Genomic DNA, 72,089 nt, shown 5'->3' on the forward strand with positions numbered 1-72,089 from the left:
CGAACACTGAGAGCTATCCAAAGCACCTTTATTCTGTTCACTGGCTATGTCTTGCCTCTGGTCGCAGGAATTGTCCAAACTTTCTAGTTCTTCTTTTTTATTGTTTTGAGGGTTCTCCTAAAAGATGAGGATGAAAATGGAGATTGGTGGGATCATGAAATATGGAGCAGTAAGAGACATAAATTAGATGTCTTTTCATCTTTTACAATCTTTTTAATTTTTAGTTTATTGATTGTTTTTAGCTACAATTTTTATTCAGAAAATATATACTTGTGCTTCTTTCTCACTTTGTAAGAAGTAAAGTTCCTGTTGTATCAGAGAAAGATTATACTCTTGCCGGACAAGAACAACAACCAATCACAAATATAATTGTAAAGGTACTATGTCAAATGAACACTTAATTCCAGCCCAGACCCATGGTCTCAAGATTCTCAAAAGCTTAGGGGGAAAAATAAATTAGATCACTACAGATACAAACTATCTTTATTCTTCAACTATTTAAATCTTTCCAATTAACAGGGTCTTCCAGACATTTAAAAAGTATAAATGCTCAATAGTGAATTAAGAATAAAGTTTCAAAATTATTAGATCAATCCTTTTTAATCCATTTTCTAGGGTATAATTTACAAATATATACACATATAAATATGTGTAGCAAGTTATATAATCATGGCAAAGAAAAAATGCAGGACTGGAAGAATGTTGCCAACTGAAAAAGGGAGACAAGTACAATTTACTTAAAATCTGGAGGAAATTTCTGGAAAATATTCCAAATTACATAGGAGCCACTATTTTAAAAGTTGCTGGTAAACTGCCTTTGACCAAGAACTAGGTAAGTTAGTAAATTTTTAATCCTATGTTTATCTAAAATGCACATAAATACTATATAGAAATATTACGATACACAGCTAAGGTTTTTATATCTAAAGCAAGGCTATAGAGTGATAGATTTACCAGGCTTACAACTAAGGTTGTCAGAGATTATGATCCTAAGGTCATACAAGGTCAGAGACTGAGAAGGAATTTGAAATTTTTTAAATCATATTAGGATAATGAAATTATGGGAATTTTATTTTCTGTTTCAGAGTGTTCTTTGTGACACCATCTTGTTTTTAATGAAAAAGTTATGATTGCTAAATTTTAAAATGCACACTGCTTACAGTTTCCCCACTCATATGATTGTTTCAAAAACATTTTATTATAAATTATATATACACTGGCAAATGAAAAATCCAGCAGTTGTCAGATAATTTTGGAGAAGATATCCAGATTAGGATATCGAAAACTAATCTTTAGCTTTAAGTCAACAGAGCTTCTTTAAAAACTGAATTAGCCTTTACTTTTTATCACATGTTGCATAACAAGGTCATTGGAAGAAAAGACTGTTATAAAGTGTAAGCTACTTTCCAAACAGGCTTGGGTTTCTCTTACTGTTTTTATATTCATTTTGAGAGCTAGAATTAATGGGGAAATAATTTTTAACTCTTTGATATTTAATTCTTCTAAAAAACAGTGTAAACAAGACTTAAAGGTGTTTATTTCCTTATATTTACCCTTGAGCTCTGCCTGGTTTTATTATGGCTGTGTAAATAAAAGAAACAATTTTCTCCCAAAGATAACTGCTTAAGTCATTTACTGCAATTACTTTATCTTTCCTGCGTTAATTAGATAAACAACATATGGGGTTTATAAAACAATTAGCTGGAAGTTTTACTAGCCAGTGTGTGAAAACCCAAGCATAACTGATATAGGAACTGCATTAGGTGCTTTTAGCATTACTGCCGCCTGAACAACTCATCCTGAATTTCAGCAGGACTATTTGCCTTTTTAATCAAGGTGAAGAGGTGAAATAGTCTCTCAAATGACTTTTGCATACAACCTACAACAGGCCTCGCATTGAGATAACATGATAAAAATATTTATTTCCATAGAAACAGAACCATGTCAATACCTGTTTTAGTCTTCTCCATTTAGCGCGTCGATTCTGAAACCACGTTTTGACCTACAGGAAAGACAGAGGGAAAAAAAAAAAAAAAAAAAAAAACTAGCCAGGAGCCCAGAATCCCAAGAGACTTGGGGAGCGGAGCGGGGTTGGGGAAAGCCGTTCAGGGGCCGCTGAGCAGCCCGGCGCTCCAGGCGCCAGAGCGCACCGAGGCTCCACGTCTTTCTTGGGCCCCGCGACCCCCGCCCCAGGAGCCTCCCCTGGCTGGCGGGCGAGCTCACCTGCCTCTCGCTAAGCTGCAGCATCTTGGCTAGACGCTTTCTCTCGGGCGGGGAGAGGTATTTCTGGGTCTCAAACTTCTTCTCCAGCTCTATGGTCTGGTCATTGGAGAACCTCACCTGGCCGCCTTTCCTTTTATGCAGTGGCCTCTGGAGGAAAGGGCTCCATAATAGGGGTTTGCCTGCGGGCAACAGTGACGGTTACTGAGGGTCCTGGAGCGGCCTGGCCCACCCTAGTCCTGCCTGGCCCCTCCCCGGCGGGGGGGGATGACAAAGAGGAGGAAGGGAGGCTAGAGGACACTCAACCAGATAACTAGACACATTCACATACACCCACCAACACATGGACCCACCTCATCCCACCAAGACACATACCTAGAGACTGAGGAACACCCAGTCACACACCTACACTGCATATGTACACAGATCGCACTTGTACACTCACAGACACATAAAACAGTCACACCTACAGCTAGATACAAACATTTTGACCCCCCAAAAAACACCTGCTATAGGTTGAGCTTAAAATACTATGACCCTCTTAAACCAGTGGCTCTCAGAATTTATATACAACTTTTTGCGCCTCTAGGTCCTCTCCCTTGGTGAACTGCACCTTCCAAACACGGGAGCGTGCATTATGTTAGGGAGGAGTGGGTCTGTCACACTAGTCAAGGCGTTGCTACCAGGGGCCGGCAGCTGGAGCCCAACCCACGGCTGCGAGGGAAGCCCTCTGGCCCGGGCGCGGGCGTCAGGACACGCGTGGAGCTTCCAATCCTAGCCGGAGGGTGCAGCGGCCTCCTCTGATTTCACACCCAGCCTGCGGGGGCGGCCAGTTAAAGCCACCCCGTGGGCTATGGCAACATTTCCGTCAATGTGTTTCCTGTTGGTCTATCTCGAAAAACCCTTTGCTTCCTCCTGCGCAGTCCCAGTAGTAACCCAAGGAAACCCAGGGCGCGCTCCGTGAAAACGTTCGCCCCCAGGCTCGGCCCAACTGAGGGTCCTCCTCCAGCCACAGCAGGAGAACAGAGCCACGCCGGGCCTGTGACTCCAAACCCTCGAGGATGGACTCGAAGACACAATATAATAACAAGCAAAAAAGAACTAAAATATAACCCCCAAATCTCCCCAAAATACAGCTTCAAAGTCTCTTTAGCGATGAGAAAGGAAGTGGGGAACTGAGGGAGGGACAGCACCACGATAATGATGACATTAAAATGTCAATTAATTAAAATGTTGTCTCCAGGGTGCCAGCAGAAGCTGCCGATAACAGAGTAGATTTAAAACCCTGGTAGCTCAAGGCAGGGAGCCCCGTTTTATTTATCCGGGGCTTCAGATGCCGGACGCGCCAAGGGCCACTCGGAGCGCGGATCACGGGTGGCTTACTTAGGCCGTGCACTCAAACTCTATACGGCCAACGTGTCCGCGCTACCCTTCCTGTTGCAAAGATGCGTCGGTCAGTCCATCCATCAGTCCGTGGGTCTGCTGGCCTGCGCTAAACGCTTTGAAAGCTGGCATTGGTTTTGTTGTTGTTTTTTTCTCGAGATTTTGCTTACGTCAGGATTCAGAATGGTGCAAAACAGCCTCAAAAAAAAGGAAGCAACTGGTTATTTTAGCTGCCATTAAGTCACATCCCACACAGAGGAAATGAACAATATCAGAAAAACGGATCCCGGCTATCAGAAGTCGAGTGTTTCCTGAATTTGTCTGTATTGAGGATGTCGATAAAATAATCAGCAGCGTGCACTACTCCGGGGGAAGGGTCTGCTTCATGCAGCCAGGAAAACACTTAACAGCTTCTGAAACCAGATTTACTCCTATCGAGAACTCAAGATTTCCTGTATGAACGGAAAGGGTCAGCCTCTTTCACTACACAAGCTTGTTGAACCAGGTCCAGCCCCGTAACCACCCGGGCCCGGCAACTATCCCTGCCCCGCAGGAATGGCCCGGAACGCCTTGGCACTCCCTCCCAGTCTCTCCGGCTAAGACAGCCCCAGCCCGGGCGACACGCGCCCCCAGGACTGCCTTCGGCCCCCAGCCCCGGCAGCAGCGCCCGAGGTCTGGCCCCGGCTCGGGCGCCCCGACGCCTATAAGGTGCAGGAAAACCAATCTGAGTCATGGTGCGGTCAGTCTGGGCTGCGCGCCGCCGGGGCCCGCGCCTCCTGTCCCCGCGCGCGCCCGACAGCCGCTTTTCAATCGCTTTTGCCACAACTTTCTATTGCCTCTCCCTCCGCCCCCGCCGCCTCCTGGGCGCTGCCACCTGCCGGGTGGCGCCCTCCTCTCCGCCGCCCCGGCCCAGCCCCGCCATGACCCCGGCCGCCTTACCCAGGGGGTCGTGGCGGAGCAGGGCGTGCGTGTAGTCGTTCACCGACCGCGGGAAGGGGTACAGGGGGCCCCCGAAGCCGCCAGGTCCGTAGGCGGCGGCCAGTGCGGCGGCGGAGTGGTGCGAGAAGGCGGGGTGGATCGGCGTGGGCTCGTACACCGGGGTCCGGTAGGAGGACACGAGGCTGGTGAAGGAGGAGTTGGGGGACGGCAGCGTGGGCGTAGGAGTGGGCGCGGCGGGCCCACGGCCCAGGATGTCCTCGATGTAGAACGGCGTCGGGTGCGCGGGCTGCAGCATCGGCGTGGGCGCGTAAAGCGGCACCCCTACGGCGCCCGCCGCCGGCGGCCCGGGATGAGGGTACTGCATGGTTCCGCCGAGCTCCGGCCCCTCGGAGAGCTGCCGGCCCGTTCCGCGGCGCTACATTTATTCGCGCTCCGCGCTCCCGGCGATAGGCTCTGCCGACCGCGGGGTGGGGCCGCGCTCTCTGGCCCCTTCCTGCCGCCTGGTCCTGCGGCCAATCGCGCGGAGCCCAGGGAGCCGCCTCCCGCCCCCGCCCTTGGCCCGCCCCCGCCGGCCGAGCTCCCCGCCCCCGGGACTTGAACGCTCCCAGCCTCCGAGGACCTTGCGCCCCTCTGCCCAGCCGCCGCCGACCCTCGATGCTCCAGGTACCCTGGCCCAGGACGCCCTCGAAGGAAGCCCAGGGCCGCGTCCGTCGGGCGAAGCACAAGGAAAGCAGCGGCTTGGAAGGCGGACTCAAGCGGCCCTAGCCCCAAAGGGGAGGCATCTCCGCCGAAACTCGGGGGCTTTGGTCCGGGCCCGAGTCCGGGCCCGGGGTGGCGGGAGTAGAGGCCACTGGCAGGGTCGCGCCTTCGCAGGCTTGAGAGCCCCCTCCCTGGTTGGTGCGCTCCCTGGAGTAACGGTGGCACTGGCTGTTGGCACCGAGCGTCTCTGGAGCTGGTAGCGGGAGAAAATGCCCTGGGTTCTTGGGGCAGCTCCAAGGAGGGAGATCTACGGCCCTTGCCTGCGTCCCATTGTGGTAAGGACGATTATTCCTAAGGTGCTCCGGACTCTTGGCCTCTCCGGCCCGTTTCATTTGTGAGGCCCAGGACTCAGCCACTTCCTTGGGGACGCTGGCAGAAGTCCCTTCGTGTAGAAATCGAGGGAAGGCAGGGGTCCTACGGCGTCAGGCAGAAGCTGTGCAATCATCTCCAACCCATTGGGGGCTGCTCCATGTCCCCTAGGTTCAGATCCTAGGGGATCGCAGCTGCGTACAGCCCCGCTTTCCCGTTTTGCACGTGTTTTCTATTGAAGCCGTGAAGCTACCCCGTGTGGCCTCGGCTCTGTGCAGCTCCACTCGCCTTCGGGGCAAGGGGGCATTTTCTTGATTGACGCCCTCCTGCGGTCGTCACACCTCGCGGTGAGCGGTTTCTGCCAAGGTCCCCCATTAATCGTGGAAATGAAAAGACTTCGAGGCTTTTTCTATTGTGAGTTTTTATGTATATCTTGGAATTATTTCTCCAATTGCAGCAGGGCCGCAGTAGGAAGAAGAGTGGGCTGGAAGCCGAATGGCCTGAGTTCAAGTTTCAGTTTGCACTTTTTTGTTCAGCAACTACTGTGTGCCAGCAGTGAGTAAGACAGATGTAGTTCTTTGTCTTCGCTGTGGCAGGAAACAAATTTTAATAGGTGACTTATGTATGTGCTAGGAAGGAGAAGTACGTGATGACCTGAAACCTTATAACAAAGGAACAGACATCACCTTGTCGGGGGAGAAGGCTGTGTTAAGGAAGGGAAAGTTCCCCAAGGAAGTGATATTTGAAAAATGAGTAGGTGTCAGTTGAGCCTAGAGAGGGACGAGCATATCAAGTCCATGGAAGAACATGTGAGTGTTGTAAACTTTTCAAGTCACCCTCCCTGAACTTTCCTCATCTAAAACATTTAGGACTTAGCCTAAAAATTTCTGATCTTTTGGGGTTGAGATCATAGGCATCGTTCAGAATCCATTGAGAGACAAAGAGCTACAGGCACAAACCCAGCAAGTGTAATATGCTATCATTCGAGTTAAAACCCTGGGAGAGGGTAAGAACAGTTATCTGTGCCTTTGCTCTATTATATAAACTATCTCTGGAAGGATGCACAAAGAACTAATAACAGGTGGAGTTGGAGGGAGAATGTACTGTACACTTTGTGACTGGAGAATTGAACCGTGTGGATGTGTGACCTATTCATAGTATAAGTAGGTCCTTGAAGGAGTGACTGATTCTAGGTCTGGGACAGGAAAAGTACAAGGTGAGCTCAAGGCATCTTGTGCCAGCAACCACAGACAGAAAACAGGAACCAACTTGAAAGGTCTTCCATTGGCCAAATTTGGAGTATATAAGCATCAAAACACATATAGATTATAAGAGGTGATAGTATCATTATCCACAGAGAAACTCAGAGAAAGGGATGATAGATGGAAGAATGCTAGCTAACAAATGTAGAAAGATTGATAAAATCAGAAAATGCAATCATTCATTCAAGAATCATTGGAACTAAAATCATCAAGTGAAATATTGTTGAGGATGAGGATTTTCATAAGGTCTCATAGTATCACCCCAATTGATTGGATTCTGGGATTTTTTTTTAAAGCTATAAAAGACATTTGGGGAGATAGTAGAGAAGAATTGAATATGAATTGTATGTTAGATGACATTAAATGAATGTTCATTGTTTTAGGTGTGATATTGGTATTGTGGGTGAGATGTCTCCTTATTCTGGGAGGTACAAGCTAGGGTATTTGGGTGTGAAGGGTCATGAAATCTGCAGCTTACTTTCAAATCGTTATGTATACATACAGACATATATGTATATACACATATGTATATGTAAAGAGCAAGATAAATCAAATTAGAAAATTATTCACTGGTGAATTTAAGTGAAGAGTACATAGATGTTCAGAAGCTGGTTTCAGCTTCTCTGTAGGTTTGAAAAGTTTTAGTATAAAAACTCAAAAATAAGTATGAATTTGTATGTTAAAAAATAAAAATACTGTCTCCGTTTTTTTAAATCGTAAAAAATTATTTGAATTATTTTTTAAGCCTGCCTACAAGTTCAGGTAATGCATTGCTCCTGGAAACCATCTGTGGAGGGCTATTTGCTAATGATTGGTCTCTCTGGAGTCTGGTCTGATGTTGTGCCCCCTCCACTGGTCATAATTCTCCTCAGGTGGCCTGATGGCAGGTGCTGGGAGACTGTGAAAGTGAAATGTGCTCTTCTTTGTGCCGAGGACAGAGAAGGGATTTGGAGACAAAGAAAGGACAGTTGTTATTACCTGAAGCTCAAAGGTGACTTTAGAAGTTATGTTTGGTCTTCAAAGATTGCGATCTCAGTAAACTAAGCAGATAACTGTGGTTATTGTTTTTTCACAAAATTGTTTTTTCTTCCTCATCTTTGCTTTTCTCCTTTTTCCTGCCCCATCCACCTAGAGAGTAATTGAGATGATTACGCCAATTTGTTTAATGCCCTTATAGTAAATCACTAGCCGGCCATCATTCTCACGTCTTCATAAATGGTATGGGTTTATAGCTTATCCTATGCGTGACTCAGCCACCAGCCAAAAAGATCTAAATCTACAAACTTTCCAAAACTAAATATTAAAATGCTAGGAAAATAATCACTAATGTGGGAAAAGGAAGCCTCATTCCTTTCTTTGATTTAGCCCCAGACCCTGTGAGGTGGATGGAGATCTTAAAAGGCATTGGTACAACATTCCAACTCAGCTACATAATCCTCACCAGCAAATTGAAGCACTTAATTCTGTTAAGCTATATAACACCACCTCTTCTAAATCCAATCGTCAGATCCATGTTCATTTTGCTATAGTTAAAAAAAAAATTACAACCACATTTGTGAGTGTCCACATTTATTGAACTACATAATTTTTAATATCACTTGTGTAGGTTTTATAGTTTGTTTTATTGTTTTAAAAGTCACTTGGGGCTCTAAAAGAACTAGATTTTTCCAAAGTTGTCCTTATAATTTTTTTTTTTCACACAGTCAGAACTAATAAAACAAAACTGTTGTAGCTATTTAATTCAAAATCTCTTGGAGTTTCAATATTTCTTCTCTGCTGGATACTAAAACCAATAAAGCTACATGAGATTTTAATTATATTCTGAATTAAACAAGACTCTCTCTAAAAACTTGGCACCATTTATTTTAGTCACTGCTATTGTGCAAGACACCAAACTTTGTAAGAAGAGAAGGTGATTCTTACCTCTAATTATCAGTAGGAATTTAGGTAAAATTTTTCAACTTATTTTCACTAATTAATTGTACATAGAGGTAAAACTTCAAATTACCTATATAGCTTGAGGGCATCAATGGATTTTTACTATATAACAATTGAATTCTGTTTTGCTTACACTAAAAGTTTTATCTTCAGTTGTTAGAATGACTAAATCATTTATTAAAATCACATGTCAAATCATTGTATTATATTTTATTTAAAATTTGACAAAAATCTAATTAATTAGTATGTTAGTGCTTTGCTATCTTAGAAAAATGCTAAGACAATCAAATAGAAATGTCTTATCCATGTCATGAATCTAATCAGAGCTCTGGAATACATGGGCAATAGTCAGCATGACGTTGCTTCAGTAATGCTCCCATATTATGTACTGTAATGTACTTTACATAACACAGTAATGTGGGCAAATTTTACTGACCATGGAGCTTTGCTGTGGAACTTTATGATATTTATTTGCTCAGTTAAAAAGGTGATAAAGTACTCTATAACAAAAAGACAGAGAACCCGATTTTTTAATTGGAGAATAGATCTGAATAGACATTTCTCCAAAGAAGATATATAAATGGTCAGTAAGCACGTGAAAAAAGTTCAAAATCATTAGTCATCAGGGAAGTGCAAATCAAAACCACAATTAAATACCACTTTGTACCTGCTAGGATAGCAATAATAATTTTTTTAAAAACAGAAAATAACAAATGTTGCTAAGGATGTGTAGTGTTAGAACCCTTGTACATTGCTGGTAGCAATGTAAAATAAAGCAGCTGCTTTGGAAAACAATCTAGCAGTTCCTGAAGAGTTTAAACACAGAGTAACCATATGGCCCAGTAATTCCACTCCTAGGTATGTATATATGTGTATATATGAAATGAAAACATTCATCCATACAAAAACTTGTGTACGAATGTTCATAGTGGAATTATTCATGATAACCAAAAAGTGGAAACAACCCAAATGTCCATCCATTGATGAATGAATAAATAAAATGTACATCCAAGCAATGGATATGTACATCCAAGCATATTATTTGGTAATAAAAAGGAATGAGGTACTGACACATACTACAACATAGATGAACTTAAACATTTTGCTAAGTGAAAGAAGCCAGATACATAAATATAGATAGACAGATATAGATAGATAGATGAATATATCTCACATCTTCTTTATCCAATCATCTGTCTATGGACATTTAGGCTGTTTTCATGTCTTGGCTATTGTAAATAGTGCTGTTATGAACACACGGGTGCATGTGTCTTTTTGAATTACAGTTTTCTCCAGATATATGCCCAGGGGTGGGATTGCTGGATCATATGGTAAGTCTTAGTTTTAGTATTTTTAAGGAATCTCTATACTGTCCTCCATAGTGGCTGCACCAAACTACATTCCTACCAACAATGTCACAGAGTTCCTTTTTCTCCATACCCTCTCAAGCATGTATTATTTGTAGACTTTCTAATGATGGCCATTATGACTGGTGTGAGGTGATATCTCATTGTAGTTTTGATTTGCATTTCTTTAACAACTCAGTGATATTGAGCATCTTTTCATGTGCCTGTTGGCCATCTGGATATGTTCTTTGGAGAAATGTCTATCTGCCCATTTTTTTTTCTGCCCATTTTTTGATTGAGATTTTTCTTTATATTAAGCTGTATGAGCTTTTTGTATATTTTGGAAATTAATCTCTTGTTGGCCTCGTCATTTGCAAATATTTTCTCCCATTCCATAGGTTATCTTTTTGTTTTGTTTATGGTTTCCTTGGCTGTGTGAAAGGTTTTAAGTTTAATTAGATCCCATTTGTTTATTTTTGCTTTTATTTCCATTATTCTATGAGACAGATCCAAAAAAATATTGCTGTGATTTATGTCAGAGTGTTCTGCCTGTGTTTTCTTTTAGGAGTATCCAGTCTTACATGTAGGTCTTTAATTCATTTTGAGTTTATTTTTGTATACAGTGTTAGAGAATGTTCTAACTTCAGTCTTTTACAGGTAGCTGTCCAGTTTTCCCAGCACCATTTATTGAAGAGACTGTCTTTTCTCCACTGTATATTCTTGCCTCTTTTGTTGTAGATTAATTGGCCATAAGTACATGGGTTTATTTCTAGACTTTCTGTCCTGTTTCATTGATCTACCTGTCTGTTTTTGTGCCAGTACCATACTGTTTTGATTACTGTAGCTTTGTAGTATAGTCTGAATTTAGGGAACATGATTCCTCTAGCTCCATTTTTCTTTCTCAAGATTGTTTTGACTCTTCAGTGGTCCTGATTTTTTTAATTTTTGTGATATCATCTGAGATAGTGTGGACACAAAAGTCCCCTATTCTTAACTCTAAGAAGCACTCTAAAGATTCTATTCTGAGAAAAGGAAAAGGCAACAAATGTTATGGTGCCCAGACCACAAAGAAGTCACAGGTCTTGTTCAGCAGGATGGGCTTGGGTCATAGAGAAAGCTTCAGTTCAGGGAGGTGTAGGGGAAACATTTTGGAAATCCTAAATGTGAGGATCAATGAGAACTGGGGATGATCACCTCCTAGAAAAATGAGGGCTTCATGGTAAAGACACGGTGAGCTAGCCTATAGGATCTCAGTCTCTTCCTTAGCAATGACGTCATCTCAGATAAAGCATAATCTGGCTTCCCAAGGACATATTTTTCACCCAGCTGTGAAACGGGCCTGAAATACTGAATTATGTAAGATAACTCATCAAAGAAATCTGAGACTATTAGGAGTAGTGGGAAGTACTGATCATGCCAAAGTTTGACCTAAAAGGAATTTCCTACCTGAAGTCATAGGTCCCAAGAAACTAATAAAATTGGTTGCTTAGAAGAGAACTACATGGTGGTGCAGACGTAGGGGTGGGAGTAAGAATGAGATGGGAAGTGGCTTTATGCTGTATACCTTTTGTACTTTTTGAATCTGAACACGGTTCCTGAAACAGTGTCTGGCGTGTAGTAGGTGCTCAATAGACATTTTCAAAAGGGTAAATGAATGGAGTCAAACAAATGTGATTTTGAATTCTAGTTCCACCATTTTTACTGTGAGCTTTGGTTAGTTTCTTACCTTTTTGAGCTCCAGTTTCCTCAAAAGTGGCATGTGGATTGTAATAATGTCTCTCTCTATAATACCGTTATGAGGATTAAATGAGTTATTGCATGTAAATCGCTGGCATACAGTAAGCACTCAATAAATGGTAGTTGTGATGATGATGGCAGTGACAATGTTGGTGACAGTGATGATTATGACAACTACAACAATGATGATAGAAGAGAAGTAGACCAAAGGGCTCTCCTAATTCTTTTATGATGATAGAGCATTGCTCTAGTAAATATTGCTTGAAATGAATGCACATCATCTGGATTTGGGGAATCTTTGATTACAGGGAGGTTTTTCAATTAGAAATGTACTTGAGGATTTAATCTCAGACATGATTCTTTCTTTTTTTTTTTTCTTTTAATTGAGGTATAGTCAGTTTACAATGTCGTGTCATATTCTGGTGAACAGCTTCAGTCATACATGAATATACATATATTCATTTTCATATTCTTTTTCACTGTAAGCTACTACAAGATGTTGAATATATTTCCCTGTGCTATACAGTATAAACTTGTTTATGCAGACATAATTCTTGAACAAGATCTTTCTGTGATTCCAGAAAGCCTTGTTATTGGTTAAGCAATGGTAACATGTGCAAGTGCTATTTTTGAATAAGAAGCCTACACCTACCACTTTACTTCCTGGGTATGCACCCATTCCTGGCTGATCTGGGATATTAAAGTGAAAAACAGGAAGTCTCCACAAAAGAAAAAAAATGGAGAGCAAAGTTATTTTCTTAAATCTAAATGTATAAGAAAGTGTACATTGTCCCTTTTGGTCAGTCACATAAGTACATACAAATATACAGTATATGCAAAATTATTAACCAGTTAGCACCATGTTTAAAATAAATTTGATTTCTACCACCTTTTAGTTTTAAAGTTATAATAATTGCACTTGGTTATTTCAAACTCCATGTATTAAAAGTGTTTCAATTATATTTTAATTATCTAATATTTTATTTTAGATAGGTCATAGATACTTTTTCATACAAAGGATAGGAAATAGGCCCATTATTTGTCTTTATAGAAACTTCAAGAAAAGATTATTAGGTTTATCAATTCTTGGTCTATTCCCCTTGATAAAAAAAAAAATCAGAGTGATTCTAAAAGGATAGCTTGATTGTGTTACTGCTATTCTGATTCTGAGTTACCCAGCCAACTAAGTGATCTGTAATTCAGTGAGAAAGTAACAACAGCCATTTAAAGTAAACTTTTTAATAGAATATCTACAAAAGGTTTTGTACCAGTTTCTCTTCCTTTTCTTCCTCTTTGGGAGAAAAAGTATCAAGTGAGATCTGCTACTGATGCTTCTGTTAAAACAAAAACACTTGCTTTAGCAGGTAGTTTGCCAACCAAGGTACAGCAGCAAGGTTTTTCAATTTCCTTCAAAACAAAAGTTTTTGAATATGGAGATTAGGTTAAACCTAACAAGATATCAGATAAAATTCTTATTACTTAGGTCTTTTCAAGTACATATTGAGGAAGTATCTTTGAAGGCATGGGAGGTGTCCATAAAGATGAGAAAGACTTGCCTGGCAAGGGGTTGGAAGAAAATAATAAGTAAACATATAATAATTTTGTTTAAGAAGAGTGAAATAGGAACAAAACAGGCACACATTTGAAAAGGAAATTTCTCTTGAAATCAATTCTGCTATGTGTCTAACAAGTTAGAAAATGTTGATGGGGAACTACACTGATTCTGTTCGTGACCAGGGAGTAGAAAGCCGAAGAGCATCGTTTCCACTCTAACAACAAAAAACTAGACAAACTGTACCATCATAACTTTTCTTGAGCCAAGCAAAGAGCTACCATCTCAGGACAGCCAAGTACTCTGTGGAAATAGAACCCCTTCCACTGAGATTCAAGGATGAGCAGTAGCTGACCTGTGGCTGAGCCCGGGAGGAAGGCACACCAGATACCATGCAAGCAGGTAAGAAGACTTCAGCTAAAATGTTTAACAAATTGCCAAAGGCTTAATGGGAGCTAACATGAAAGTATAGACCCTACAGGAGCTGTAGACACAATGGGACTCCATTCCTACTAGGAGGCTCTTCTCCACAGACTTTACCAGGTGCTCAAGAAAAACTGAAGCCCAGGCAGGAGACCAGAGAAAGCCTCCATTCGTGTTGCATGTTTGGAAAGGGAGAGGCCCCCACTACAAAAAAAGGCATGAAGCTCTGCCTGGACCCTTCTTATTTACAGACCAAAGCCACAGGGAGAAGGGCAGCAATACTTATGGCTTCCAGGGAACAGGTGAAGACAACTGTGGTTGAGATGAAGATTAAAAAAATTAACAAAAACCCTCTACTCTAGGGGAGGGGCAGGAAACGCTCTCCTGCAAAGAACCTGCCAAAGTTACAGGCGGGCTTTGGCTACCCCAGGGAGGGACAGGATCACTGAGAAAGCCCAACTACCCCAAGACCCAAGACACAGGGCCTCCTTAGGACTAAAGCTGGATCTGGACAGCAGAAAACCATCTCCAATCCCCACCTCCAGGCCAGATATCCCCAAGAATCAGGGAACAGCAGCCTTCTCATGGCGAAAGAGCCAAAGTGTGCTCTGAGACCCTTCTGCGGGCTCAGGCACACAGGGAAGGCCGAAATCTGAGACTGCGTAGGGGCACTGAGAAAAGCCCTCTAGCAACTCCCCCCACTCTAACCCAAGTACTGAAAACTAAAGTTAAAGAGAAAAACTTTAAGGCAGCCAGAGACACATTAAATGCAGAGGAACAGAAATAAGAATTACATTCCAGGCTTCTTACTAGAAACTGTGTAAACCAGGAGACAATGGGGTGACATTTTTTAAAGTACTGAAAGAAAAAGTGTCAACCCAGAATTCTACCCCCAATGAAATATCTTTCAGAAATGAAGACTAAAGATTTTTTTAGAAAACAAAAGTGACAGAATTCATTACCAGCCATCCTGTATTATAAGAAATATTAAAGGAAGTTCTTCAAGCAAGAGGAATATATCAGAGAATGTGGTATCGTACACAAAGAAATAGATCCACAAAAATAGATGAAGATCTGCAGAAATGGTTGAAATGAAAATAAATAGAAAAATATGTTTTCTCTAATTTTTAATCTCTCCAAAAGATCATTGTCTTTCAAAATGAAATATAGTAGCAATGTATTGTGGTTTTATTGCTTATATAAAGTAAAATGAAAAACCACAGAAAAGATGAGAGAGAGTAATTAGAGTATGCTGTTCTTAGGTTCTTAGATTATGTATGAATCAGTATAATTTTTTTGAAGGAAGACTAAAATTAATTCAGTACATATATTGTAAGCCTTTAGGCAGAAACTAAACAAAAATTTTAATGGAAATAAAATGGATTCATGAAAACCTTCAATTAATTCTAAAGTAGGCAGGAAAAGAAAAAAGAAACAAAGAGCAGAGGGAACAAATAGAAAACAGCTAGCAAGATTATGTTTAAGACAAATAATCACATTAAATATAAATTAAATAAGCAAATTAAAAGACAGATTGTCAGATTAGATAAAGCGAGATTATAATCTTAAAAAAAAACTCGGTTCAAATAGAAAAGAGAGTTAAAAGGAAAAGAACGGAAAAAGATATATAGGCATACCTCTTTTTATTTCACTTCACAGATACTGCATTTTTTTACAGATTGAAGGTTTGTGCTAAGTCTTGCATCAGACAAATCTACTGGCACCATTTTTCCAACTGTATGTCCTCACTTTGTGTCCCTGTGTCACATTTTGGTAATTCTCTCAAACAGCAACCACCACCCTGATCAGTCAGCAGCCATCAACATGGAGGTCCACCAGCAAGAAGACTAGGACTTTCTGAAGGCTCAGGTAATGGTTAGTGATTTTAGCAATAAAGTATTTTTAAATTAAGGTAGGACTTTTTTTTTTTTATGCTATTACATTCTTAATTGACTACAGTCTGTAGTGTAAGCTTAACTTTTGTATGCACTGGGAAACCAAAAATTCTGTGTGATTTGCTTTACTATGATCCTCACTTTGTTGTGGTGTCTGGAACTGAATCCACGTTTTCTTCAGGGTATGCCTATGCCATGCAAACGCTAATAAAGAAAAAGCTGCAGTTGAAAATCAACTATACCTCAATTTTAAAATCAGTTAATTAATTAAATTTTAAAAAGGAAATTAAGAAAAAAGAGAAAGCTGGAGTATCTACATTAATACAAAAGTTGACATTAGAATAAGGAATATCCCCAAGTATAAAGAGGAACAACAGTGATAAAGGGTTCAATTCATCAAGAAGTGTAACAATTCTAAATAGGTATGTACTTCATGGCCCAGGTGCTAGAAATGAAAAGAACTGAAAGGAGAAATAAACAAATTCACAGTTGTAGTTAGAGACTTCAACATTTTAATTAATAGAAAAACTAGACAGAAAAATCAGTAAGGTTATAGAACACCTGAAAACCCTATCAACCAACTTGGCCTAATTGACATTTATAGGAAAATGCATCCAATGATAGAACGTATTCTTTTCAAGTTTAATATTTTACTTAGACTTTACTTATCAAAGTCTAATATTAATTAGATCCTTACTACCTCCCAGATAATCAAAGAATCTTTGAACCCTTTAACTCCTCTTACCCTTCTTCCATCTTATATGCTATCCTTAAGAGTTTTCATTTCATACATATTTTAGACCATACAAAACATTGTTATTGTTTTATAGCGCTTATTTACCTTTATATATTTGCATTTATATTTCCTGTTGCTCTCTATCTTTCCTACATCCCTGAGATGCTATTTGGTATCATTTTCTTTCCAAATTTTTTAAAATAAAAGTATAGTTGATATGTAATGTTCTGTTAATTTCTGGTATACAGCATAGTGATTCAGTTATACATATATATACTCTTTTTCATTATAGATTATTACAAGATATTGAACATAGTTCCCTGTGCTATACAGTAGGACCTTGTTATTCATCTATTTTGTATGTAGTAGTTTGTATGTGCTAATCCCAAATTCCTAGTTTATCCCTCACCCCCGCCCCCACTTTCCCCTTTGGTACCATAAGTTTATTTTCTGTATCTGTGAGTCTGTTTCTGTTTTGTAAATAAATTCTTTTGTATCATATTTTATATTCCACACATAAGTGATATCATAAATATTGTCTTTCTGTCTGACTTATTTCACTTAGTTGCTACAAATGGCATTGTTTCATTATTTTTTATGGCTTAGTAGTATTCCAGTGGATATGTGTAAACCACATCTTCCTTATCCTGTCATCCATCAATGGACATTTAGTTTGCTTCTGTATCTTGACTATTGTATATAGTGCTCCGATGAAGACTAGGGTACATGTATTGTATCATTTTCTTTTTGTTTAAAGAATAGCCTTTAGTATTTCCTTCAGTGCCAGTTTGGTGATGACAAAATCAATTTTCATTTCTTAGACGCATAACATGCCTTTAACGCACCATCATTTCCAAAAAATATTTTCATTAGGTCTAGAGTTCTGTAATGGCAATCAGTTAATTTGTTTCTGCTATTTAATTATCTCTATTGTTTTTTCACTTCTCTAATTTATTTATTCCCACTCTGTTATGTCCTTCCTTCTATTTGCTTTGTGTTTAGTTTGTACTTCTCTTTTAACTGCCTTAAGGTGGAAGAGCAAGTTAAGATCTTTTTTCCTTTTTCATATAGGTATGTACCCATATAAATTTCCTTCTAAGCATCACTTCTCTGCATCCCATATGCTTTCTTGGGGAGGCGGTAATTAGGTTTATTTATTTATTTATCTATTTATTTATAATTTATTATTATTATTATTATTATTATTATTATTATTATTATTATTATTATTATTATTATTATTATTTTATGGAGGTACTGGGGATTGAACCCAGGACTTCATGTATACTAAGCACACACTCTACCACTGAGCTATACCTACCCACCCTGCATCCCATATGTTTTGGTACATTCTGTATTTGTTTTCATTCACCTCAAAAGTATTTTCTAACTTCTCTTGTGATTTTTCCATTGACCCACTGGTTATTTAGGAGTGTATTGTCTCATTTCTTCACATTTGTGAATTTCTCAAATGTCCTTCTATTATTGATTTTTAATTTTATTCCATTGTGTTTGGAGGTCATACTTTGTATGACTTCAAATTTATTGAATTTAACCCTATGTCCTATGACTGTAGGTTTCAAGGGAACAGCCGGACAGGTCAAATAATGACAGTTCTCTGAGAACAGTGTTTTCAGGGAGCTCCATACCTGTTCTACCCCAGCGAGTGACTACTAGCCTACTGGTTTTCACTATGTGGGACTGTTGGTTTTCAAGGCTAATGTGGAGATGGGGAGAGTGATGAGAACAGGTCAAGTTAAAACACCACGAAGCTCACCATTCTTACCAAAACACATCCTTTTTCTTTGGTAAGTTTTCCTTGGGTTGTTACAAGCGTTTGGTTCATTACCAGAATTCTGAAAAAATTGATCTTGACACATTTTCTTAGGATTCTCATTGCTTTTATGGAGGAATAGGTTTTTGGAAGACCTTACTCCACTGTTCCCGTCGACTTTATCTCATTCAGTGCTTTGAAGCTATCATTCCATTGTCTGTTTCCATTCTTTCTATTGCAAAGTCAGCTGTCAGCATAATCATTGTTCCTATGAAAGTAATGTCTTTTTCCTTTGGTTACTTATAAGGTTTTTTTTCTTTATTGTTTGCTCTTAGCAGTTTGACTATGGTGTACCTAGGTGTGACTTTGTATTTATCCCGCTCAGGATTTATGGGGCTTCAGTCCCATTCTCTCTTCTTCCTTGTTAGGTGCTAATTACATGCATGTTAGATCTCTTCACAATATTCTTCAGAATTTTCTATTTCTTTCATGTTTCTCATCCTTTTGTCTTGCCTTGTTTCAGTGTAACTATTTTCTTCTAACTTATCATCCACTTTTTAAAACTTTTTAACTACATCTGTTAAGAACCTAAACACATTTTCTAGAACTGAAAAATATAATAAATTATGAATTATTATATTTCTTATTCTATAATTTCCAATTTTCACCCAAAATATTCCATTTTGTCTTTAAATTCTTTAAATGTTTAATTTTAAAAGATCATGTTTGGCAACTCCACTAGCTGTAATTTCTGTAATTATTTTTGTTCTCTTTTCTCTTAGTTTTTGGTCTGTCTCCTTGTATACTAGGTTTTTTTTTTTTTAAAGGAGTGTAAACAGCTGTGTTTTATGGGCATACTATATGCATGATACATTTTTAAATTGTCATGTTCATTTAAGAACATTTTTCTATCTGCTGATCAATTCTACTTACAATATTGATGCCTTTGTGATTCAATTAGTTTTTCTTTAATATATGATAGGACTCCCTTTATATTTGAATGGCTTATATTTTAAGTCAAAATCACATAACATAAAATGAATCATTTTAAAACTTATTATGGTGATCATTTCACTATATATGTGAATGCCAAATCATTATGTTGTACATTTAAATGAATGTTATATGCCATTTATACCTGAAAATTTTTAATTTAAAATAAATCATTTTAAAGTGCATGAATATACAAAGCACTTAGTATATTCACAATGTTGTACAACCACCATATCTGTCCAGTTCTAACACATTTCTAACATCCCAAAAGAAAACCCCACATTCATTAAGCAATCACTCCCTTTCCCACCGACTAAAAACAGTTTTGGCAACCATCAATCTGTTTGTATGAATTTATTTATTCTGAATATTTCATATAAATGGAAACATACAATATATGAACTTGGGCATCTGACTTCTTTCACTTAGCGTTGTATTTTCAAGGCTTACCCACATAGTGGCATATATCAGTATTTCATTCTTTTTTATGGCTAATAATCCATTGTATGCATATAACACATTTTGTTTATTCATTCATATGTTGCTGGGTACTTCGGTTGTTAATATTGTTTGGCTCTTTTGATAGTGCTAACATGAACATTTGTGTATCAATTTTTCTGTGGATAAATGTTTTCTTTTCTCTTGTGTAGATGCCTAGGAGTGGAATTGCTGAATCATATGTTAATTGTACATTTAACTTCTTTAAGAACCACCAAACTTTCTTTTCCTGTGTTCTTGAGAATTTATCTTTCCTTTTTTTATTAATTTTATTTTTTATTGAAACACAGTTGATTTACAGTGTTAGTTTCAGGTGTACAGCAAAGTGATTCAGTTATACATATATAGACATACACATATATATTATAGATTCTTTTCCATTATAGCTTATTACAAGAAGTTGAATATAATTTCATGTGCTATACAGTAGGTCCTTGTTGTTTATCTGTTTTATATATAGTAGTGTGTTTCTGTTAACCCCAAACTCCTAATTTATCCCTCCCCACCTTTCCTCTTTGGTAAGGATAGTTTGCTTTCTATGTCAGAATCTATTTCTGGTTTGTAAATAAAATGTGTATCTTTTTTAAATATCATATAGAAGTGATATCATATGACATTTGTCTCTCTATCTGATTTATTTCACTTAATATGTTCATCTCTAGGTCCATCCATGTTGCTGCAAATGGCATTATTTCACTCTTTTTTATGGCTAAGTAGTATTCCATTGTATACCACATCTTCTTTTTTCATCTATTGATGGACATTTAAGTCATTTCCATGTCTTGGCTACTGTGGATAGTGCTATGAACATTGGGATGCATGTCTCTTTTTGAATTATCGTTTCATCTGGATATATGCCAAGGAGTGGGATTTCTGGATCATATGGTAAGTCTATTTTTAGTTTTTTAAGGAACCTCCATATTGTCCTCCATAGTGGCTGCACCAATTTACATTCCCACCAACAGTGTAGGAGAGGAACCACCACTCTTTTTAAACAGTGGCTGAACCGTTTTACTTTCCCAGCAGCATTACATGAGATTTCCCATTGAACATCTTTACCAACACTTGTTATTTTCTGTTTCTATCACAGCTGTGCTGTGAATGTGAAGTGATATCTCACTGTGGTTTTGATTTGCATTTTCCTGAAGACTACTCTCTTGCTTTCAAGATTCTGTCTTCAGCTTTGACAATTTGACTGTAATGTGTCTTGTTGTGGATCTCTGAATTTGTCCTGATTTGTTGAGCATCTTGGATGTGTAGGTTTAAGTGTTTTAACAAATTTGATTAGTTTTCAGCCATTATTTTTTAAGTATTCTTTCTGTCCCTTTCTTTCTCTCCTGAACCTCTGATGCTCCTTTTTTGCAAATGTTGGTATGCTTCATTGTGCTCCACAGGTTTCTTAAGCTCTATTTTTCCTTCGTTCTTTTTCTTTTTGCTTCTCCAGTTGGACAATTTGAATTGACCTAGCTTCAAGTTCACTGGCTTTCTACTGCCTACTCATATCTACTATTGAATGCCTCTAATGAATTTTTTTCCAATTTCAGTTGTTTTACTTTTCAGTTCCAGATTTGTATGGTTCCTTTTTAGTTTTTTCATGGATAATTTACTATTTGTTAAGACATTTTTCTACTAATTTTCATTTAGCTCTGTGAGCATGTATGAGGCACCTGATTTAAAATCCAAAGTTTGTGCTTCCTCAGGGATGGTTTGTTACTTTCTTCTGTGAATGAGTCCTACTTTATTTGCATAATTCCTAGCTTTTTTGAAAACTGAACATTTTGAATATTATAATATGGTAACTCTGGAAACCAGATTCTTCATACCTCAAGGTTTTTGTTCCTTGCTGTGGGTTGTAGCAGTTTGTTTAGTGACTTTTCTAAACTATTTTTGGTAAAGTCTCAATCCTTTGACTTACAGTCTCTGTAGACTTTTTCTTTTCCTTGTGTTCAGCGACAGTGTTGACAGATTTCCTTGAATGGCAGTGACCAAAAAATAAATATATATAAAACAAGAATTAAGAGAAAAAAAAATCTTCCCAATCTTTGTAGACTGGCTGTGTTGTGACACCCCTTCAGTGCTTAACTAGGCTATTTTAAACCTGCTTAGCCTTAACTTCCTGCTCGTGCTGAGCCTAGAGTTCAGCCAGCAGTGAAAGTTTAGGTCTTCTCAGGTCTTTGACAACTTGGCTTAAACATGAGTGGCTTTTTCAGTTCCCCAGTATACACTGTAGTTGTTTTGTTTATTTAATGGAGGTACTGGGGATAGAACTCAGAACCTCATGCACGCTAAGCATGCGCTCTACCACTGAGCTATTCCCACCCTTCAGTGTTGTTTTTGAATAGCCTAATTTCCCTAGGAAATTCTTTTGTTCCTCTCACGCTGTAGGCACTCCTTTATTTACCTCAGCTGTAATCTTTCGCCAGTGTTGGTAGCAGGATGTTCATTTACAATATTTTAAAGAAATGCCTATCATTTTTTCACCCTGGGATCTGGGTTAGATGAATAAAGGAAAGGACTGCCATGCTTCAGTCCTTCAGGTCGGCCCAGACAGGTTACAACAAATGACTTTTTGAGATTAAGATCTTCTCTGCTCCCAGGGAACAAAGCTCCACTCTGAGAACCATGGGCTGCTGCCCATCTTCAATACCACCACAGAGCTGGCAAGGAGAATGGAGCCCAGAAAGCTTTCCTAGTTTTTACATTGCCTTGTTCTTGATTCAACATTTGCTTGAATCTGTAAACCTCTGTTTTCCTAAGTTCTGACAAAATTGTTTTGTCAGAGGAGGAGGAATGAGTCCTTGAAGCTACCTACTCTATTTTTGCTGAAGGTTTTTTGAGTGCATGACATTGTGTATGAAAATTTGTAGAAGTAATTTATGGCTCTGGATGTTAAAATTCGCCAGAGATTTATTTTTGCTTCTGTCAGGCAGTTCGACTAGATGCATTAGCATTCCTAGGTAACTTTAAGACAGGGAATGAGATGCCTTAAAGCTGGACTTCAGGCCCTGTGAGGGACAATCTGTTCCTCGTTTATCTCACTCTAAGCTCTAGCCCCTTGGAGTGCACCCAAAAGCCTGGAATTGCTTACCAAGGCCCTCTTCCTTGGTGGTACCTGTGTAAAAGTTTATTTTAGGAATTTTAATACAACTCGCTTAACTCTGTAAACATATCCACTGCCAAATAAGAAATAATGGGACAAGCAAGTTAATATAAGAAACCAAATTTATTAATCATGGATTTACTGACGGTGGTTTATTTTATTAGATATTATCCATAGCTTATGTTGATATCAGATTTTGCAGAGAAATTATATGATTATTCTTATTAAGATAATGAATACTTCTGCAAGGCAAATTTAGTTCCTCAAAGTAGCACATTTGCTAATTCTCCAACAGGGTTTGATTTTACTTAGATATCAAACTCTGAATTTGTATACTCAACTTGATGTGGGCACAAAACTTATTCTTTGCATATATTCCTTTTAAGTGCTTTGGTTCTTCATGCTGAAACATCCCAATTTCCAGAAATCTGGCTGCCAGATCAAAATTGTCAGGGCACTTCTAAGGGTTAAGATGTCAATAGAGAAAAATATATACACACATATTTTATTATATACAAAGAACAACAAAAAGTTTCATCAGGTAAACAAAAGAATAAAAATTATAGTCATAATTAACAGCTTCAGAAAGCTCTTAAATCACTGTGACCTTCTGTACAAGATACAGGCCTCAAAATGGGGCCACATAGCCATTAATCACAGCTCTAGGTGGTTCTCCCATAATAGCAATCTATATTCTGGAGAAGATGGCTTTTTGTGAACTCTCTGGGCACTAATGTGTGAGGCCTCATAAAGGAATGAAATGCTTTTACATCTAGGGGGAAACAAATTAAAAATATTGAGGGAAGGGATACTTCTACATTTATGTTTATTGTTGACAGTGATTTTAGAGATAACCACAGAAAAGTGTTAAAGATTTCTAGGTAAAATTCTGGCTATCTCATAATAATAATGGATCCCATTTTGTAGCTCTACAAATGGTTTGGTGACAAATAAAAAGGGAGAAAGTGAGAGAAGGCAGAATGAAAAAGTCTAGGGAAGGAGGCAAGCGAATATAAACATAATTCAATCATAGCAAGAAAAGAAAGAATATGGTCCTTCCCAAGACCAAGCATTGGTGACATTTACCTTTGTAAGTTCAAGTGTAAAAAGAACAGTGCAGATTCTATGTATCTGCTATTTAGTAATACACAAGAAAAGTACTTTCCATTTGTTATAAAAGCGCTATTTTATATCAAAAGCTAGAAATATATATTTACTCAATGCAAATTCTAAATGAAACTCAATATACAGTGAACTACAGGAATGACAGAAAAATGGGTAGACATTAAATGCAACTAAATTTACAGTACTGCCTTGATATTTTCTACTCGTTTTTAATCTATACACAAGGCTCAAGTTCTGGAGTTACAGGTTTTATTTTTCATTTTTCTTAAAAAATAAAATTACCAATCCTCGAGTGAACTAAAAATTGTTCTGGGCTCGTAGAGGTAATCTGCTCTTCGTAACAGATTGCTCTGTAGTATCTTCCACTTTAGACCTCTCCAATGGATTAATGCCTCTGTTTTCTTTGTCTTTTCCATGTGATTTTTTATGCTGTGGATTTAAGGGGAGAAATTAAGTCAATATAAAGTAACATTTGATACATATTAACCATATTCTATTTTCAAAGTTCTCTGAGTTATAGGCAAGAAACTAGGTGTGGAAAACTTCAGAAAATGCTCAGCACAAATTTGAGCCAATGATTTGTTTGGCAAGGAGAAATCAATGCCTTCTTCATTTTATCACCAAGTGAGGTAAAAGAAATATTAATTTTCTGTATGATTTTTCAAGGAATAATTACAGATTTTATTGTGGAGCGATGGTTTGCAACAGGGAGCAATTCTGCCGCACAGGGGACATTTGGTAATGTCTGGGGACATTTTTGGTTGTTAAAACTAGGCGGTGCTACTGGCTTCTAGTAGGTAGAAGCCAGGGATGTTGCTAAACATCATATAATACACAGGACAGTCCAGGATAACAAAGGATTATCCAGTTCAAAATGTCAGTAGTGCTGCTGTTGAGAAATCTTGCTCTAGGGAAAAAAATGTTTACCATCATACAAAAAAATGGCAACTCCATTTTAAGCAGAGAATCTGATAAAAATAGGGTACCTCAAGATACTTTTTGTTTAAACTATATTTTATCTTTTAAAAAAAATCTTATTTCATATTTCTAATTTGGGAATATTTCATTGGAATCCTAGTACTTGCCCTTAGAGAGCTTTAAGTGACTGATGACATTCATTGTAGACCCATTTATCAATTCTGAAACAAATTACAAACCAACTTCAGAGTTTTTAACCCAGTTTCCCCATATCAGACTGCTATCAGAGAAAAAAATTTCTGGACTTCAGCTAAAGGTCTAAACTCCATCCCAAGTCTTTCCTGGTACGCTAGGGACTTCCTTGCTGGAGCTGAACCACTAAGCCTGGCCTTCAAAATGCTATATGCTGTAATAATGAAAGGACTTCCAGCAGGGATTAAGTAGTCAGTAAGGTTCTCCTCTCCTAACTTTCTCCCTTTTCTTAACTTTCTCCCTTTTCTTAACTTTACAAGACAGAAAAGAGGGTCAAAAAATAGAAGGAAATACACTTAGAGTTTTCTAATAGTAAAGAATAAAGCATAAGGTAGGAAGACTTTGGGGATAAAATTGCCCTGATGCAGATAGAGAGGAATTTAATAGAATCTGACTTAGAAATTTTAACAACTTAAATCAGGGATGGAGAATATTTAGATCTTGGTGGAAAGACCTGCTGGTCTATTAAAGACAGGTACAGTTGTGCATGTGCATATCAGAAGCAGCACTTCAACTATAAAATACAGATATCAATTGTCCTATGTAAGGAAATCCTTACTTCACAGACTGTCTAGGCTCATGTCTTCAAATTCGAGGGAAAAGTGTTAGGCAGTTTATAGTGCCATTCTCCAAGAAGCAGTAGGAAAGGTCACAGGATTTAAACACACAAGATCAAGGCAGGTGAGGAGTTCAGGCAATATGGGGAAATAGTTAACAGGAGAAAAGCCTCAGGCAGGAGAAAGCAGTCATTTAACCTGAGAGGCCTTTGGTCTCTCAATCTTTCAAACTTCTTGGCCTTCAAAGTCTGATTATGGGCAGAGATAGGCTCTAGGACTTCCATGTCAAAGGTGGAGGGAAGAGAGAAATGACTGCATTCAGTATCATCTGAGTATGTTGGAGGCAGAAAAGGGATAACTGTAACAGTTGAAGATTACCAGCTGAGGGTGGGATTAAGTCAAATTTTGCCTTTATTTATCCTACAGAAAACCCTTAATCAACTACCATATTTGTGTAAATAATTAAAGTCAGAAAAGTTAACAAGCCATCCCAGAGGAATGACTAAAATATTTTTTCTGTCCCAGCCACTAAGAGTAATGCCTTTATACTGAATATTAAATAGCCGACTGACATCAGATGTGGAAGGGTTATCTGATAAGATGTAATCAGGTACCTGGAAAAATGGAACCCCACCACTTGATGAACAATCCATACTAGTATCTACAGATGGCTCTTGACTTAGAGGTTCTTCAATAGTGTCCGCCAGAACCGCCTTTTCTTCATCTAAGTCCTAAAATAAGAAGTTGGATGAGTCATTAAGTCCTGGGGCTTAAAAATCTTCACAAAAGTAAAGGCAGTTTTCTTCTTTGAAAATAACACAGTGTCTATTACACAAAAGTTAAACTTCAACAAAATTAGTACAAAGTGTACAAAATAATAAAAATAATTCCTATTATGTTTTCATACAGAGAAGTACCTATAATAAAATGTTAAATGTGGTACTCTCAGAATAAAGAGATTACAGTTTCTTTCTTATTTTCTTCTTTGTTACTTTCCAATTTCCCAACTTTTCTATAATTACCATAGTTAAGGGCACAGCTTGTGGTGCTTGTCTGGGTTCTAATTCCAGCTCCATTCCTGTGACTTGGGACAAAGTAATTCTTAGTTTCCTCACCTGTAAAATGGGGACAGTACTAGGATCCACCATTGAGGGTTACTGAGAGAATTAACTGAGTAACTATTTTTGTAAAGTGCACATAATAAGCACAACATAAACACTGTCTATTATAATTATGTATTAGTCTAAAAATAAAAAATGGCCCAATTAAAAGAAACAGGCTTAATGGTTAGACAGGTATCCTTAATGAAAGACAGGGTAGGACTGAAGGGCAAAGAATAAAATCCTTCATATGAAGTCAATGACATCAAGAGTTGATGAGAGGGTTCTATAAGTATGATGCTTAAAATGAATTTTACCTGACTGGTCTCTTCTTTGTTGTTTTCTGAACAGTTTAGCATCATTAACAGCTCAGGCTGTTTCCTTTTCAACTGATCAAAGAGCTGTTCACGTGGCTGGGTTCTCACCAGTGTTGATGGGTACAAATAATTTTTCCTCTGTGGTGTCGTACCTTTAGTGGGCATAACATAAGTAGGAAAAATTGAAGTGTGGGATATGAATAAGATATTTTTTTAATGGTAGAATGTATAGTTCAAAATGAGTCTGTTGTACAGAACCATTGCCATATATGAGAATCAGTCTTATTATCTGTCAGGCATATATTGTATTTCCTACCTTGACAACTGATCTTAAATAGATCCAATTACTTTCAAAATTTGACGTATGCCAAAACATGAAATTTTCCATTCCTTTTTTTTTTTAACATTTTTTATTGAAAAATTTTCCATTCCTGAGCATGTATATAAGATGTATTATAGGCTCTAAAAGGATTCAGAGTGCTATGAGAAATGACAGCATTATTGGAGTCAGAGCATGACCAGTTTGATAGGGATAATCATTTCCCAGCACTACCAGTTTGATAGGGATAATCATTTCACTAAAAATTTGGTGGCAGCTAAATATTAACCAGCTACATTTCTTTATAATAACTCATGCTCTCATAAATTACACAGGCACTTGCCTTTCCACTTAACGGTTATGTTCCTAATTTCATTGAAAAGTGGACAATAAATATCAGGCCTCTTAGGGAAAAAATAAACTAACATCCTTCCTTTAGGATCATCTCCTTTTATAATTACTTTAAAAAAGAAAGTTTTAAGGTATAATCGACATACCACAAAATTCACTCAGTGATTTTTAGTAAATTTACAGGGCATGCAACCACTACCACAGTCCAATGAATAACTCAGTTACTCATCCTGTATTAAGTAGTCTGTTATACCTTCTTTCAGGAAGGCTTTCCTGAATCATCATAGCCTACACTGATCTTTGCTATCTCTGACCTCCCAAAATGGTGATTCCTAAATGCCAATCTAACAGCCCATGACAAAACAAGAGATACACACAAGAAAATGCATAATGTGGTGAGCTTTGCTAGATTTATTTAATCACTTTTCTCCACTATTTTTGGTATTAAAATGTCCTTTTATAAATAGTGCTAGATAGATGTTTGGTTGGTTTTCTTTTATTTGTTTTTAAAATGTTCTCTCTTAACAAAACCAATTCCCTGAATGTTTGTAAGATTTTATTGAATTATGATGCTTAAGTTTCTAGGAGTATATGTCATCTATATCATGATATCTAATGCTTGATTGAAGCTATTTACCATTCCAATTTTTCCATATTTGAGCTGATTACAGTAAGAATGGTAAATTCCTACTGGGCAATGGCAGGGCCTAGTTTTTCTGAACATTGGGCGCTGTATATGGTTGAATTCAACTTCAAAAATTTTAACAATTCCATTTCCCTTTTAAAGTACCTGTTGGGATATCCAGTTTCAGATCCTCTTGTAGAAAGCAATTAAGCTTAGTCAAACCAATTCTTACGGTTTTATTAAGTTCTTGACTTTGTGTCATTAATTCTTCTTCATCAGTAGCTATCTGACCAAGAAAAATATTATGCTGGTTCTCATTAGCTGCTTTATGTCCACTTAATTTTTCAGTAATCTCCGAACATGAAGTCTCACAACCTTGGTTTACAACCTGTAAATGATACAAATGAGCTTTCATTATTAAAACCAAAGTTGCTGGTGTTTTATTCAATATATTAACTTCTCCTTACCTTGAAATTTTCCATAATAAAAGCTTAAAAAAACACATGCAAAAGTAGAGATAATAGTATAATTAACCCCTTTATATTCACTACCCAGCCTCAACATTTATTAATACACAGGGTATAGATCAAACAGATTGGCCACTTACTCCTGTTCTCCACCAGGTTTATTTTAAAGCAAATCCTATATCATTTCATCGATTTACTTCAGCATACATCTCTAAGAGTTAAGAACTTTATAAGACCACTCTCACATCTAAAAAAATTTAACACTGATTTCTTTATACCAAATGTCTTAGTCAATGTTCAGATTTCAACAACTGCCTCAAATATTTTTTATACTTGTTTTATTTGAAACAGAATTTATCATTAGATTTGGTTGATATGTCTTAAGTGACTATATAATTTATCATCCAAAAGTAGATACTTCTCAGAGTAAAAAAGGACCATTCTTAACAATAATTATCCCAGTGCAATAGAAATAAACAAGGCCTATCCCAGGCAACCCAGGATTTAAGGCCCTCTAGTCTTACCTCTCTTTTGATAGAGGTTATCCTTCCTCATACTTTCCTCCTTGAAAAAAAATTTCATTGAAGAAACTAGGTCTTTGCTCTAGTGACTATCTCTAATTCCTGGACTTGGTCGAGTGCATCTCTAAGCTGTAGTTTCACATGTTCATCTGTCCTCTGTATTTTCCACAAATTAGATCTACAGGTTTCTACAAGTTAGATCTAAAGGTTTGCTCTAAATCAGTTTTTAGCTTCTTGGCACTGACTTCAGGTGGTACTGAAACACATAATGCCTGGTTGGTCTCTCACGTTAAGATTAATCGGTATGTTTGAGTGAGGTCACCCTATTAGTTATAAAAATCTGCCAGCTTTTGATCAAATGGTGTAAGCAGTCTTAAGTGTCCACAGGGGTTATTATTTCACTAAGGGTTGCAAAATGTTGATATTCTAATTCTATCATTTCTTCTGCATTTTATTAGCTGGGATTCCTTTTGAAATACCTTTCTTCATCTATTACCTGCTAAACCAAGATAGAATTCTTTCAGGAAAGGAGATGGATGCTCAATTGTTTTCCCCTTATTTACCACTTCTTAGAATAATTCATTTCTTCCCTAGCATGATCGAAAGGAGACCTATGAAATTTTAATGAATTCATTGGTTTTAATATATTTGATATATTTTAATCTGTTGTAGCAATTATTCTTTTTGATGCTCAAATTGTACCATCTGTAAACAGTGGAGTGTCATCAGGTTGGCTCCTAAGTCTTTTTGACACAACTCACTAATTTTTAACAGCTTCCTTACTTTCTGGTATGACAAGACCTCTAGGCTCATTTGATACATTTTTTCTGCTTCAAACTTGAAATCAGCTGTTTCTCCATTAGAATTAGTTCCTTCTAATGAAAAAAGCTTATATAGCTTAAAGTACTTAAGTTCTTTTACCTAATTCCTGAGAATACAAGTAAAATCTTTTCACTGCACAGAAGAAAAACCAAGCCACAAAGGGTTCATGCAAGTGTCAAGTTCAAGCAAACCCACAAACCTATTAAGTATCTTCTAAGCAACCAGAGTAATATCCTAAATACTTAAAGTAGCAACAGGTTTGAATTGAATCAGCAATTACAGGAGAAAAGCAAAAAGCATATATAAATGAAAGATATTATATAGCAAAAGTCACGGTGCCCCTAACTGAAGGAACTAACAAGTCAAAAATCAAAGATGGCTATAGGAAAGACAAATGTTAAATAATTTCGACATCTAGGCAACAGAGACATGAAACAAGATCGTGTATAAGCATACCAACCATTATACTTAAAAACTTAAGTCATTCATTATATTTTAAAATATGTGTTTTGAAACCAATTCTTAGCCAAGAATATTTAATTTTCTGATTATCACTATTTTCCCTAAAGTAGGTTCCATAACAAAGTTATTACCTTCAATAAATTCTGAAGTTCCTCTTCCCTTTTATTTATGCAAGATATCCACTGTTCAGAAAAACAAAGTGTGCTTGTGTTCAGAGCCTCACACCTCTGTTCAGTCTCTTGAGATACTGTATCAAAGCGGCTACTAAGTTTATCACAGTGTTTCTCAGACTCTTCAACCAATTTTGTACCTTCCTGGTTAAAACATCTAAGTTTCTCTGACAAGTCATCAAAATCAGCACAAAATTTTTCACTGTGAGAAGTTGTTTTGCTGATTATATCTTTAGATTTCCTATAGGAGAAGAGAATAACACTGTTAAAATGGAAAACTAGAGTTCAAAGGATATATAACCTGCCCGAGATCACACAGCTCAAAAAACAGCATATTCAAACCTAAGCAGTCTAGCTCCAGAGCCCATGTTCTTAACTGTCTTTTCACAGCAGACTGATAGCACATCTGCCACTAAATGACCTTTGAAAATATTTCTTTTCTTATAAAACTTTTTCCAGCCCTTCTCCAGATATGACACTTTGTACCTCATAGAATATTAACTATACACTTAATAAAATGAGTTCTCTACATGTTTTACTCCTCCCACTAGATTATGTTACTTAAGGACATCTCCCACAGCTTCTACTCAAGTCCCTAAACTGTCCATAGGCATTCTATTCTTAAGCAGTTTTGCCTTGTCTATGATATAAAATAAATCATAAAATTATATTGAGGTATGACAAACTATACATACGGCAATGTAGTACAATGTAACACAACCCCGATAAAAAATCAGTGTCAGAACATACATTTAAAATTAATTGACGGCTTCATTCTCTCAGTAAGGTTCCCTAGAACAGCATTCAAAGTCATCTCACAAGACCACAGAGTTAAACTTTGGGGAATGCAGGTTACCCTCTATTACCACTAGATGGTACACCTTGTGAGTAAATCAAGTGAGGAGGCAAATGTGTTGAATACCAAAGTTCAACTACAGATTAAGCGGAAATAATTGAAAAAGGAAAAGAATTTTAAATGGTAAGCTTGGAGGCTATCAACACAAATCTATCCTCTCAAGGAATCACAACCTAGCAGGAAGATGAAATTTATTCATAAGAGACTACAATCTACAGCAAATGCCAAAGGCAGTGGGACTCAAACTGCAGTATACATAAACCTCACCTAGATTACTGGGGCTTGCTCCTGGCTGATTCTTTTACAGGGACCCTAGACCACACTTTGAGAAACATTGGTGTACATAATAAATGTCAGGAGGATAAGAAAAATGACTTGCATAATGACTTCCATAGGTCTTAAAGAAAGTATATCATAGTTCCCTTCCCATTTCAGTCCTACTCTAGTATTCCTTTTCAAAGACACGGAAGAAGTCAGAAATCCTTATGTCTAGACACTAGGGATAAAAAGTAGGGAAATGCTTTCTAGATTCAGAATCTAGAAAGAAGAGTTCAGAATGGAACATGATATAATAAAAAGGACCAACAACAGTACTGAAAAACAGATGACAAGTAGGTACTAGGATAGGTAATAGCCGGAATTCTAGAGCGGCATCATTTAATAGAAGTATGTGAGCCACAGATATAATTTTAACATTTCTAGCAGCTGTATTAAAAAAAAAAAAAATATATATATATATATGTATTTATATATATATATATAAAACCGAGTAACAGTGTGCTGGGTCAATATAGCATATGCAGATGTAAAATACATGAAAACAATGCATAAGAGATAGGAAGGAAGAATTGAGAATATACTTTTATAAAGTCCTTTCATTATACATGAAACAGCAAATTATTTGAAGGTAGATTAAAATTATTTAAAAATATATATTATTAACCCTAGAAAAACCACTTTAAATAGTAATTTTAAAGTATAAGTCAATGAGATAGATAAAATGAAAACAAAAATGCTCAACTTAAATTAGGAAAGGAAAAAGGAAACAAAGCACAAATAATGCAACAAACAGAAAACAACAAAATGGTAGATTTTAATCTAACTATATCAATACTTTAAATGAGAATGGTCTAAACACACCAAATAAAAGCCATACATTGTTAAATTTGATTGAAAAGCAAGATCCAATTATATGTTGTCTACAAGAAATCTACTTTAAATATAAAAAGCCAAATTTGAAAGGATGGAGAAAGATATATATGCAAATAGTCATCAAAGGAAAACTGAAGTATTTGTGTTAACTTCAGACAAAGTAGACTTCAGAACAAGGAAGATTATCAAGGATAAAAACGGATATTACATAATGGTAAAAGGGTCAGTTCTCTAAGATATATCAACCCTAAATGTGTATGCATCTAACAACAGAGCATCACATGTATAAGGCAAAAACTGGCAGAACTGAGAAGAGAAATAGACAAATCTAGAATACAGTTGGGAGATTTCAACACCGCTCTATTGGTAATTGATAGAACAGGTAGGCAGAAACTCAGTGAGGATATAGGTGACCCAAATAGCAGTATCAATCAACTTGACCTAGTTGACATGCTTAGAACACTTCATTTGTCAAAAGCAGAACACAGATTCTTCTCATATGGGTAGCATATGAATGATGCATGCCAGAATAAAACTGCTAGGGCTCTGAAAATTAAACTGTTACTGGAACCACAGCCCCCAAAATGGTTCAGAACCTGCCCACTTAAAAAAAGACTTAAATAGGATGCTTAATCTCCTAACATAATAAACAAATTGTTCAAGATACAATTGAAAAGCACTCTGGAAAATCACAACTTGATTGAGGAAAGATAACAAGTGCCAACACTGAGATAATTCAAATGTTGGAATAATTTGGCAAGGATTTTAAAGCAGCTAGCCATCATAAAATTGTTCCAATGAGCAATTAAAACACATCTAGAGAAAAAAAGATCTTAACAAAGAAATAGAAGAGATTTTAAAAAGAAGCAAATAAAAATTACAAAGCTGAAAAAAGCAGTAACTGAAATAAAACACCTCACTGAATGGGTTCAAGAGTAGGTTAGAGATCACAAAGGAAGGGTCAGTGAACATGAAGACATTATAGAATTCACTCAATCTTAACAACAACAAAGAGAAAACAGACTATACATCTGTAGCCTCAGAGACCTATGGTACCATAATAAAAGATCGAACATTTGTGTCATCAAACTCCTAGAAATAGAGAATTTTTTTCTGAGAAACATTCAAAGAAATAATGGATGAAACTCTCCAAGCTTGGTTAAAGGCATAAGTCTATAGATTCAAGAAGCTGAGCAAACCCAAATAGAATTAACTCAAAGAAATACAGAGAAGACACAATATAATCAAACTTATAAAAACTAAGGAGGCTATAAAGTGATATTAAACACCAATGCAGGGATCAGCAAACTTTTTCTTAAAAACCCAAAGAGCGATTATTTTAGGCTTAGAGGCTATACAGACTTCGATGTAATCTCTGCAGTGCAAAGGGATTCAAAGATAGCCAAAGGCAACATTTAAACAAACAGGCAGACTGAGTAAACAAATATGGCTCTGTCCAATAAAATTATTTGCAACAGCAGGCATCTAGCCTGCTAGTCATAGTTTGCCAAACCCTGCTCTACGTAGTAAGGATATGTCTCATCATGATTATGGGTTAGAAATTGTGAAATTATTTAATGCATATTCTAAGATTGAACAAGTAAATATATTGTGGACGAGAGCCAGGTTTCTCACTGTCTGAAAAGGGAGCACAAATATGAAATAGAAATTTATGTGCATGTATATATACACATTCACACATCTATCTCTAGCTGTGTCCATCTAGGGAGCCTTAGAAAAAAATGACACCCCAATAACAATGAGAACATCTAGTGTCCAGATCTTGGTTTCTGTCAATATGAGTTCAGAGCTGGGGCTGAGAAAGTACAAGATACCTGGAATATCTTGCTATATCAGAAAATTAAAAAATGCTCAAAAAGGACAGGTCATATCAAAAGGACACAGGAGACAACTTGAAGAGGCTCTCACTAGTTAAAACTGGGATAATTTGAGTATCAAAATAAGTAATAGTGGATTATAACCCAGAGGATAAAAGAATCCATGAGTACATGCTAACATAAATAAATGAACAAGAATAAGTGGCAGGACTTCCTCTCAGTAGAATGCCAAATAACAAATATAGAAGGAATCATGGAGTTAGAAAAAAGATTATCTGACAACCAGTATCATAATTGTTTCAGACATGCATATCAATAGATTCTAAGAGGAACAGGATACTTACATAGTTTCAAAGTATCTCCCCATAAGTTCTTCATTAATTTGCAAAGGAAAAGATTAACTTTACAGTGGAGAAATCTGGATGACAATACTATATATAACCAAATTACCAAAGTTAAACCTCTTGATATCTAAGATGCACTGAGGACACACCATTTTTGTGGTATTCTTGACAACTGCAACTAGTCCTGAAAGCCAACCCCAATTGAAGTACTATATAAATATTCTACTCTTGGAAAAAGAAAAGGCCAGGAATGAAAATGACTAAGGAAACTACTCCAGATTAAAGGAGACTCAAGAAACATGACAATTAAGTGCAATGTGTGATCCTGAATTAAATCCTGGACCAGGAAGAAAATCTTTTTCTTTTCCTATAAGGAACATTAGTGAGACAACTGGTAAAATTTGAATTAGGTCTGTATATTAGATAATAATAATTACCAATATTAAGTTTTTTGATTTAAAATAATTGTCCTATGGTTATAAAAGAGTATCCTACATTTTTAAGAAATATATAAAATGAAGTATTTGGGGGTAAATGGGCATTATAAAGACTATTCAAAAAAGATTATATATATATATATATATATATAAAATATTAGCGATAAAAGAGGAGAGAGGAATGAGAATGATAAAGCAAATATAATAAAATCTTAAATGAGAAAAGGTGTTGACAGTATTTGTACTATTTAAAGCTTTTTATTCAGAAATAATTTCAGGCAGAGAAAAGTTAAAGAGAATTTAAAACAGCTTACTGCTCTGTATTTTCTTGAACACCACTAAGTGGTTTCTGGATGTTCTCACACTTTTCCTCCAAAGCACAAAATCTCTCCTCCCAAAGATTGATTAACTGGCAAAGTTCCTGTAAGAAAGGTGTGGGGAGTGGAAGAGACTGAAATTATGACACAAACTTTTTATTCTATACTTACATGAAGTATTTCCCCATAGGTGAGAATTATACAAATTCCTGACAATAGATCTTTATCTCTCTCTCACAGAGGAAAATAGTGGAAGTGATATTAAAAGAATAGTATTCTAAGCATTTTTTTAAAAAAGTAAATAATTAGCAAACTCTGCTGTTTTACCTATGAATAACAAATTACTTTCAGTATACCTCAAAACTAACCAGATACACCAAGATGTCACATTGTGTTTGAGAACCACTTTGAGAGATATACATAGCTCCTTCTGAACTGATAACACCAGAAGGGAAAAAGTAATGCTCATAATCTTAATGGGTCAAACAGTCCAAAAACATTATCAGTCACTAGAGCTGAAACATTTTACAGAACACAGTTGGATCATATTAATAAAATGTAAATAGTTTTGCCTTTTCTCAAACTTGTCATCTTCAAAAATAGTATCTCAGAGGCACACAACATGCTAGGGCCTTACAAAAGGAAGCAGCTTCACTAAAGACCAAGGAAGAGCTGAAAATGCACTCAGCAGTCATATTAACTATTCAGTCCATTAGTTGGCCAAGATCTCTGAATAACACATCAGCTGACAACACACATGTAACACTCAGATTATGAATCAAGTGTGTCAGTATTTTTACTAGTCTCGAAGTAGAGGGAAATGTAGGTATTCTCAGATTTATCTACATGTAAACAGGTGTTCAGAGTTTTACATAATTGGTTTGTCAGTGCTAGCCTCAAGTTCTAGAAAAATCTAAGAAGTAGCTCAGTTAGCTTGCTTCCTTAAGCCTGGGAAGTCAAACCACTCATGCTAAAATACTTTTCATATCATAAGTGTTTTATTTTCAAACAGCTACTTACCAATTTTAAACATTTCAAAACAGCTGATTTATAAAAAGGTGATCTACCTTAGAATATATACCTAAAAACATCTAGACAGGTTTAAGGTAGACACTCTAGGAAGAGGTATGAGAAACTGCTGCAATTTCAAATTGCAAAAATATGTTCTAGAAACACGGAAAAGCCCTCAAAAATGCACGTCTTTCAGGCAATATAATCATCACCACTGCTATAAGATGACCTAAATAGTAAAATGTTCGTGAGGCCTCAGTTTTCTCATTAGAAAACTGAGCTAGTAATAGAACCTGTATCTATATCGGTGGGAGGAATAAACATATGGTGAGTTGCTCAATAAATGTTAACTATTATTTGTATTAATTCCTGATATTAACCTTTTGTCTGAAAAGTTTCATGCTTATCAATTAGAGAAACAATCTTATTTTCAAGTTGCTTTAATTCTTACCTAAAAATCTTGGATGTGTTTCTCTTCTCATTTCAGGTGACATGGATATGAATTCCCTTTTCCTCATTTCCAAAATAATCCCTTACTGGTCACTATATCACGTTAACAGTTTTACTGACCAAAGAGTTCTATCATATAGTAATAGTCTCATTTAATAGAACTTTTAGACATTCATTACCAAGGCTTATAGATAATGACTTCCCTGGTTAAGAGGTTTGATTTTGGTTTAAAGCCTCATATACTGAGGAAGAGTTTATATAGAGAAGTCATGAATTATATTTATCAATAAAAATTAAGAATTATATTAATATATTACAATTTAAATGCCTGATATCAATGAGACATACAGTAAAAGAAAGCAGGACATAGTTTATGAAAGAGAATAACTATCCATGCTACCCCAAAAAAAAAAAATCAATTTGTCAGGTTATAATGTAGATACATGTTCATTTTAAAGGCTATGACCATTTTCTTCTAACCGTACTCCCAACAGTATGTTTTTGCAGCTTTATGTTTCATCTTCAAGTGAGGAAAGGACTCTTGTCTAATTGTGCTTTAGCATAGGGTTCTACATGTAGTAAATCATCAACTATTAACTGATCAAGAAAAGTACTTTCAATTATTTTACATTAATTATTGTTATAAGCAAAAGTGGCTATGGTATTTTCAGGTTTCTAAATTAGTTAGACAGCATTCCGTTTAGGTAACAAGGATTATCAAGTTAAAGATCTTAAAACTTTTTACACTCCCCAAATCACCTAAATAAGATACCTGTGAGTGGATTTTCTTTATCGTCTTCAGGTCTTCAGTTAAGTTCTCACATTGCTTCTGTGATTCGGTCAAGGAAGAAACTGTATTTTCTTGTAGTTCATGTAGATCGTTACACAGTGTACTGAGAAAGTCATCCATTTCCTTTTTCTGATCTTCTATCTTTAAAGAAAAAACTTAATTTCTAAGTTTATTTATTTATTTGTTATTTTTATTTTTTGAATACATACAAAATAGAAAAGAGAGAAAATAGTATGCAGAGAAAAGTCCCTTTCTCCAGCCCCTAGAACTCCAGTCCCACTTCTGCCTCCAAGACACGATGGCTACCATTTTTAAACACTTCCAGAGATATTTTATTATCCATATTTAGGCACGCATATATGGGTATGCATTTATATGTATATCTTCCTCACCGACCATACGATAGCCTATGTATGCTACTGTATAAACTTAAGTATCTATCTTGAAGGTCATTCTCTCTCATTTCTCTCAGCCATGATTCTGCTGACCACATCAGTGTAGAGAGCATCTTCTCTCTTCCCTCCTCCAGATTCCTTCTTACAACCCATGCATTCTGCACATAAACATATCTCCAGGTATGGCCACAGAGAGAGTTTCTTTCTTAAATGACAATTTGAGAGAATAAGATTATTTGTTACCTTATTAGCCACTATCAATGAAGTCTTGAAAATACGCTTTAGTTGATTATTGATTTCCAGGATAGATACCACAGTGGGGGATAAAACTGTTTCCAGTGAACTGAGAAGGTCAGTCTTAAGTACATTCTGGTTTTAAAAATAAACAAAGAAGAATTTAAAAAGAATATTTTCACCTCCATAAATCTGACTGGTTAAATGATAATATCTTAAATACTCTGTTATCTAAGCACATGTATATTAACATCCTAAGTGTCCATTCTCTGTTCCTTATAACCTACAGACCCTAGTACTAGAGTTTATATTCATCATAAATCACTTAATCCTGCATATAGTAATTAAGAGAATGTTCACTTCATGTACAGTAGATGTTTAACAGTCTAATGCAGCAGAAGTCAGAAGAATTCAGAAGAGGGGGAAATGACAGTCATTTGATAAGATTTCAGCATTGCAAACAAAGGAGGGGAAAAAAAAAACACAAGTACATTCTAACAAAATAAATTTCAAACAAGTTTAGGTTATAAAGTCAAAAAGGCTAAGACCAAATAGGCTTCAAAAGTAGGCTTTGGGCTGGAGATATTTAAATTTGTCAAGGTTCTTATTCTTGTCAAGGTATATAGAAAAGTTGAGAATGTACTGTTGTTTGGGAATTTTTATAAAAAGGAAAAAAAAAATTCTGATCTAAACTCCTTTTACTAGGGCAAGGATGAGGAACTTTAACAGAAATAATTAGTAAACACATAAAAGGCTACCAGTATTCTTTTGAAAGAAGAGCTATCATACTAATTTCAACTCATTCTGTGGGAGCAGCAATCATCACTTTGGACTTAAGCAATGCTTACAGCTTGGTAGGAAAACATCAATGAATACAGACTATCATTTAGTGAATAAATCCATTTCCAAAAAGTTAGTACCAACAGAGTATCTTTTAACTTTATCAAATATGTGTGATTGAAGAAATATACAAAATAATGTCATACAAGCACTAAAATTAGGCAAAGTATCAGCTAACATTTATAGTATTTACTTGGAAAATATTTGGTAAATATTATTAAAGTTAAAAAAGAGCCTGCATAAAGAAGGAAACAAAGTGATATGGCCAAGAACTTCCTAGACAAATCATACAAATTATTACAAAATAAAGAGTATATACAAATCAAGTGTGGAGAAGGTAATTAATATGTAATTATGTAATTATGTAATTACATGACTGGCTTTTATAGAACTGTGAAAAAGATCCTTACAGTTAAAGGCCAGATGGGCTCGATCACAGATATCTGACCCCAAAAGTTTCTATTATTGTTTCCAAAATTTTCTAAGTTATTTTTCTTGCACATTTTTCTGTATTGCTGTAGTTTTAAAATTGACCATCTAACATCCCATTCTGGTTGGGTCAGTGTGACAATTCTAGGATCCTTGAGGAAAGGATGACAGACAAATTTCTGAGCCAACTAACAAGTCATAGGTCCCTTAAATTCATCTGAAGCTAAACCCACCCTTTCTAGTTATTAAAAGGCTTACTAACTCCTACACTTAATGTTACAATGTGTAAGTGAAAAAACTTTCAAAGGTTGGTTATATGCATTTGGAAATCAATCATTCTGGGCGAAAAAAACAGTGAAGAGATTTGTCTTTATAAACCTCCTCTTAAAGTGGCATGTTTATCATTGTGACTAGTAAAGCTTAAGATGAAAGAACACCAGTTAACATTGTTTTGAAGACTTATCAAATGTAACCCTTCAAAAATACTTTAAGAGATTTACTAACAATCAATGTCTGAAGTGCAGTTTTACTTTCTGTTGCTAATGATTGTTCTTTTAATATCATATTAGAAATCTGAGAAACAAGTGTAGACACATTTTCTGGAATGGATGTGAGAGATCCGAGTGCTGTTGTAGTAATAGTGTCTAATGCAGAGACACTGGAAGACAGCAGGTTACCTATACCAAAAAAAAAGAAAAAGAAAAAAAAAAAGAAAAAAGATGTAAACTTGGACATAAATATATTTAAATACAGTTAGAACCACTTCAAAGAAGTTGGCAAAATTATATCCTTGTTGTGTAAATTTGTAATAACAAATAAATTTAAAATAATTGGCTCACTACATAAGCAAGGAATAACTTTAAATATAAATTATATATGTTCCATAATGTTCAGTAAACATTTGGTATATCTGTAGGTGTATCAGACCCAAAGCTGTAACTCACAGTAAACAAGAATTAGAATACTCTAAAAATTAATCTCTAACTAAAAGTAATACACAGTATAACTGTCGATAAAAGAGGTTATGGAAGAAAAGAAAAACTAGAAATCATTAAACAAAATTTGTAGTGGTTAGCTTAGACTGACTAGACTCTAGGTGATTTTCAAAAATTCTTACATTTCTGCATCTTCCAAATTTTCTATAGTGAGGACAATACTTTTATAGTAAACAAATTGATACTTAAGTATTTTCCAAAATGAAGGTAACAATAATGGTTATAGTTAAAAATAATACCCATATATTCTGACAATACAGCAAACATTCAAAAGATCCATACTCAAAAGAAAAAAAAAAATGGAGAATGTTTATACACAAAACATTTCAATAAGGAAACCCAAGAAATGTTAACTGTAATATCTATGGAAAAGGATATACCGTCAGGGATAAAAGGGGCTTTTTCTTCTAAAGTTTATACATTTAGTTATTGTTTAATAAACATAACATTTTACAGAAAAAAAAGACTGAGATTTGTTTTAATTCAAAGGCAGCAGAAGCATTTAATCCCTAGTTTGATCAGCTGGTGCATGCATTAGAGGGGACTAGTGACTACCACCTGAGTTTTTAATGATAAAATTTAATTATCAGTTTTAAAATTAGTCTCACACTAAACACACAAAGACTAGAATTAGAAATTATTGTACTTACCAAACAAAGTCTCGTGAACTTCGAGCATGGCCTTTTGTTTTGAGCTGCCATCCTTAATTAATTCTTCCATATTATTAAACAGACTATTCAGGTTTTTGCCAAAAATATCCTGAGCTTCTGCATTATGCTGATCAACTGCCTTCTTACGATCCAGTTTAGAATGGAGACCAGATACATCTCTTGTAGTTTCTTCAACTGTGGTAAGCAACTATATTTGATTTTTGAAAATAAATTTTTATAAGACAGGTATGACAAAAGCAATCTAATGAAAATATCTGTGCTTTGTTAGGATTTCTCCTGATAAGAACTAGTAAATTTTGTATCAGAAGAAATTTTAACGTTGATGCTAATTTATACAGGAATGTTTATTTCCCCTCCCCATGTCATCTAGACAAGGAAAATTGATTTTGCCAATCTATTATAGTAATTGTGCTTCCTCATAAATTTTTTCTATATTATGTGCTACTAATTCCTCAAAAGTACACCTAATAGAAAATTAAATACTTTCATACACCAGAAACTAATACATTGTAAATCAACTATATTTCAATATTTTTAAACGGTAAAAAAAAAATTAAATACGTTTAACATCTTACATCATTAGAAGTTACTAAATTCTTGATTACTGATTAGTTTCAACTATGACCACAGGTAAAGCATTACACCACCATTATTTTGAACACTCACAAAGTGTATTAAAATCATGTTCTACTTTCAAAACTCAAAGGAATAGTTTTTTCTTAAGTTAGCATCTCCAGTGAGGAAAATTCAGACATAATAGTAAAATAATGTTTCTTAAATGGACAGAAAATATCATTTTGGGTGAATAAATAGAATTTCACAATTAATGCTTAAGGTAAGAAAGTTACTTTTACCCATTCTTTAATTTCTTTAATGTGAGTACAAATTAAAACAAAAGACAAACCCTGCTGGCAGCATCATGAAGTTTCTCCTCAGTACTTTCCAAAGCTGATGTGATATATTCTTCTTTAACAAGCTGTAATTTAGTTTCTTGTAAATGTTTTTGAGTGGTTGCAAGTTCCTCTGTCTTATTTTGCAGGTCAGATTTGCACTGGTCAAGTTCATTTTTATTATCCATAAATAATTCTGTTACCTAAATATAATACATTAAACATTTTTAAAATAATTATAAAATGCTGAACCGGCTATTGAGACAACTAGCTATTTCATAATATAATATTAGAAGAACTAACAAATTTTTTTCATATAAAAGTTGTAACAAGTTACCAGGTAGGTTAGAACATTTCATATGGCATCTGGTTTCTTCCTGTAAATTCATTAAAAAACAAATAACACATCTAGTGGAGTGGTGTTAATTCTTCAGATTCCTTCCAACACTGCCAGGGTGAGGGTGGCATGGAAGGGTCCGATCTACAAACCTTAGTTATTTAACATCTGGTTTCTCCCAAGATCTGCATTTCCTCATCTGATAAACATGGTAGTGAACATGTCTCAGCATTCACTATTAGCTTTAACATTAAATTGTACAATTCAGTTAATTTCTTAAAATGTTGCATTAATATAAATGTCAAAATAAATAGCATCTTCATTATCATTGATGACAGTAAAAAAATCATGATACAACTTATTTTTAGTTTCAAAGTCAGCAAGAAAAGTCAGGTCCTCCACATTCTGAAGCTGTCTTTTAATATTTGCTTTTTACATGACATTCAATATTGTTTTGAATGCTTACCCTACTTAGCTCCTCCTCAACGGCAGCAATTTTTTCCATCAATTCTACAATTTGTTCTTCTTGAACAGTTAGTTTTCCACTCATGGCTCTAAAATAAAGTATAATAGGAGTTTAGCAGTTGGTATTTTTTCCTAATTCCTATAAAATTTATTCTAACACAACTGAGGCATTACATATCATCTCTACCATTTATCACTATCATGATAATGATGGCTAAGTGTCAATAACAATAGATAAAATGCAAAAAATCAAATGTATTCTTTGTCCTTGGTTTATAAATGGGCTGTTTTTCTTGTTTTCCCCATTTTGAAACTGAGAACCCCTATCTATGAGGTGAAAAAAATGTGTGTTTATAAAATTTGAGAAGCTACAACGCTGACAGACTATAACCCACATAAAGCAGAAGTGAGGGATACAACTAGGTGTCTGTAATCAGGAATATGAAGTATAAACAAGACACTCAGCATCCAGGAGAGCTTGTAATGTGAAGTCATCTGGTGTCAAAAGAAGAGGGGGTGAGATAAGGGGCTAAAATCTGGAAAACTGAATTGAAGTATGTACACAGAGCAATTACACCTCCTGCCCCCTGCACACATACCTCAAGACAGACAGCAGCATACATACATCAAACCACCATAAAAGTTCCTTAGCCTTAGCACTACTGACATTCTGGACCAGAGAATTCTTGTCTACTTTAATGAGTGTCTCTGATTTCTTGAGCATTAACAAGTTTTGGAAGTAAGTGCTGTCCTTTGCATTCTTCTAGTTCCTTCATACTAACCATTTTCTATTCCACACTGTGCTTAAATGACAAAGATCCTTTTAAGAAGGCAGATTTCCTCAAATTATTAGCTAGAGATTTTACTGATTAAAAGAAAAGATAAAAGAACTGAGGTATAAGGGGAAAGTTAATTCTGTCTTTTGATTAACAATATTAGCTCTTTATTGGGAGTAGCTCTTTAAAGTAGAATAGGATGTTTAAATGCTTTTCCTATATTGACTGTACAAGAGAAATGTAATATTGTTATTCAATAAATGATACAGTTTTGATAAATATTTTAATTGCAGTATAACTGACTTACAATATTATATTAGTTTTAGGTATACAACATAGTGAGTTAATATTTTCACTAAAAAATGATCACCACAATAAGTCTAGTTACCATCTGTCACCATACAAAGTTATACAATATTGGCTGTATTCCCTATGCTGTACATTACATCCCCAAACTTATCTTATAACTGGAAGTTTCTACCTCTTAATCTCTTTCACCTGTCGCCCATTCCCCTCACCACTCTCCTCACTGGGAAGCACCAATCTGTTCTCTGTATCTATGAGTGTGTTTCTGTTTTGTTATGTTTGTTCACTTACGTTGTTTAGATTCCACATATGAGTGAAATCTACAGTATTTGTTTTTCTGTAATTTCGCTTAGCATAATACCCTCTAGATCCATCCATGTTGTCACAAATGGCAAGATTTCATTCTTTTTCATGGCTGTGTAGTAATTCATTATTTATATCACATCTTCCTTATCCATTCATCTGTCGATGGACAGTTAGGTTGATTCCATATCTTGGCTATCATAAGTAGTGAGACAATGAACATACACGAACATATAGCTTTTCAAATTTATGTTTTATTGTGCTTTGCAGATATTTCTTTTACAGATTGAAGGTTTGTGGCAACCCTGCATTGAGCAAGTCTACTGATGTCATTTTTGCAACAGCATTATTTTTTAATTAAGGTGTGTACATTTGTTTTAGACATAATGCTATTGCTCACTTAACAGACTACAGTATAGAATGTACATAACTTTTATATGCACTGGGAAATAAAAAATTCATGTGATTCACTTTATTGTGAGATTTGCTTTATTGAGGTGGTCTGGAACAAAATACATAACCTCTCCAAGGTATGCCTTTGTCCTCTTGGACTGACCCCTTTATCATTATATAATGCCCTTGTTTGCCCCTTGTTACAGACTTTGTTTTAAAGTCTGTTGTCTGATATGAGTACTGCTACCCCAGCTCTTTTTTCATTTCCACTTGCAGGGAATATCTTTTCCATTCCTGCACTTTTAGTCTCTGTGTGTCTTTAGATCAAGTGAATCTCTGTAGGAAGCATATAGACAGGCATTGTTTTTCAATCCATTCAGCCACCCTATGTCTTTTGACTGGAGCATTCAGTCCATTTACACTTAAAGTGATTATTGATAGATACGTACTTCTTGCCATTTTGGTAACTTTTCTGGTTGTTTCTGTAGTTCTTCTCTGCTCCTTTCTTCTCCTCTTTGGTCTCTTCCCTTATAGTTTGATGACTTTCTTTAGTGTTATGTTTGGGTTCCTTTTTCTTTTTTGGTATATCTATTAAGTTTTTGGTTTGTGGTTACCATAAGGCTCATATATATCAACCTGGATATAGAACAGTCTATTTTAAGCTTATAGTGACCTAAGTTTGAATGCATTCAAATAAAGCACTACATTTTTACTCCTCTCCCCCCACATTTTATGTTTTTGAGGTCATATTTTACATCTTTAATTTTGTGTATCCCTTAACGACCTACTGTGGTAATAGTTGACTTTACTACTTTGTCTTTTAACCTTCACACTAGCTCTTTAAATGGCTGCTCCACTGCCTTTGGTATATATTTGCTTTTACCAATGAGATTTTTTTTCTTTCATGTATTTTCTTATCACTAGTTATGGCCTTTTCTTTTCAATTTAAAGACCCTTTAACATTTCTTGTAAGGTCAGTTTCGTGGTAATGAACCCCTTTAGATTTTGCTTGTCTCAGAAGCTCTTTCCTTCAATTTTGAATGATAACTATGCTGGTTAGGGTATTCTTGATTATACATTTTTCTCTTTCATCACTTTAAATATATCAGGGCACTCCCTTCTGATCTGCAAATTTTCTGCTGAAAAAATCAGGTGATAGTCTTATAAGGGTTCCCCTGTATGTGACTAGTTGCTTTTCTCTTGCTGCTTTTATAATTCTCTCTTTAATTTTTGCCATCTTAATTATAATGTGTCTTGGTGTGGACCTCTCTGGGTTTATCTTGAGACTCTGTGGTTCCTGGATCTGGATACATTTCCTTCTCCAGGTTAGAAAAGTTTTCAGCCATAATTTTTTCAAATAAGTATTCTGCCCCTTTCTTTCCCTTCTTCTTTTGAGACCCCTATAATGTGAATATTTGGATTAACCTCATTTTTAAAAGTTTCTTCTTTTAGCTGTTCTGATTGGGTGATTTCCATTATCTTATCTTCCAGATCATTGATCCATTTCCCTGTGTCATCTCATTTGTCACTGACTCCCTCTAGTTTATTTTTCATTTCAGCGATTACATTCTTCAGCTCTGATTGGTTCTTTATATTTTCTAACTCTATGTTGAAGTTCTCACTGTGTTCCTCCATTCTTTTCCTAAGTTTGGTAAGCATCTTTACTGGGCATTACTTTGAACTTTGTCAGGTAAACTAGTTATATCCATTTCATTAGAGATTTTTCCTGGGGTTTTATATTCTTTCATTTGGAACATATTCCTCTGTCTCCTCATTTTGTTTCACTTCTGTGTGAAAAAGCTACCTCTCCCAGTCTTCAAGGCTTGGATGGCGTTGTATAGGCACATTCCCTGTGTTGATGGCATGTACTGGGTAGCTTTGGCAGGCCAGCTGGAGCTGGAATGGGTACAGGCCAGAGGGAATGATGCAGTTTTGATAAAGTTTTAAAAGTTCTGTTAAACTTGGGGTAAATAAAGCATTATTCTGTTTAAATGTTGGCTCCAGCTTTTGTGATCCTGCTCTGACCTACAGTGTAATTTCAAGCTTTTTCAGGAAGAACTTTGTTTCAGATCATGCCTCATATCCAGTCTTTAAAATGATGGGATAGACAAATTAAAGTTACTTCTTAATCTAAACTATAAAGAGATGACCAGAAGATAAGAAAATTAGACAATCATTCCAGTGTCCAATGTTTGACTATTAACAGCAGAAGATACTATATTAGCAAATCAAGGGACAAAACCACTTGTAGATATTTATTGGTTGCCTACTAAGCACCCATCTCCAGCATCCAGATTTCCTTTGGGGAATGAATATGCCCTGACTGTACAGCATGGCTGTATGGTGGGGTTTGGGGGAGGTGGGAGAGGGCCTAAATCCATCCCCAGATCCAGAGACTAAATCTGACTGGCTTAAGACAGTTAGGGAAATTAAATTCCTTTACCAGTTATTGGTTCATACATGGACAAAACTGAGGCCTAAAGTAATCAATAAGTGATGTTCCCCTGGCCAGTTTTGATGGTTGATGGACAAGAAGCCTCTCATCCACATGAGATATGAACGAGAGCAGGTAGCTGTTCTGTTGCTGACCATCTTCCTAGATGAACAGCAAGCCCTAGACAAAAGCCACCATTCAGAACAGGAGTTGGAAGAGACAGAAACAGGATCCTTGAGTTATTGGATTAAATATCCTTAAAGCTCATTCTATCCCCTTGCTGTTTTAAGACAGTTTAAGTTGGGCTTTCTAGCATTCTGATACCAAACTTAAAATATAAAAAAGTGTTTACTGAATAAGAATTAAAGTATAAAAATACAAATATGATAGAATTAGGGACACTGTAAAGTGAACAGTGGAACGCCAGTGTGTATGGTAAAGTATATCTGAAAACTAGAGAAACAGAAAAAAGAAAAACATTAAAAAATAAAAAGTTTAAGAATTGAGTGCAAATTTACGAAAGATTTTTGTAGAAGTGTTTTTGCCAACTAGGTATGGGCTGTGAAAGAACCAAACAAAACTAAAGTCACAGAGAGGGAGGATATAGCTAAGTGGTAGAGGACATGCTTAGCATGCACGAGGTCCTGAGTTCAATCCCCAGCACCTCCTCTAAAAATAAATAAATAAATAAACCTAATTATCTCCCCCTCCCCATAACAAAACCCAAAAAACAAAAACCTAACATCACATAAGAAGAATAAATGGAGAATTATTGTTTAATACCCTGTGATACACAATATAAATTTGAGCATTTGTTAATATATGAACAACAATCAGGATATAGCACATTATGATAATTGAAAATAAATGGGAAAAATGAGTTTATTAAATGATTTATGTAAAATTAGAATGATCATATAAGTGTAATATCTAAGATTATACTAAAATGATCTTGGCTATTATCAGTTAGCTGTAAATAACTTTTATCATTATTAATTTAAAAAATGCCCTGTGAAAGTCACCCTCCTTAATACCTTGAAGGATAAATGCAATCAGGAATTGTCAAATTATAATCCTTAGCATCCCACTTCCCTTCTGCGTCTGTTATTATTGTTGTTGATTCTACATAAAGCCTTACTAGAAGCTTTCCTTGGAGCAAACTATTCCAGGATTAAAAAGTGAACAGATTAGTGGCTGTCAGGGGTTAGGGATCATTGGGGAAGAAGAGTGAATATGACTAGAGAGGGTAGCAAGAGGAAGATCTTTGTAATGACAGGATGGTTCTGTATCTTAACTGCAGAACTACAAAGAATCTATAAAAGAGATAAAATGCCTTAGAATTATACACATACATTGTACCAATGTCAATTTGATACTGTACAAAAAGTTACTTAAAAGGTAAACAATGTGGGAAACTGGGCGAAAAATACATAGGACCTTGGTACTCCTCTTGCAACTCACATGATTGTATCATTATTTAAAAATAAAAAATTATATTAAAAAATTTAACTGTTTGAATAACTACTTAACGTCAAAACAAAAAGAAGCATCTATAGAAGGCATTTCAAATAGCCTATTATCAGAAAGTGCTTATTCTTGGAAATTAATTTCCACAGCCAAGGGCTTACCGAAAATTTTCTTCAGAAATGTACACTCCATTTTTCTCACGGGCTGCAGCAAGATCTCGTTTCAGACGCTCTATCTCTTCTGTATATTCCTATACAAGAATGTTGTAGGTGTCAATTTAGCACTTAACTTTTTTTTTTTCCATTCAGTTTGGGGAGGATGTATAATAAATAAGACAAAGTTGGCCCTTATGTTTTTTAAAGCATAAAAAATTGTGATAAAAAGTCATAACCACACTTTTCATTCGCTATTTATCTGTTTAGAACAAAGTCTCTCAACAACTTTCAAAGCCCCTTTAAATATACTCATTATAAAACTATGGGTTTCTGAAGAAAAAACACAACCTCCAATCAACATATTAGCATTAGAAAAAACATTTTAACACATAGGATATTTAGTCTAAATCATCAGATGAAAAGCCTTACCATAGGCAATTTAATAAACCATTTTGACAACTCTTTATTTCAGTTCCTTATTTTCACATTTGTCAAAAAAGATTACATTACTGCACAAAAATTCACAGTTACCTTAATCAGAGCTTTTTTGGTGAGTTTCTGGTTAACTTCAGGCTTATTGAGTATGTTCTTTGCTCTATGAGCGTATTCCAAGGTACTCAGAGTCTCCTGTGATTAAAAGAAAAGGCCAATTACTAAGGACATTACAGGAATAATGTAATTCTGTAACCTAAAATGTACTCTACAATAACTTATAAGTAAAAATTTATGGTTATGTCTAATCTAAAAACCTACCCACTAATACTACTATATCCAATCTTTAAAAAGGAAGATTGTTCAAAACATTCTTCTTTTCTTACTCTTCAATACTCAGGGTCTTTAACTTTATGATAATTTGGTCTAATAAATTTTTACTTTAGTCTTAAAACTCAAAGAATTTCATCAACTGATGAATAAACAAACTGTCCTATACCCATACAATGGAATATCATTTATTCACAAAGAGGAATGAAGTTTTTTGATAACTGCCATAACATGAACACTGAAAACATTATGCTAAGTGAAAGAAGCCAGTCACAAAAGAACACTTAATGTATGATTCCATTTATATGAAATGTCCAGAATAGGCAAATCTATAGATTAAAAAAAAAGTAGATTAGTAGTGACCTAGGGCTGGGAGTAGGGGCAGATGGGGGTGATTGCTAACAGGGTTTCCTCTTGGAGTGATAAAAATGTTTAGATTTTGATGACAGTTGTACAGCTGTAGTAAAATCACTGAATTATACACTTAAATGGGTGAACTTTATGGTATGTGAATTATATCTCAATAAAGATATTTTTAAAAATGAAAGGAGAGTTACAGACCTTATAAAAGCTTTCCTAATTCCATTTAAAGCAGATAATCCAATAAAATAAGAGTAGACTTTACCATCTTTGTTGCTTCTCTGGGTTTTCCTACCTATATCCACACCTCTGACCCCATCTTCAGGGCTCTCTAAGCAGCCTCTGTAACACTAGCATTCACTTAACCCATTTCTAAGTTTTCAATTAAACCATCCACTGCTAATGACCACAGCGATTTTCTTTGAAGACTATGTGGAAAAAGCTATTAAGTAACTAGCTCTTTAAGATCAAAAACTGCCAGAAAGGAGAAAAATAGTGGTGTCCTTCTCTGTGTGTCAATACGCAATGTCCAGATCCTTTTTACTGTAGAAGAGAATGAATGAAGCCAACTGATGAACTTTTAAAACATGATAGTTATATAAGAATTATAGCTACTATATTTGAGATGCCTTTCAAAGAGCTTACCTCAAGATTGAGAGATGCAGGAGAAATTGTTGCAATTATAGATGTTCTTGTACGTCCCCCAAGAGAGTCCTGCAGGATTCTAGTTAGTTTAGATTCTCGATAAGGAACATGAGGTGTTCTTTCTACAAGAGCGGTAATAACCCTTCCCAAGGTCAACAGGGATTGATTGATATTTCCAGCTTCCCGAGCCCTCTTGTCAACTGCTCCAGAACGGCCAATGTTTTCGCTTCCTGCAAGATCAACCTTGAATTTTAAAAATAAAAATAAGTTCTCAGTCTATCGGATATGGACTAGAAGACTTCCATTCCCATATTATACATAATATATTAAATAGCTAGTAAGGTAATTTTTCTATAATTAACAACCCCTACAGAGCTAATAACCCTGTGACTACAAAAATACTGTCCAGAAGTGCAAACTTTCAAGCTGCTCTATGAGGTGATAAAGAATTAAACTGCGGAACAGAACTGCCATGTGACTTAGCAATCCTATTTCTGTGTATGTATTCAAAGGAAATGAAAGCACGATCTCAAAAAGCTATCTACACTCCCATGTTCACTGCATTCATTATTCACAATAGCCAAGATATGAAAACAGCCTAAGTGCATGTTGATGAATGAATAGATAAAGAAGATACACACACACATTGAAATATTATTTGGCCATGAGACAGGATATCCTGACATCTGCCACATCATGGATGGACCTAGAGGACATTATGCTAAGTGAAATAAGCCAGACAGAGAAAAACAAACAGTATGATCTCACTTATATGTGGAATGGTGGGGAAGGGTGGGAGGAATTGTAAAGGAGAAAGAAAGTCCAACTCAGAGAAACAAAGTAGAATGATGGTTACCAGGAGCAGGGAGGCTGGGGAGATAAGACACTGGTCAAAGGTTATAAGCCTTCAGTTTTAAGATAAGTAAATTCTGGGATCTGATATATACTATGGTGACTATAGTTATTAATATTATACTGAAATTTGCTGAAAAAGTAGATCTTAAGTATTCTCACCAAAAAAAGTACATATGTGGAGTGATGGATATGCTAATTTACCTGATTGTGATAATCATTTCATAAAGTGTACACATATCAAATCATCACATTGTATATTTTAAATATATAAGTTTATTTGTGAATTATACCTCAATAAAGCTGGAGGAAAAAAAAGAAAGAGTGAAACAGTGGTATTAAGGTAGGTGCTCACCAAGTTCAACTTTCCAATTTTAACAAGCTCCTCTCCATCAATTGTAGTTTCTTTCATATGTATCGTAACAGAGAAAACCGAGTGGGAACGACTAGAAAACAAGATCAAGTTGCTCAGTCATTAAAATGCAAAACATTATTTGCATTCTATAAAATACTGAAAACAGCAAAGAAAGATCTAAATCCACCAGGGTAGAGAAAGATAGTTATCAGAGGATAGCCGTAAGATTTTGGAAGACAACATATAGATAGAAAAATGCTAGGTTTTTGCTTTCTTGTAACTGCTGCCTGCAAAGGAGACCCCAATAAGAAGCTACCTGAAAACAGACTAAAAGCCTTAGGAATTAGAATCCTCAGGCATCTCTGAAAGCTGGATGTGGGATGGGGTTTGGACAGCTGCCCTACTAGTGTGTCAGAGGGGAAAGCTTGCAATTGATCTTCCTATTTATACAAGAACCACTTGAAATATGTCTTTACCATAAATTCAGACAGCATCAGGCAAGCCATCAGATTACTCTCCCTCAATGTTAGCTGTTCTAAAAGCACACTGCTCTGCTTTCAGAACACCATCAGAAATAAGTAGTCCCTTCCTCTGAACAGCGGAAATTGTAAACAGCGGTATTTTTAGAAACACTACAAGATAATCACTACTATACTATAAACTTTTAGAAAATCTATCTTTTGCTGTATACTGACATTCAGCTTGCATCTAAGAGATACAAAAAGTATACAGACAACAAAAGACATCATTCCAATCAAAAAAAAGGCATTATTCCTTTCTGTATCAATGACATTTGGTGAACATCATTATGTTTGTTAATGTCATTGATGGTTGGTAGGGAATACAGTAATTTTTAATTTCCTCATTTGTACTTTCCACATTACTTAGAAATTTTCACATTAAGTATTGTTTTTACAAAATTATTCAAATTATTTTATATTACAGAAAAGAGGAAGGACACAAGGAAGAATATAAACTATAGATCTGAATTATAATATGCATATTATGTATTCCTACCACTATTTGCCCATGCCTTATTCAAGATTATGGAATTAATGCAATTAAGCATAAAAGTCAACTCTGATTTTGGAAAACTGAATTACATTCTCCTTTTCTTTATCACATACATTCATAAGAAGAGATATTTACTCCAGTCTACCTACAAAAAAAAGGAATCCTAAGTTATACAAATTTACAGAATAGGAATTTTATATAGTTCAGAAAAAAATATTTAAAGAAATTTTATCTAGTCTTAAGTTCATTCTTCTGAATTCTAAGTAAAGGTACAAACCAATCATTTAATAAAATGGAAATTTCATTCTATGATTTGTTTATAACTTAATTTTTAATAAAGTGGAAAGCTATTACAGGAAAATTTAATTATAAAATCACCCATAATTCCATGATCTTAATGACATGCATATTTCTATAGAGTTGCAATTATAATTGTTATAGCATATTGTAGAAGTGTCCAATTATAAGAGCAAAGAAATGAGATCTAGCCCTAAAAATCATTTTGTAGCTCAGAGAAAATGATATTCAGATAAGTTCAACTATTTACCTGAAGTAACATATTTAGTTAACTGCAGAACTGGAACTAAACACAAATATCTAACTCCTAATCCATAGCTCTTTCAATTACACTCTGATGTTTCCTTCAAAGACCAACAGAAAAAAAAAAAAAAAAATCACCTCTGACTTGGCAAACTGCATTTGGAGAGTTTGGGATTCATCCTATAGGGGATGCTATCAATTATACCCCTTTCTCCTCGTGAAAACCAGTGTCACTGACCATTTGTTTTCCTACATTAAAAAATAAAGTCATTCGATTTTCTTCTAATCCTTATTCAAATTAGGGGTTTTCAAACTGTGTGCTAAGTAGGTGCTCCAGAAAAGTGCTCAGGGAAAACCTTCCTACAGCTGAGGAGGTAAGCCTCTGAGCATCCCACTGCCAAATCAACTATGGCAGCCACATTTTAATTGGAGCTCCCATGTATAATTTCACTTGGGAATAGAAATCTTCTGCTTAAAAAGACTTAATACTTCTGTTCTAGTTCAGCTTTGTTCTCCTTTCAACATTCTCTCAGTACTGGTGCTCTCCCTATAAATCTCAAGCCAATTACTAAGGCAGGTAATCCAGCATACAGTCTAGATGTGTGACTCACACACCTTGACTCACCCCAATTTGATTCCCCAAGTTCGTAATTCTTCTTAAAAAGGAAATGCAACAGCAGGGAAGACCATGGCTTTCTCACCTAGAGTAGGCATTCATCAAAGTTGCTGCAGTTGTCCTCTTTGCTGCCCCTTTCTCCAAAATTTGATAGACTTCATCCTTGTTGTGTACTGTAATTTCTTCTAAACCTTTGATTATCACTCCCCTCTGACCAAATATCAAAAGAGCACCCATTAGATTGGTTTTAAATGTGTATATATATATATATATATATATATATATTTATAGACTTCTATAAATTTATAGACACACATAGATGAAGATTTCTCAAAGCATCATATATTAAGATTTGGAGACATTTTATTCTCCAAGACTGAAGTTACCTTGTTACGGGGATCATCAAACATCTGTAGTCTCTCAGAAACATCAGAAGATGGATTAAGGAGATCGAAAAGCTCTTCATTATAGATTTCCAACAGAGACACTTTGACTGAAAATTCAGTACCATTATCAGTAAGTTTCTCAAAAATTTGATGAAGAGTACGTGGAATTATACCAGCCAAAGGATCCTGAAATTATAATATTACTAAGGACTTAAATAAAGGAAGAATGCCAGTTACTGCAGTAGTTAAAACACATATAACAAGGGCTTCCTTTACAGTATATTTAAACATAAGTATATAAAAACAAGTTAAAAAGAAGAAGAAGGAAAAAAACCCAGAACCTGTTAGAGAAGCCAAGTCAGTTACAAGCCATTTACAACCTTCTGCTCAATAGTAATTATTCTTCTTCACACCTTCCACAAATCTGTCATTGCTGTCAGCCACTTCATGCCTGAGCACTACACAGAAACCAATTGAACCAAGCTACTTATAAAGCCAAGTTCGATAATCCTTTCCATCTTTTCTCTTAAGAACATAATACCATCATTTTAATCAGAAAAGTGGCCCCCATCTAACAGTATATTCTCTAATTCTGACATAAGACAAAGTTGTTTCTCAAATTTCTAAGTATCCTTAACAAAACTGTTACGACTCTCTAAATTTTGATACTGTGCTTTAAGCCTATTCCATATCCCCTATGATTATAATTCCATAACTTTATTATTCACACATAAAGTTAACGCCCCAAGTATGTAACCACTAAAAATAAATCTACCTAAATGTTAATAATTTTTAAAATTAACTTAGTCATTAAACTAATTTAAATTTAAACACATTTGACAGAAATCTTTGTGAAATGTACTATGTGCTTTCTATAATATTCAACAATAAGGTGATCTTAATTTCTTGAACACTCAAAGTCATCATTAATAAAGTAACATATAGCCTCCTGGCTGTGCTAACTTTATGAGACTCGTTCCCTCATTGCAAAGTCTTCCCCTTCAAGCCCTACTCACATTCCACTTCCCCACAATATGCTGCTCCAACTATTCTGTCCCAAACAGACCCTTCTCTTATCACTTAACTGTGCCATATGTATTGGTCCTGTCTCTCCCAGTAAGACTGTGTGTTTCTTAAACAGGAGCCATACCATATACTTTAATAGTTTATCCTAAATTTACGTTTGACATATGTACTCTGATCTTCCCCATTTCAAGACAGAGGCCTTTTACCAAGGTTTAGTCAGTTATATTTCAGCCACTTTAGAGACAGTAGTCTGTTAAAAACAATAAGTACCTGCTCCCAAGTATACTCTTCATTAGGGGACCTTTCACCTTCCATTGTGAAGGTTTTTCCAGTGCCAGTTTGGCCATATCTGTCAAAATTCACAGAAGCGTTAAACAAAAAAAGAATACAAGCATCCAAACCTTTTCATCAATTTGAAAAATAGTGTTTCACTCACGCAAAAATAGTGCAATTATAGCCCATAATAACTTCATCCAGAATTGGACAAACAACACTTCGGTAAACATCAATTTGTTTAGTAGATGCTCCAAAAACCTATACCGGGGGGGAAAAAAAGGCATTTCTTCAAAAAAAAAATCTTAAGAATTACTTTAATAACTTTGTTTCTAATGTCTGAACTTATTCAGCCCACTAGAAACCATTTGACAACTTAAAGAATCAACTGAAGTTTGTAATTGTACACTAGAACCTAGAGAAAATAGGTACAGTAGGGTAACTTTACATTAGTGAATAACGAAGTAGCAAAATTTTAAGAAGTACCATATCAAAAGTATATGTCTTCCTTGAGCTCTTGTCAGCCAGTCCTCCAGTTCGTACGCTAACTTCTTTCCGTACATGATCACATTCTACTACAGAATGGGCGTTAGCTTTCCGCTCTGCCAAATTAAATGGTCTATAAAAAGAAACAGACAAGGTTATTCAAGAACTCTTGGTTATCAGGTTACTGATGACATTTTTGTAAATACCTCAGACTAGAACAATCTGAAGTTTTAACTACACTGTTGGGATGGGGACTAAATGGGGACTAAATGATACTGCTAGCAGACAGAACTGTAAGGGTTTCAAATCCCAGAAATAAAATTAGTTTTTTTTTCAAAGTTTTAAAAGATATGTAAAATTCTGACCATTTCTTGGAGTGGATGCTAACAGAACTAACTTGTAAAAAATGCCAAACTTATTTTCCAGAATTCAATTTCCACTGTTCTTAGAATCTGGTCAAGTTAGGTTATGATGTAGCAGAAAGAACATGCCAAATTTGCATTCAAAATACTAACCTGCCAATGGATAACTGGCACAAAATAAAAAATAGGTAAAAATAATGACTAATACATTGAGTACTAACTATGTGCCAAGTACTCACTGTTCCCAGTGCTTCACGTGTGTTAACTCAGTGTGTCCTCACAACACTGTGAGGTCTGGTGGAGAACAGACAAAAAACAAGTGATTGTAAGAAAGATGATGTTTAGAACAGGTAAATAAAAGGTGCTGTAAGAACATACAGCAAAAATTTAATGTAGTCTTGATTGGGACAGGGCAGGATAGGGGAGGCATGGGTGATGGGACAGGCTCCCTGAGGAAGTAATCTAAGCTAAAAGCCTCCTTTGGGATCTCAGTAGAATTAAGACTCTTGATCCAGTCTGCTTGGCAACATAGCCCTTTGTGCCTGTCTCCTCATTTGAAAATTAAGGTTGGTAAGTACCAACCTCACAGTGTAGGGAAAGAAATCCTGTTTAATTTACTGTTTCCTGTGTGTATTACTATGCTTAGCACACAGCAGGCACACACATATCTGTTAAACTACACTGTCTAATAAATGTCATCCTAAGAGGAATTATGGGAGAGCTAAAAAGAACCACAGTCCACAGAGAAGCATCCATAAGATACTGATGTATGACACATCTGGGCCAAAGGGAGAGGAGTACTCTTGACTTGAGTTCTTTTTTCCCACTTGTTATCACATATTGTTACAGGAAATTCTTTCCTCTCATCACTAGAGGGACCAAGTTGCTATTTATTTTAAGAAGGATACCTCAGTGTCCTCTGGTATGCTCCATCCCTAGCATGTTTGGTCAGAAGCTGTCATTTGTCAAATGTACTGAAACCTACCAAGTGCACATAACTCACAGGATGCAGTATTATTAAAAGTTCAACAAAATTAAGTCAAAACCAGCTTACACTGAGGTAGGCCAAAAGTATCAAGTGGAATGAATTGCTCTCATGTGGTTAAAGCTTTTCTAATTGGTCTAATCTCTTGCCTGGATGTGTGATTAAATAACCAAATGAATACTATTCAAGCTGTCAGGACAGAGGAGTAGAAATTCACACAAATCACCCATTCCTACAAGTTATCAAAGCTCCCAGAGAGGAACTCTAGGGACTGTTTGTACTGCAATAAAGAGTACTGCCAAGGCACTATTTTCCTATCCTGACTTTTCTAACCAGAAATTACAAGATTTCTGCTGATACTAATAAATCCATCAATTTATTGGCCCTACCACAGTTACATTAAAAATCAAACAACCAGAATGGTGAAGGAAGGAAGATTGAGAATTTAAAAATAAAACCTGTCCAATGAAGTGTTAAATTCATTCATTCATTCCATAAATATTCATATAGTTATTGTACAAGGAAAGAACATCTTAAAGATTGTTTTTATTGTAATCAAGTAATGAAGTCACCACTCCAGAAATCTTGCTGATCTCTTAGGCTACAACAGACTGTGCCAATTTAAAGTTTAAAACTGGAAGAAAAAAAAATCATAGAAGAGTATGTGACAAAGACCACATGTGACCTACAAAGCCTAAAATATTTATATCTGGGCCCTTTACAGAAAAGGTTTGACAACCCCCAAGGGCCTCATAAGTTTTTTATTTACTAAAGCTTAAGGACATATTTGCACTAGAAAGGCTATTAGAAAAAGAAAAGGCTAAACTGAAAAGAAAAACATCTCTTTAAACTGAAATTATTGTAAATACCAGACACAACCCAAGCACTTTTCATTAGTGATAAAATAAAAGAAATCTCTCTTAAGTTAAGGCTTTAAATGTATGAGAATAATAAACATGAAGTTTAGGATAATGTTTACTCTTGTGGGAGAGGAAAGGGATTGGGAGGGATACTCTGGAACTCCAGCAAAAATGACTGTTCTGTTTCTAACCTGGGTGATGGATACACAGATGTCTGTTACACTGTTCTTTATAACTTTTTATAGATCTGACATATTTGTAACTAACAATAAAAATGAAATTAAAAAAAATAAAGCCACACATAAAAGGTAACACTGCCTGACTTTACTAAACAGTCAAGATCATCTAAGAATTTGCATTTGTAATATGGGCTGGTTTTTTGGTTTTGGGTTTGTTTTTTTTTTAAGTCTTCAAGTAACTATTAGTAGAAGCCCCAGAATGCAGCTAGTAATTGGCTAGACTTGAGGTTACCACCAGATTTCCTCCCTGGCACCTAGTTTAGAAAGCTAGCTATTATCTTTGATACCTACAATTCAAGTCACCAAAGATGTGTAGGCAATAACCGAAGAAAGTTTGTCGATATACTTTTAAAATAACCTTTTAACTTTTCAATACGTTTGGCTTTACAGAAAAATTGCTGCTAGTTGGTAGAGTTTTTGAAACGACAGCAACAAAAAAGACACAAAACATACATCTGTAAACTGTGCAGGGCCTCTAAAAAGCAGAATAAATCAATCTCTGATTAAGCAATAGATTATATAAGGATGTTCTTTCTCTCCTAGCTCATTTTAAAATTTGTAAGTGATATGGAAAGCAATCGGGGAAAATTGTCTCCTCTGATTAAGGGGAAAAGTTCCCTTTTTCACCCACCCACTGGGAAAAAGTTGTCTCCTTTGGTCAAGGGAAGACCTAGTGCGGCACAACTTAAGTTGTCTCCTTGATCTTTTAAAAACATAAACTCACTCTACAACTTAATTTTTTAATTTTAAATACAATGCTGTTTACTTGTTTAGCAAGAATTCAAAAACTATTGCATCTGGAATAAAGAGAACTGGTTTTCTCTGATCACGTTTTTAGAGATGGAAAGGATGGTAATCCCAACATAAGTGCCAAAACATCTGCAAAGCAGGTGTTCAGTCTTATTTCTAAACTGACCAACTGCAAGAAGTGGCATATAAAAGTGACACCTAAATCTTTGTCGACAGTAGTTTTTTAAAATACAACGCACTTTTCACTGAAGAACGGCGATCAGATTTTCCGCAACAGCAGTTTAAACTACAAACTCAGATACAGCTTTCCTTTCTTCTGCAACAACAGCAGCAGCAACACTAATTTACTCGTCACAGCAACCTGGTGTCATTTTATCGAACAGAACGCAGGGAACTACTGAACAGGAAGATCTGGTCCCTTCAGAAACTGCAAACAAAACCCCTCTTCTCCGACCGCTCAGTAGGAAGCCCAGTAGCAAAGCCCGGGGCTCGGAATCCTGCCAGGCTCGCAATCCTGCCAGGCTCGCCCTACCTGCATCTCACCACCACCTGGATGTTCTTCCCCTTCTCATCTTTCTTCTTCGCAGACGAATTCGGCTGAGACGCCATGACGGTCCCCGCCGAAAAGTTAAGGCCGGGTCGCGGACTCGGGCGCCGTGGGGCGGCTCGGCTGCCGGCTCGGACCTGGGTGCCCACCTCCCCTGCCGGGTGCTGGCGTGGCCACGGAAATCGCCCTCCACCAGGGACTCTGACTGGCCGCGGCGTCTGTCCCGCACCAGCCGGAGCCTCCGAATCGCCAATCTAGTCTCCGCCCGAAGCCCAGGAAGCCAAGCAACGACTCGGCGCCTCAATTTGAAAAGGGAGCCCAGTCGCCCGGCCAATTGCAGCGCAGGCGCGCAAGGCACCATGGGACGCGGGGCCGTCACCAGATCCCCGCCCCTGGGGCGTAGCCCGCGGGAAAGTAGAAAGCTGGTCCTCGAACGCGTAGTACTGTGGGAGGGATGCAGGATTAAAAGGTATCACATTTCTCCGTGGCCTCGCTCAAATTACATATCGTCTCTAAACTATAATCTCCTCATCTGTGAAATGGAAATTAAATAGCAACCGTCTCAGAGACTTGTGTGAGAATTTATGAGCTAGTGCGGGTAAATAGCTTGGACTAGAACAGTAAGCGCTCAGGAAGGCCAGCCGTGATTGTAGTTATTACTAGAGAAATTGTAAGAGTCCCAGGGAAGCACGGAAGGGGGAGGTCCACAGCAAGCCCCTTTTCACGGAGGCAGCGTTCAGAATGGTCTTAAAGGATAATTAGGAAGCGTTAAGGCTCCCACAAGAACCAACAGAACTATGACTTTATCCTTTAACTGATGAGGAATCGCCATCGCCATCGCCAAAGCAAGCAAGCAAGATCGGATCTGCGTTTTCGGACAACATCCCGTAATGGCTGATGCAGGCTTAGGGCGCGCTTCCCTTCCCCATCTACGTGGCGCAGCATCCAGCAGGCTGCGCCAACGAGGAGGTTGCGCAAACGCCTGCAGCCTTCAGCCTACAAATCCCAGCAGGCAGCGCTCCTTGGGCCTCGCTCGTGCTCAGTGACCTCCGGCTTTCCGTAGGGGTACGATGGGCGTTTTGGACATTCTTGGAGTGACTCGATCTCTTAGGTGTGGGTCGTGGGTAAAGAAAATACGGGATCTTGAGCCTGTGCTGTAGTCGGCTCTGGGAGCTGTGTTTCTGGACCCCACTTAGCCTGTGGGAACCTGGATGTCGTTTTAGTTTCCTAAGTGATGGCCAGTTGGAGTGGAAAGCTCTCAAGCCTCTTTAGCGTTCCCCCGCTTACTACTCTCCTACGTTCCTCCAAGGAAACGTCTACAACTACAGCTTAGATGGATAGTCACTTACATTCTGCATATCCAGGGGCCTACTGATATCTCCTCTTAGATGGCTCACCAGCATCTTACAATGGACCTATGCAAAACGAAACTGTACCCCGCTTAGCTCCACTCTGATCTTTAGCATTTAGGCACGTGGTGCTAACCAGACCTTTGATTCCTTTGCCCTCCGTGTCCAATGCAGTCCTTTTACTTTTATCACCCCTGCCCAGCACTCTTTTAAGTCCAAGTCTCTTTTATCTCTTCCCTGGATAACTACCATTAACAACCTCCTTAACAGGTCTCCTTACTTCTGCTCTTTTCCCTTCTCTACACTGCATTCACTCAGCAAAGGGAAGGTTCATTTAAAAGATGAAACAGATCATGCCCTTCCCCTAATTTTTAAACCTTACATTAGCTTCTCATTGTACTTAGAATAAAATCCATACTCTTTACAGAGTCCTGTAAGGCCCTTGTCAGGAAGGGGAGATTTTTCTCTCTTTACCCAAGTTGAGTTCTTGTTGCTGGACAATAATAAAACTGACACAAGATAGATTATTAAGGGGGGGAGGGGGGCTAATTTTAATTCAAGTACAAGGAGGTCTCGTAGAAATGGTACTTAGGAAGTGACTAAAGAAGGCAGCTTTTATAATTTTTAGGCAAACAATAAACTTGTGAAAAGTTGATGGGACAAAGAAACTTAGTTTGGAGGTACTCAATTAGTAAAGAATCTAAACAGAGTTTAGTCTTAGGGAAGCAAATTAAAGAAGAAACGAGGATTGTTTATATAGGCTTCTTCCCTGAATTCCATATCTCTGACCATAAGGGTGTCCTTTTACCTCCAGATGCAGAGCATGCACCTTTCACATGAGTGATTTATTTCCTGCTCTCAGGGAGTCAGGAGGGTCAAAGTGTCCCTCTGGCATTGGGCATTTCTTAATGTAACTTTAACTCATAATAATTAATATGCCATTGAGGCACATTTGGGGGTTAGCCTATTTTAGGCCCCAACACTGTAAATGCCTTGACCTACAGAAACAACTCCAGCCACTATCCACACAGCTGACTACCTTGCCCCAGAGCTTCTAAGCTCTTTCCTGCAGCCAGCCCTTTGTGTTTGCTGTACAATCTCCCTACAACTCTCTAGCTTGGCTCTTTGCATGGCTTACTCATTCTCATCCTTCAGATCTCAGCTCAACTTTCTCTTTAAAAAGGACTTTCTTGGCCATCCTATCTAAAACATATTCCTCCTGTAATTTTCTGTCTCAAGACCCTATTTATTTCCTTCATTACACTTACTACAACCTATAATTGCATTGTCAGTGTGTTATCTATCTACCTTGCTAGAATGTAAGTTCATCAGGGACTGTGATTGTTTTGTTCAATGTTGTTTTCCCAGTATCTTGAACAGAGTCTTACACAAAGTAGTCACTAAATAAATATTTGAGTACCTGAATGAAATTACTTAACCTCTTTCAACCTTGGTTTTCTTATCTGTAAAATGGAGATAATAATGATTACTATTATTATGAAGATTAAAATAATAACATGTATAAAGTACCTGACACATAATAGGCAAAAAAAATGTTAATTTATTTTCCTTTTCTTTCTCATGAGTAAATATCTCAACAATATTTACATTAGCAGTCATTTGGGTTGATGCCAGAAAATCAAGAGTCTCCATTTGGTAATAGTTATAGTTACCATTTATCTAGGGATATCATGTAACTCTGTAAAAGGCCAGATTCTTTAAAAGTCTTCATGTGCACCATCTCATTTAATCTTCAGAACAACTCTTTGAAGTATAAACTAGTATTTCTCACTGTTTTATGAATAAACAGGCAAAGTAAATATATTTTCTGTAGTCATACAGCTAATAACAGAGAAGGAACTCAATTCTTTCTGATTCCAAATCCCAAGTTGGTAACTGCTATTTCCCTCACCCAATTTTTTCTTGTTCTCAGTGCACCTGCACCCCATTTTCATCATACTTTTATTGAGTTACTTATTATGGGTCAAGGAGTATAGAAATAGGCTGAATTGTAGTTTCTGTCTTCAAGACTGAATCTGATAGAGATGGCCAGGCTCTTGTGGACATTGGTAAGAGTTTTGTCATAGTAGGCAAGTGGCTGTCACTGACACGTTCTTTAACACTGCCTCTATAGAGCTCAGATGACTCAAGCTAATCAACACTTCTCTCTTGAAAGTCTACCCTGTTTAGAAATTATTTTCAATACTTTAAAAATAGTTAACCTAAATTCTACCAATGCAATATCATTGGCCATGTGTTTGACCTGGCATTTTCTCTCTTAAGAGTGTGTATATTTCTTCTATAAATTAAAAAAAAAATTTTTTTTGGCAGAGGTACTGGGGATTGAGCCCAGGACCTCATGCATAATAAGCATGTGCTCTATCACTGAGCTACACCCACCCCCACCCCCAGTTATTTTTAATTGAATTTTATTTTTCGTAAGGTAAAACATGGACATCACTTAAATAGTTAAATAGTTCCAAAGGGCTTATAACAACAACCAAAAAAAGGTATTTCCTTGCCTTATTTCACCCCAATCCTTCCAGACCTTCACTCCAGAAACAACTACTTGTATTTCAACTTACTTTGGCTATTTTTTCTAGCATTTACACATTTACATTTTTGTAAAGAACTGGTATATACTGTTAACTTTTGATTAACCAATTTTAGACTTTATTTATTGATTTCCTCTGATGGAAAATGAGGATTTCGTTCTCCAACTTAACCCTCCCCTCTGCTTTCCCTTCCCCATACACCCAGTATTACAATTTTTGCTAAATCAAAGATCTGTATTTAGACTATATGCCTATTCATAGCTAAGTATTTCAATCTAGCGAGATTATGTTCCCTTTACTTTTTGTCTATCCTAAAGTTAATAACTGCCCAATTTTGTTTCACTAGTTTTCCTTATTTCCCTAATTTTTCCTATAACCTCTCAGTCAAATTTTCTACCAATTCAATGACATCAGAAATCTATCAGTCTCAAGTTGTTTCTTTTTTATTATTATTATTGAAGTAGAGTCAATGATAATGTGTCAGTTTCTGGTGTACAGCACAATGTTCCAGTCATGCATATACATATGTATATTTGTGATAGAGAACAAATCTGACTCTATATTGGATCTGTTCCTTTAGTTTTAACCACTATGCCCTGTTTTCTAGGCTTAGTTTTGCTAGCTCTGCACCTTTTGTAAAACCATATTGCCTTTAGCCTGAAATATACAGGAGAGCCTATTCTCAAGGCTCTGAACTTTAAGGATGTTAGCACTTCTGCACTTATGTAGAGACAGCAAGTTGCAAAATAAGAGAATAACCTTTGTTTTGTTGGAGGTTTACAGGGACACCATGGCCTGACCCACACAGAGAACAAACAATTCCTGGGGCAAGAAGTTTGCAACAACCAACCACAGCCCCTCCCCTGTATTTTTGTATAAAAGGAGCCTGTATTCTGACTGGAATAGGATGGTTCTCCAAGACATTAGTCTGCCATCCTCTCTGTCTGCCGACCTTCCAAATGAAGTCGCTAATCCTTGCCCCAACACCTTGTCTCCCAATTTATTGGCCTGTAGTGCAGCGAGCAGAACAAGTTTGGACTTGGTAACATATTTGTTTTCATTTATTTTTCATTAAAGGCTATTACAAGATATTGAACATAGTTTCCTGTGCTATACAGAAGAAACTTTTTCAAATTGTTTCTAATTGAACTGCGTACTCTCTAGGCCCATACCAGCTACTATCGTAGGGTTTTCCTTGTTTTTCCATCCTTGGAATTCCCTTTGCCAAGTTCCTGGGTTGAAGATCATGTTTCTTGGTTTATTCCCTTACTTAGGTGGAGCACATCCTCCTGTAGCTTCCTGAGAAAGAGTGCAGAGGAGATCAATTTCTTGAGAACTTGCTTGTCTGAAAATGTTTTTATTCTACTGACTCTTGATTGCTAGGTAGGTTGTACATAGAATTCCAGATTCTAAGTATTTTCACTTCAGATTATTTTTGAGGGGTGTATTAGTTTCCTATGACTGCTATAACAAATCATAGCAAGCTTGGTGATTTAAAACAACAGAAATTTATTCTTTCACAGTTCTGGAGGCCAGATGTCTGAAATCAATTTCACTAGGTCAAAATCAAGGTGTCAGCCGGGCCAGGCTCCCTCTGGAGGTTCTAGGGGAGAATCCATTTCTTGTGCCTTCTGGCCTTTGGTGGCTGCTAGCATTCCTTTGTTTGTGGCACATCACTTCAACTTACCCCCATGCTTTCTCTTCTGTGTCACATCTCCTGTCTCTTTCTTATAAGGATGTGTGTGGTTACATTTAGGGCCCACCTGGGTAATCCAGGACAACACCCCCAACAAGATCCTTAATTTAACATCTGCAGAATCCTTTTTTGTTTCATAAGGTAACATTCAAAAGGATTAGGATGTGAATATCTTTTGGGGGAATGTTATTCAGCCTACCACAGGAAGGATACCATAAAAATACCTTATGTATTCTATTGCTGTTATGTTAAATGTCTTAGTGCTGATGAGGAAACTGAATTTATATTCTAATGGATTTCTTTTTTAAAGGGCTTCAGTTAGTGGATTAAACAAGTCAATGCAAAGATCCCAAATAAGATTAAATGTAGCGATACTCTGTTCTCTATTAAATGTAGAAAATTTCTCTTTCTGTGTGCTGTCATACAGGATTCTCTAGCTGTCAATGGTTTCATTGTACAGACTGTTGATATCCATCAGAAATATAGTCATCCAATATTTGTATAATTGTCTGGGTTGTATAACTTGACTTAGATACTTGTGGGAAGTCATAAAACATGGCTAGAGTAGGAGATAGTGATTATTCATTAATTACACTCTCATTAATCACTTCAGAAATAACTGAACTTTTGGCTTGAAAAACTTTTACTGATTAAAATAATCAATAGTTGCTCCACAATCAGTATTTAGTCTACAATCAGTAATTTTTCCACAAATACTTTTAAAATCTCAGTGCGGAGATACTACCTCACATCCACTAGTTCGGCTGTGTTAAAAAAAAAAAAGAATAATGATAAGTGTAAGGATGTGAAGAAACTGGAATCCTCAAGCACTGCTGATGGGAATGAAAATGGTATAGCCATTTTGCAGAACAGTCTTGCAGTTCCTCAAAAGCTTAAACAGAGTTATCACATGACCCAGGAATTCCATTCCTATGTATACACTCAATAGAAATAAAAGCAAACGTCCACATAAAAATTGTACACAAACGTTCAATTGCAATACTATTCATAACAGCAAAAAAAGTGGAAACCATCCACATGTCTATCAACTCATGAATGAATTTTTTTTAACATGTAGCACATCTAAGCAATGGAATATTTACCAGTCCATAGTAAAAAGTAAAGTACTGATACATGCTATCACATGAAAAGACTATGCTAAGTGAAAGGAGCGTAACACAAAAGACCACATAGTGTATGATTCCATTTGTCAAATGTTCAGAATAAGAAAATCCAGACAGAAGGTAGATTAGTGGTTACCAGAGTCTGGGGAATGAGGGCCTGCAGGGGGTGGGGGGTAATTGCTGATTGAGTTTCTTTTTAGGGTGATTAAAATATTTTGGAATTAGTGGTGATGGTTGTGCAACCTTGAGAGTATACAGAAACCACTGATATGTATACTTTTAAATGGCAAATGTTATGTTATATGAATTGTATCTCAATAAAAAAAATTTCAGTATGATTTTTGCTATTTGAGACAGAAGTACTTCTGCATCTTCTCTCTGCAGTGATTAATTTTTAAACATAAAAGTGCTTCTGGCAAAAAAAATGACTCTAGACACAGACCTTACACCCTTCACAAAATGAAATGGATCACGGATGTAAATTGATTTTTGATCCATGGTGGGTTGAATCTAAGGATGTGGAACTCACTGATATGGAGGGCCAACTATATACTACACCATTTTATGTAAGGGACTTGCACATCTGCAGATTGTGAAGTCCACGAGGTTGTCCTGGAACCAATCCCCGTGAGCACTGAGGGATGACTGGATCTACTCAAAGAGGTGGAAAACTTATGTCCACGTGAAAACTTGCACGTGGATGTTTATAGCAGCTTATTCATAAGTGCCAAAACTTGAAAGCTACCAAGATGTCCTTTCAGTAAATGAATGGGTAAATAAACTGTGATACATTCAGAGAATTGAATATTGTTCAGTGGTAAAGAGAACCTTTAGAACCTTTGGGAAAAAAAAGTGCTTCTCATCACTTCACAGAGCTTTATTTCTACCTTCACAACAAAGAAAAGCATATTTAATAGACATCCTGCTATCCAAGTGTAGAATTATATTTTCTGTTTTGTTCTCACTATATTTCCTTCTAAGCAGGTCGCTAGGCCTTTCTAAAGAATAACTGAAGGATGGTAAGTGTTTGCTACTATTTTGGACTTTCTATGCGAAACCTGTTGGAAGTTACTAGCAATCTGGAGAACTTAGGGTGTTAGATAAATCACCAGCTCACCAACATCTAATTTTCCATAGTAATTAATTTATTCTGATTATTACTATAATTTTTATGTCCTTAAATTTTACCCTAGTATAACTATTATAGCAGGTATGATTTTGCAACCACGATCTTGTGGTGTAAGAAATATCACATTATTTTATTTAAATGATACTAAATGTGACCACAAGTTCAGTTCTGGAAAATAGTTTTGAAGTATTCATTGAACATCTCTACTGTTTTTTTTCTCTTCTTTCTCTCTCAAACTCCTATATACATATAATAGATTTCTACCACCTAGTGATTACTATTATTATTTTGATGTATTTCTTTCCAATGTCTCTATATTTTTGATAATTGAAATCATAAATATGTAGTTTTAGATCTTGAATTTTCATTTAACATAACTTAAACATTCTTCAAAGCTCTAAAAAATTTTCATAAACATTTTTATGGATATGATCTTTTAAGGCACTTGAGTAACATCTATGCAATTCTCTAGTGAATAGTCGAGGGGTAACGACTTTAGCTATCTTTCTCCATGGTTGCCAGAATCATGTTAGGTTCAAGTACTGTAAGTCTGTGGGTATGGATGCCGAAGAAAACAAACAGTAAGTTTATCTGCTTCTACTTATAAACTAAGGAAAAAACACAGTTCGTAAATTGTTAATAAACCTGTAAGGAAACAATCCCCAAATGCTTAAGAACTGAGTTTCCCCAAATCCAAATTTTGGTTACTATTATTAGTGTTCCAATAGTAGAATCTCAGTAGCACAGATTAGTTGGGAAAGAAAGGGAAAGAAAGAGTTTCCAGTTCTCTGGTTTTCTGTCAAATTCCAGAACATGCATGCAGACTGTCTCTTATCCCAAACCTTTGTGATTGATGTTTCCACTGCTTGGAGTCTTTCCCTTACCTGTTCTTATAATTCTCTCTCTGTCACCTTTCAGGTCACAACTTAAATGTCACTTCCTCAGAGAGTCCTTCCCCAACCACTGTATCTAAATTAGTTCCCCATCAACAACTCACTTACGAAACCCCATTTATTTCTTTCTCCACATAGCAAAAGAAGATGTTGAAATTTTACTCTCCATGTTTTCCTTTATTTGCCACACCTCACTACCTTTTCCTAGAGATAGAGGGTGTCTGGGAGAATTAGGGGTCTTATGGCAGGAATGCAAAGAGAAAAAAGACAATATTCAGTATTTGTAGCTTTGAAATTAGGCTCTTAAGGGAAGGCCCTGAGAAGAACCCTAAGCAAGGCAGTGACACAGGGAGAAGTAGATAACTGCCCCTCCACAACTTTCAAACTCTACTTGAGAAACTCCTGCCTGGGACATTGGATGGAAAGAAAGGGATGAAGGAGGAAGAAGCTAATGGAGGTTAGGGGTTGTTTAAATAAAAAAGAAAAGAAGAAAACCAACAAGTATATATAATTACCTGGTGGAGAGTTAGCCTATGAGAAGGATGACAGAAGCTGTCTCTCCAACTGTAGCAGCCTGTGCAGCCCAAACCCTGAACCCTATACCCTGAGCTTTTGCTGATGAACTGCCACCTAAACTGTCCCATGTGCACCCTCCTATTGTCAACAGCCCAGGACATGCATAAGCCCCCTTAATATAGATGGCGAATCTTTGCCACCTCCCTCCACCCAGAGGGGCAGTAGTGATGATGGAGGGAAAGTCCCAGCACTGTTAATTTGGGTGAACCTGACCCAAACAGGGAACACCCTGTTTACCCTAATATTATTTTAATCACTTTATATAATTTCTTTATGTAAGTAGTAATTTACTTGTTTCTCTCTCTCACTATAGTATAAACCCCACATGAACAGAAACCTGGTGGCTCTTTTCTCTAAGGTATCCTCAACATCTAAAGCAAGATCTGGACCCATATTTGTTGAATGGATAAATCAAAAGTAGTCTTAACTATGGAAAATATGAATTATAGGTTTTAACATTAAAATTTCAAGCACTGCCCATAAAGTAACTCAAACTTACCACTAAGGGCTAGCAAGTATGAGTCATTTAGGGGAACTTTTAACAAATTTGTAATTAATATATCAGTTGTCTATAAACATTTAAAGAAATTCATGTTGCTTTTAGGCATTGTTATTACCATAGTACTATGAAAGTACTACTTAAAACTAATATACATTATAAAAGTTTTTATGATGGAAAATTTCAAACACGTACAAAAGCAAAGAGAATAGTATTATAAATCCCCCAGGCATCCATTATCCAGTTTCAATAATTATCAGTTCGTGACCAGTATTCCCCCTTTCCCCTCATCTTCCACTCAATTATTCTAAACCAAATACCAGGCATCGTGTTATTTCAGTCTGTATCTCAAAGAGCTGTATAGAAAAAAAAAAAAAAAGCTGCTGTGAACAGCCACTAATATAACCCCACAAATTAATGTAATTACCTAATATCAAGTGTCTAGTCAGTGTTCTTACTTTTTCTGATTGTCTCATAAAGTGTTTCTTTCTCACAATGGGTTTCTTCAAATCAGGATTTAAAGAACCAAACATTTCATTTGGTTAATGTATCTCTTCTCTGTTTTGCATTTTTGAAGATTCTCTCTTTTTGAAGATTTTATTGAAGTATTGCAAACAGAAAAGTAAATAAATTATAATTGTACAGCTGAATTCATTGTCAAGAACTGAACACACCCATGAAAAACACACCCCACAGGTCCCTCCTCTCTTTCAGTGACTGCTGACCCCAGAGTAACCACTAACCTGACTTCTAATACTATAGTTTTGTCTGGTTTTCAACTTTATATAAATAGACTCATGTAGTATATAGTTTTTTGGGTCTGGCTTCTTTCACCATGTTTGTGAGATTCATCCATATTGCTGAGTATAATTTTTGTATGTTTATTTTAATCACTGTATAGTATTCCATTGTGTGTCTATTCCCCAAGCTATTTTTTTCTGTGCATTTTACTGTTGATGGCATTTGGATTGTTTCCAGTTTGGGACTATTACTAACTGTGTTTCTGTGGACATTCTAGTGCATGTATTTTCGTTGATGTATCTTCACATTTCTGATGGGTATATAGCTAGAAGTGGAATTGCTGGGTCGTAACGTATGCATATGTGCAACTTTAGTACTTACTACTAGTTTTCCATGGCCTATTTGTCTGCCTTTGTGCAATAACATATTATCTCAATTACTATAGATTAATAGTAACTCTTAATGTTTGGTAGTGTAAGTGTTCCAGATTCTCCTTCAAGATTGGCTTGGGTCTTCCCTGACCTTTGCATTTTCATATAAAATTTTATAAACAGCTTGTCATAGCTTGTCAATTCTAAGTCTCCTTTAACCCATAGCTTTCTCCTTCCTCTCTTTTTTAATTTTGCAACTTATTTGTCAAAGAAATAGAGTCATTTGTTGTGCAATGTTCCAAAATTATAAATTTTGCTGGTTGTAGTCTTATGGTGTGATTTAACATGCTCGTCTCCGGTACTTCCCATAAATGGTAGTTACATCTAGAGGCTTAGTAAGATTCAGCAAACATGCATTTGACAAGCATTAACTAAGCACTATGCTTGCTGCCAGGTAACATACAAAAATACCTAAGCCACCATTCCTAACCTACTGCTTCTTACACAAATGGAAGGCTAAGATTCAAATAAGTGCCTTTAAAGAGTGGCAGCTCAGATGAGAGAGTGCTCACTTCCAATGGGATATGTGTGGAAAGGAACTGAAAAATTTTCTAAAGGCTATGCCTTCTCAACAAGACTGGAAATTTGCTAGAGCACTGACAAGTTAGAAGCATCAATTAGCTGTGAAAGCTGTGTGAACTGGAGTTGGTGGAAGGCAGGGGTGGAGGCTGGAACGGTAGGGTCAGTAACTGCCTAATCCCAGAAGCCTGTTTTACATTATTTGGAAAAAGTGTCTCTGAAGGTCTAATTAAGTTAGGGATGAGATGAGATCATCCTGGATTACCTGATTGTGCCGTAAATCCAATGACAAATGTCCTTAGAAGAGACAAAAGAAAAAAAGACATACAGAGGAGAGGGCTCTGTAAAGGTGGCAGCAGAGATT

General features: G+C 36.4%; 2 protein-coding genes across 2 annotated transcripts in view; both read right to left on the reverse strand.

Annotated features, from left to right (window-relative positions):
- Window positions 1-5,000, reverse strand: part of HHEX (hematopoietically expressed homeobox) — a 5,966-nt gene extending 966 nt beyond the window's left edge. Inside the window, exons 1-4 of the mRNA XM_032491315.1 lie at window positions 4,543-5,000; window positions 2,224-2,402; window positions 1,952-2,002; window positions 1-117 (exon numbers count right to left, since the gene is read on the reverse strand). The exon at window positions 1-117 is cut by the window's left edge and continues 966 nt beyond it. Coding sequence (XP_032347206.1) covers window positions 1-117; window positions 1,952-2,002; window positions 2,224-2,402; window positions 4,543-4,906 — 711 coding nt within the window. The 5' untranslated portion in view covers window positions 4,907-5,000. The remainder of the gene's footprint in view (window positions 118-1,951; window positions 2,003-2,223; window positions 2,403-4,542) is intronic.
- Window positions 5,001-22,968: 17,968 nt separating this feature from the next.
- On the reverse strand, window positions 22,969-60,505 carry KIF11 (kinesin family member 11). Its single transcript, XM_006183665.3, has 22 exons — window positions 60,199-60,505; window positions 56,471-56,603; window positions 56,148-56,245; window positions 55,982-56,060; window positions 54,686-54,871; window positions 54,385-54,509; window positions 52,130-52,220; window positions 50,923-51,165; window positions 49,687-49,782; window positions 49,162-49,250; window positions 43,323-43,410; window positions 42,534-42,722; window positions 41,609-41,816; window positions 40,468-40,640; window positions 38,704-38,829; window positions 38,048-38,206; window positions 35,812-35,918; window positions 30,832-31,111; window positions 28,594-28,816; window positions 27,134-27,285; window positions 26,331-26,447; window positions 22,969-24,418 (listed from the first exon to the last, which is right to left on the reverse strand). Exons 1-22 carry the CDS (start codon window positions 60,273-60,275, stop codon window positions 24,287-24,289), a joined length of 3,171 nt encoding a protein of 1,056 aa, XP_006183727.1. The 5' UTR covers window positions 60,276-60,505; the 3' UTR covers window positions 22,969-24,286.
- Between the last annotated feature and the right edge of the window lie 11,584 nt (window positions 60,506-72,089).

Source organism: Camelus ferus, chromosome 11 (assembly GCF_009834535.1).
Source record: "Camelus ferus isolate YT-003-E chromosome 11, BCGSAC_Cfer_1.0, whole genome shotgun sequence".
Taxonomy (NCBI): Eukaryota; Metazoa; Chordata; class Mammalia; order Artiodactyla; family Camelidae; genus Camelus; species Camelus ferus.

Excerpts from the sequence above, each read along its gene's own strand:
- KIF11 (XM_006183665.3), bottom strand. The coding sequence starts at position 60,275 with ATGGCGTCTCAGCCGAATTCGTCTGCGAAGAAGAAAGATGAGAAGGGG. Across the intron at positions 38,207-38,703 it reads CATTGATAGTGGCTAATAAG|ATAGAAGATCAGAAAAAGGA; the intron begins GTAACAAATAAT and ends TTTTCTTTAAAG. Across the intron at positions 31,112-35,811 it reads GTTCAAGAAAATACAGAGCA|GAAATCTAAAGATATAATCA; the intron begins GTAAGCTGTTTT and ends CTTCTCCTATAG.